Source organism: Pipistrellus kuhlii, unplaced genomic scaffold, assembly GCF_014108245.1.
Source record: "Pipistrellus kuhlii isolate mPipKuh1 unplaced genomic scaffold, mPipKuh1.p scaffold_m20_p_8, whole genome shotgun sequence".
In the NCBI taxonomy this organism is placed as follows: Eukaryota; Metazoa; Chordata; class Mammalia; order Chiroptera; family Vespertilionidae; genus Pipistrellus; species Pipistrellus kuhlii.
In genome coordinates, this window is record NW_023425584.1 from 57,998,868 (window position 1) to 58,070,956 (window position 72,089).

The following is a 72,089-nucleotide window of genomic DNA, read 5'->3' on the forward strand; positions in this document are numbered from 1 at the left end:
TGTTTCTTGCATTTTTAGAGCTCTCACTCACCTGGAAAACATTTCCAATAAAAGTTTTTCTGGCCTTAAAATTTTATAGTACCTGAAAGTTAGGGTTCACGGTATGTAACATTTGTTTTTGTTCTTCGGGCCACTTTGGAGAGCTTAATCCACAGCTGCAACTGGTCCCTTGCCTTCGTCAGCATTCTACTTTGTCTTTAGGATGAAATTGCTCACATATGTGACTAAGTAAGCTTGAGTCTCAACAGTAATTTATTAAAAATTTAACAGAACTTAGTTTTTGTAGATAAAAACCAATTTAGGAAAATCATTTGGCATTGCGTTTGCTCAGCAAGTTATTGTGCTACTGATTTTACATTAGCTAGAAAAAAAAAACATCTTCAAAACAAAGAAGAAAAATAATTAATTTTTCTTATATTTACGTTTTAATTTTCTTTTTTATATGCACTGAATATTTCAGAGTTTGTGGGTTAGTAAAAGCATTTCGACTATTCAAGGGAAAAGTAGGTGGCTCAATTAAAGAAATCATTATTTGTTTCTGAAAGCCTATACATTCCAACCTTTGTAATTAAGAATAAAGAAAAAGTCACAGCTTGACCAGTGGGGCTCAGTGGTTGAGCATCAACCCATGATCCAGGTGGTCACAGTTTGATTCCAGGTCAGGGCACATGCCTGGATTTAGGGGTTTGATCCCCAGTGTGGGACATGCAGTAGGCAGCCTATCAATGATTCTCTCATCATTAATGTTTCTATCTCTCCCTTTTCCTTCCTCTCTGAAATTAATAAAAATATATATATATTTTAAAAAAGAAAGAAGTCACATAGGTGTTAAAAATGTCCTGGGTAAAATTTTAGGATTTTAAAATCTCAAACTTCTAGATAACAGGTCATTAGAATCAGCTGTACTTATCACTTGGCAAAATATTTTAACTTCAACTGGCTTTACCCAATTATAAATATTTTACAGTTTTTTAGATGACTTAAAATCTGCAGTGTGGATTGTTGCTAAAAGTCGTAGTCACTTTAAAACTTTCTTGAATATGTGACTTTCAGCTTTTACCCTCCTGATCTATCTAGTTTCATCTCTTGCCATTCCCTTTTGTGAATTTAATGCTCCATCTCTACGAAGTGACCCATATTTCTTCTTTTTAAAAAATATATTTTATTGATTTTGTACAGAGAGTAAGGGAGAGAGATAGAGAGTTAGAAACATCGATGAGAGAGAGTCATCGATAAGCTGCCTCTTGCACACCCCTACTGGGGATATGCCCGCAACCAAGGTACATGCCCTTGACCGGAATTGAACCCAGGACCCTTCAGTCCCCAAGCTAACACTCTATCCATCGAGCCAAACCGGTCTTGGCGTGACCTATATTTCTGAATTCACCATGCTCTCTCACACTCCCATGCCGCCCCCCCCCCCCCCCCCGTGTGTATCCTGCATACCTGGCAATGACCTATTAATGCTTCAAATCTTAACCCAAATACCACTTTCTGTGTGCAGCTGTTAGTGTTATTTCCTTTATAGCAAGTATCCACTCACCTAACATTCAATGCAGGTTTACTGAGCATATGCTGTATACCTAGCAGTATTTTAGACACTGGGAGAGAGAATTACATAAAAATACCAAAAGTTTCTGCTCCTGTGGAGATGGATTATCCTGCGATTGTTCACTTGCCTTCTGTCTCCCCAGTGGTCCGTATTAAACTTGAGAGCAGAGGTCTTAGCTTTGTGTCCTCGGCACCATGCATAGTGCCTGGCTAATAGCAGGAACTGAACAGCAATTTATCTCTAAGTAATAACCTTATACTTGCTTTCAAAGGACAAATTGAACCAAGGAGAAATGTCACAAGTATCAAAGGACAGGCTTCTTTTCAAAATGGTTGTTTCAGGTTTCCCTGTGAACATGAAGGTAATGAAATAACCCATTGACCTTATACCCTAAAGCAATCTCTACCTGGTGTATCTTCCTTCCTTCCTTCCTTCCTTCCTTCCTTCCTTCCTTCCTTCCTTCCTTCCTTCCTTCCTTCCTTCCTTCCTTCCTTCCTTTGCATTTATATTATTTTCCTCTGCTCCTGAGTAATTCAGGTATCAGGAAGCTATTTCTAGAAAGAAGTGTAACTTCTAAGCAGAGGCAGCACCAGGAACATGTGAGGGAACAGAGATCCCATTTTGCCTGACTTCAAACTCTCTTTTATTCCAGACCAGCCCTCTTTTAGGAACTCAGCATACCCTATGCTCCATAGTTAAACTTGCTCTCAGAGAAGGCTCTGACATTATGCAATTAGGTGATTATTTACATCTGAGTGGAAATATATGAAAATATAAAACTAAAATACCTTTTCAACTGATTTTTTATTGATTCTAGTGGAAAATGGAATGCAGAGAATTTTAAGTAATGAGAGAATTTTAGAGTAATTTTAAGTAATGAGAATCTTATTACTTAGAGAATTTCAAGTAATGAGATTTTTTTTTATAGTAAGTATTCTCCCTGCCTCCCTAAAACCATAAAAGATTTATGCTTATGGCAAATTCTTCTATTTGTTTTTAGTAGTCACCCTTGGAAAATTCAATATGAACTGGTGGCTGGTGGTACTTAAAAATAAGGAACTGAGCCGGGACCGGTTTGGCTCAGTGGATAGAGCGTTGGCCTGCGGACTGAAAGGTCCCGGGTTCAATTCCGGTCAAGGGCATGTACCTTGGTTGCGGGCACATCCCCAGTAGGGGGTGTGCAAGAGGCAGCTGATCGATGATTCTCTCTCATCGATGTTTCTAACTCTCTATCCCTCTCTCTTCCTCTCTGTGAAAAATCAATAAAATATATATATATTTTTTAAAAATAAGGAACTGAAAAAGCATGCTCCATCCTGAAACATACAGACAAACACACATGTAGATTGGAGGTTTGGCCTGGTTGTGTGGCTCAGTTGAGCATCATTCCATACTCCAGGAGGTTGCTGGTCCGATTCCTGGTCAGGGCACATGCCTGGGTTGCCAGCTTGATCCCCAGTAGGGGATGTGCAAGAGGCAGTAGATTAATGTTTCTCTCTCGTAGATGTTTCTGTCTCCCCCTCCCTGCCCCTTTTTCTTTCTGAAATCAATAAAAGATTGAAGGTTTGGATGGAATCAGCGTGTAGCCACCTGAAGAGAGAGGCTGGCAGTGGTGGTGAAAATGGCTTCTCTAATGCTCTCTTTCTAGGAAGACATACACAGGTTTGTTTTTCTGAAAGGATTCCAAATATCTTTAGAGCAGAAAGTGTCTCTCCTTGAACAAAACTACTGTGGGTTTATTGTTTTGAAGTTTTAGACTGTAATGGTTCTATTCAGGGCAGAATTAGTTAAAAGGAAATGACCATAAAATCCTTTCAGTGTTTTTCCTTACTAATGTAGTTTTAGTTTGCTCGATTCACTGCACTGCAGCTTACGACCAAAACTATTATGGAGCTTTTACCACATAAAATAGTCGCTATTAAAATCCTACCAGTGGATCTCCTGAGATAACTTTATTTTCTTTCTGTTAGAAATATTATTTTATTCTCTGGGTTCTCTATGTCTTACTAGAAACAAGTACACTGCTATCAAATATTGAAAAGTATACAAAAATGTGTTTTGATTCACCTGGTGCTACTGTCTACTACTCATTACATGGGAAGGATTGTTTCAGTATCCTTTCATCTTAAAAAGAATTGAAAATCGACATTTAATTCTGTCATTTATTCAACTAACATATATTGAGCACCCACCATGTATGTGCTAGACTCTTAGTGATCTTCTGGATATTCAATAATAAACAAAATAGTCACTTTCCTACTCTCTTGGAGCTTACAAGCAGGAGGCAGATGTATGTAAGAAAAACAGAAACAAACAAAACCTCACAAAGAAATAAACACATGTTATAATAAATGCTTTGAAGAATATGCAAAAGCAAAAAGATTATAGTTGATTCCAATTTATATTGGAATCATATAAATACCATCAATGAAACCTTTACTTAAAACTTCCAAGTGACTTCCTGTCACATTTAAAATTGTGGACGTTCAACCCATGAACCAGGAGGCTATGGTTCAATTCCAAGTCAGGGCACGTGCCCAGGGTTCCAAGCTCGATTCCCAATGGAGGGCATGCAGGAGACAACCCATCAATGATTCTCTCCCCACCCCCCTCTCTCTCTCTCCCATCCTCTCTGAAATCAATACAAATGTGTATAGCCATCTCAGACAGTGGATAAAGAAAAATTGAATTTATTTAAGGAAAGGGGATGGGGGAGGGGATATCCAAGGGGAAGGGCTGCACAGATCGCAGCCAAGGGGACATTGGGTCGATGATGGCAGCACCCAGGAGTTGAAGTGTTATTCTTCTATGCAGCTGCTGGCTGGAAGCGCTTGTCATCAGTGGGTCTGGGGGCTGAGCTGGTGGGCGTGGAATGCAGATGAAATGAAGATGTGTGATCAGGTGTCTTTGGGACAGTTTCAATTCCTTCTATGGTCTGACTCCTGGTGTCCAGCAAGTTTTTCCTGGTCTTTGTCCTCCTTTGGCAGGAAGCTTACACATGGCTGTTAAGGATTATATTGCCATATAGTCCTAACATTGAAACTTTTCCCAAAGTATCAAATATAAATCCCTAATCTTTCCAAGGCATCTTCTTAGCAGTCCAGAAGGAAATTATCTTCCATAATTCTATGTTAGAAGAATTCTGTTAGTGGACCATTTCTGTTACTGTTAAGATGACAAGAGCTCATTTCTTGTCTTCTTGATGGAAATATTTAAACCAAGAGACAAAGTGTGGCAAAGTAAGTAAGAATTTATAGGACACAGCAAAAATATACTTAGGACGGTGAAATAAGGAAGGGCATAGAAGCAACAGGAGAGCCTAGGTGAGCCTTGGCTCACTGAGAAGCAGAGGAAAGGGGGCCTTGGAGACAGGTTCAGGGAGTTAGCTGAAAGGAGCTGCGGCTGCCCATCGCTTCCCTGGTTGCAAGTTTCATGGAGTTCCTTAGCAGTGGTTCTCAACCTTTCTAATACTGCGACCCTTTAATACAGTTCCTCATGCTGTGATGACCCCCAACCATAACATTATTTCCTTTGCTACTTTGCAACTGTAATTTTGCTACTGTTAATGAATCGTACTGTAAATATCTGTGTTTTCCGGTGGTCTTAAGTGACCCTGCTAGCAGTTCTCAACCTGTGAGTCATAGAATCAATTCTTATAAGGACCCACAGGTTGAGAACAGCTGCTATAGAACCTAAGACCATCAGAAAACACAGATATTTACATCACGATATATTAACAGTAGCAAAATTGCAGTTATGAAGTAGCAACAGAAATAATGTTATGGTTGGGGGTCATCACAGCATGAGGAACTGTATTAAAGGGTTACGGCATCAGGAAGGTTGAGAACCACTGCCTTAGAGGGAAGAAGGGGAAAAGGAATAGTGAAGGTGGCTCCCCTTGGGGAGAGCATGCCATGGGTCCTTCATCCTGAGCATATTTATCTCTCACGCAGGTAGAAGTCTTAGGGGAGATCTCAGGGGGGGAGCCTCAGTGGAATATTCCTCAGCTTTCCTGGTGTGCTGTTTGAGGGTTGTGGTCTCCACAGATGGGTCATACCCAGGGCCAGGGGTCATCAGTCAATCCAGCTGTTCCTGAGACTGCCACGGTGTCATCTGTCTGGGCTTGCTGCTTTTCTGGGCTTGGAGCTGAAATACAACTGAGGCCTAGATATTATCTTTAGGGAGAAACAGGTCAAGGGGTCTAAACTGCATGACCAGGGACATGAAAGATCAGGGGTCCAAACCAGTGATAAGCTAGGGAAGATAGGTTACCCTGGGACCACGGTTCTTGTTTCGCCAGTTCTGCATCTAGGGCTTTCTGCACTGGTGAGTCTCTGTACCTGACCCATTGTCCCTGTTCTGCTCATGTCTGTTTAACGGCCTATAATGGTTCCAGGAAGACTTGTACTTTTCTCAGGAAATTCTCAGGAGTTATATTTGAGGCGCTTGTTGCAGAATTGTACTACTACTATCTCTTTTTAAGGTAATGAAATGAGCAAGTGAAAAGGTGATTTGGCCTGGTACACACGTATTAGGCAGCACAAAGACAAGGCTTGGCCCAGATTACCACTTCGCTTCTGAGACACACTGTGGCTTCTGTTGTAAGTACAGGGTGTAGTTATATCCTGTGACAACAGATACCAGGCCTTTTAAAGAGGAAGTAGACAACACTGGTGCTTTCTATCTAACAGAGAAATGTGCAGGAGCAGCATTAATCTCTAGGTCAAAGTGGTTGAACATTGATGTTTGGGACTTTTATTTCATTTTGTGCCAAGAATGCAGTTACACTGTGCAAAAAAAGTATTATTTGTGATATCTGGTTGATCTGTATATTTTAACTAATTTTAAAGCCATTGTCTCTTTTTCTATCTGGGCAAGATTGCAGAGTTTGCTGTGCATACAGATTCTTCTAAAAGCTGAATGTTATTTTAGATCTTTAGAATTTTAACATGGAAGTAAATTAGGTATCTTTAATATATTTGTGAAACCTAATTTAATTCATCTCCAAATTGGGTACAGCATTTTGACATCATTCTCCTCTGGGACTAAATTTAAACTTTTTTTGTTGTTGTTGTTTTTTTTGTTTGTTTGTTTGTATTACACTAAGCTTAAAAAACCTGGAAGAATGGAAGTAGTGAGTTTGTACAATGGCTATGTAAGTCTTGATTATAATGTGCTTTATCATTAATTTGTATGTATATGCAGGAGTGTATGTATATATACAGGGTGGGGTAAAATAGCTTTTCAATTGTTTGTATAGGAAATCAATCAATCAATCTATCTATCTATCCCTAATAAACAAATAGATAAAACATTGGACAACCGAACAACCGAATAACTGATTGCTATGACATGCACTGAGCACCAGGAGGTGTGCGTAGAACATGGCAGGCATCAGCAGCAGGCAAAAGAACACGGGACATGGCAGGTGGCGGGATGGTGCAGCAGATGAGCAGGGACATCAGACCAAGGCAGATGGTTGGTTGCTGTCATCAGGGCAAGCCTCTGGTAATTACTGAAAATTATTTGCTCCCATGCTCTGAAGTCCTATTGAGTGCTCGCACCTGCTGCTGGCACTGGCCCCACTCACACCCACTGACAGTGCCAGAGCCACTGCTCACTCCTATTGCCATGCCCAGCACTGGCTCTGATTGCTCAGCACCATCAGCAGGTGCGAGAAGCAGCTGCCAGCCTCAAATGCCCCTCAGGGCTTCTCCTGCTCCTGAGAGGTGATTGGGGCAGCAGCCACAGCTTGCACCCACCACCAACGATGACCCTACTCACACCTGCTGCCAATCCCACTCACTGCTGGTGCCAACCCCAATCACTCCATGCCATCAGCACATGGGAGTGGTGGCAGCAGGAGTGAGGCTGCCAGCAGACAGGGGAACTGGGGGCCATGGTAAGAGGGGCCAGGCAGGGGTGTGGAAGATGGTCTGAGACCGCCCCTGTGCCCACTGCAGACTCACGACCCACAGTTCCTTTCAAGGTGCACAAATTCGTGCACTGGGCCCTAGTAATATAATAATCAATAAATAATATCAGAATAAACTGTTTCTGGTACTCACAATTATAAACCTACTTTTGCCATACCCTGTATGTATAAATATTTTGCTTCTCATTAAAATTTAACACCTTGATGCTTCTTACCTTGAAACAATTATTACTATTACTATATGGCTGCAAAATATTAATTTTCTAATTTCATCATTTCTTCAGTATTTATTAGTAGAGTTCTGAGGTAGAATTTTTACTTTTTATTTATAGTTATCGGCTATTTATATCAATATGGACTCTTATTTGATGAGTTCTAATTTAGTTATGTCTTTAATTTGATTCTCAAATTTTATAACAAAACACAACACCAAAAAAACAATCCAATTAAAAAAAGGACATACACCGAAACCGGTTTGGCTCAGTGGTAAAGCATCGGTCTGCAGACTGAAAGGTCCCGGGTTCGGTTCGATTCCGGTCAAGGGCATGTACCTTGGTTGCGGGCACATCCCTGGTAGGGGGTGTGTAAGAGTCAGCTGGTCGATGTTTCTCTCTCATTGACATTTCTAGCTCTCTATCTCTCTCCCTCTCTGTAAAAAATAAATAAAATATATTAAAAAAAAAAAAAAGGACATAGCATCTGAATAGAAACTTCTTCAAAGAGAACATACCGATGGCCAATAGACATGTGAAAAGATGCTCAACGTCACTAATCATCATGGAAATGTAAATTAATAACACAAGAGATAACACCTCAGACCTGCCAGAATGGCTACCATCAATAAATCAACAACCAACAAGTGTTGGCAAGGATGTGAAGAAAAAAACGAAACCCCTCATGTACTGTTGATGGGAATGCAGACCTGTGCAGCCACTGTGGGAAACAGTATGGCATTACATCAAAACATTAAAAATGGAACTGCCTCTGACCCTGTGGTTCCACTTCTGGGAGTTTATCTGGAACAACCCAAAACACTAATTCGAAAGAATGTATGCACCCCTATGATCACTGCAGCGTTATTTGTAATAGCCAAGATTTGGAAGCAGTCAGAGTGCCCATCAGTAGGAGAGTGGATAACAATGCTGTGGTGCATCTCACAGTGGAATGCTGCTCGGCCACAGAAGGGAAGGAAATCTAAATGTTTCTAGTGTAGTGTAGTGTTGACTATGGACTAATAGTCACCTTAGTCCTTTCTACACAAGCAGATCCCACACCTACTGAATCCAGGATCTGGAAGTTGAAAAGGGTGTGAGATTTTTCTTCACAAGCTCCTCAGGGGTTCTTTTAAACTCCTGAGTTTTATTTTTCAGTTTCAAACCTATTGAACATGTGTGTAACAAACCCAAAATTTGAAAGAATCGATAATACTATAAATATGCTAATTAGACAGGATGTCCTTAGGAACGTCCTTCCAGGGCAGCTGCTAAAGGTCTGGGGCTGCTGCTGTGAGGGGCTGCTGCCCCGGTCCTCGGAACCCCTTGCACAAATTTCAGGCACTGGGCCTCTAGTAGTAATATAAACACCCATGTAGAATCTCATCTAATTCAAATGATTGTTAACATGTTGTTCCCTTTGTGTTCTCACTCTTTCTCTCCCGCTCTTTCTCCTCCCCTCCTTCCATCTCCCCCTAGAGTATCTAAAAGCAAATTCTACAACTCATGTCACATTCCTTTTAACAACTTTAGACGTTTTGACTTAAGACTAGAATATTGTCCTTTATGAGCACAATATTATTAACATCCAACAATTTTAACATTGATTTTAAATGATCTAATATAATATCTGGAGTCCCCCATTCCCTTAAGGCCAGCCCAAGGTGCAGACAAGCCTCGGATATCAGCTTCCCAGCTGCCTAGGGTGGGCCCAAGGTGCAGGCAAGCCTCGGATGGCAGCTGCTCAGCTGCCCAGGGCTGCCCGAGGCTCAGGTAACCAGGGCCAGCCAAGGCTTGTACTATCAGTAGGTAGTGGCAGCAGCAGAGGTGTGATGGGGGTGTCACCTTTCTCTGATCACAGGGTCACCTCCCACCCTTGAGGGCTCCCAGACTGTGAGAGGGGGCAGGCTGGGCTGAGGGCCCCCCCTTCCAGTGCATGAATTTTCATGCACAGGGCCTCTAGTTGGGACATAATTAAGAAACTGATAAAAACAATTTTGGCGACTATATGGGCAATTTATTAGCAAGGTTAAAATTTAGTTATAACTTTTTGCAGAGCATTATGGTAATAGTTTTCAAATTTTAAAATGTGAATCTATTTTGTGATATAATAACTTTACTTTGAATATATCTTGTAAACATAAACAGATAAGTCCATAAAATATGTGTGTAAAGATATTAATGGCAGAATTTACTTTTATTATTTTTTTTTCAGAATTTACTTTTAGTAACAGATACAGGAAATAACTTCTAAGACCGTGTGTGTGTGTAGTGTGTGTGTGTGTGTGTGTGTGTGTGTGTGTGTGTGTGTATGTGTATGCGTTATTAAGACAGAAAGAAAATAAGATTAGGAAAGAGAAAATGAATGAGTAACCATGCTATTTCAAATAATATGCTTTTTTTTTTTTTTTTTTTGACAAGTAAACTGCCTAAGTACCTGAGAATGGACTATTTTGGCTCTGCTGTATTCATCAGAGAATTTTTTGAGTATATTTGAGTGAGTATGAAGTATATCTTATACCTGGGGCTGCAGAACCCAGTAAAATCACACAAAAAGCTGAGGGCAATTATGTTTTCTTCCTTTTACTTATGATCTTGAAACATCTTTTTAGGAGAAATCCATTCCACAGAACATTGAAGTTAAGCAATGATTAGGCATTTAGAATTTTTGCAACAGGCATGGAAAAGAAATCCACATTTGCAGTGTAGAGGAGACCTGGAGTAATCCTCTGTATGAAAGTGTCTAATACCAAGTTGCTTTCAATCCTTCCCAATAATAAAATGCACAATAATTTACTGTAATATTTTGTGAGATTTTTACATATACACTAGAGACTCAGTGCATGAAATTTGTGCACTAGGTGGGGGATGTCCCTCAGCCCAGCCTGTGCCCTCTCCAATGCGGGACCCCTCAGGGTATGTCTGACTTCCTGTTTTGGCCCAATCACTGTGGGATGGGGCCTAAACAAGCAGTCAAACATCCCTCTAACAATCCAGGACTAATAGTTCCCATTATTCTAACCACTCGCCTGCCTGGCTGCCTGATTGCCTCTAACTGCTTCTGCCTGCCAGCCTGATCATCCCCTAATTGCTCCCCTTCCAGCTTGGTCACCCCAATTGCCCTCCCCTGCAGGCCTGGTCACCCCTAACTGCTCTCCCCTGCTGGCCATCTTGTGATGATGTTGGGGACGCCATCTTGTGATGACATGGGGCGGCCATCTTGTGACATGAAGGCGAGAGGGTCAATTTGCAGATTACCTCTTTAATATATAGGATTTTATTACCACACATTTAAGAAATAGATCCCATTCCCATACATTTGATGGCCTTATTATCAAGACAGCATGTATGTGTGACTTGAATTTCAGACCTGCAGTCCTCAATAGGAAGTATCACAATTATGATGATGCAAGTGAAGAAACAGAATTCTTTAGGATGTTTGTCATTCAAATAAACAGAAAGGAAGAAGATTCCGGACAAAATCTCAGCTTATGCGCATTTTAGACATGTACAACTTTCCTAGTTCCATGGAATTTGTTTCATGGTAATTTTCCACTAGGCGTTTCAGAGCTGAAACAAACATCAGACTCATTTGCTACCCCACTTTGCATCCAACATTTAACTTAGAAAATCATCATTCTGACCCAGGAAATAGAACTGAAAACATAGTACCTTCTTTAGCTTAGTCTACCAGTGATGGCAAAACCCATAAGAATCCAAATTCAGAATCCACCCAAGTACTGCCAATGATTATTTAATAGCCTATTGGGAAACATTTTAGTTTCTTGGTTGCAAAAAAGTCTTCAAAAATAGCAGGGCAAATAGTTCCAGGTCTCTGTGACCCAAAATGTCTAATGAAGTCGAAGAATTATTGAAGCATCTTAGGGAAACCTGAGGCCATGCAGCCTGATGACTTGGAAATTGTGTCTCTGCGAGAAATATGTGGCTTCTAGCTTAGTATTTATTCAGTAACATTCATCTACATTGGTAACACTGGCTGTGAAATTCTTCCATGTCCTGAATATTCTAAGGCAACTGTTTAACTCCAAAAATGAATTTATTTTGTGATGTGTTAAAACTTTTAGAAAATTAAATGATAAAGTAAAAAAGTAACAAAAATCCAATAACTGAAAAAGCAGACACCACACTGAGAATTCGATTGGTTAGGGAGATCTAAGATAAATAATAATTTTCTATTTCAGATTTCAAATCCATAAATGGCAAAGTATAGTCATTTCAGAGGAGAGATGCAAGGGGGAAAAAAAGAGAGCCTCCTAACTCCCCCACACCCTTACAATTTACATTTTTTTGACATGAAGACTATCACAATTAAACCTCTACTACCCTCTGGTGGTCAAATTTGAAAATATATTTATACAGCAGAATTAAATAAATGATTATTTAATATACATTAATAGCTAAAGATAAGGCAGCCAGATGCCTCACTTTATACGAATATTAATATTTCAATGCATTTTATGAATATAATACAATTTGTCTATCTGTTCTGCTTATGAGTGTGGGATTATTTTCATTTTTCAGTTCCTATGGACATTTTTGTACAAAATTTTCTATGGATATATTTATTCCTCTTAGGTATATACCGAGGAATTGTTACAAAATGATCCAGGAGTTTGGTTAACCAGGTAGGCCTTTTTATGAACAGAAATACCTGTACTGCTTTCCAACTGAGGTTGGTACTCTATGAATGTGGAGGTTTGCTGTTTGCATCAATCTATACCATTGTATATAGGAGACTTGAGCATTTATAGATTTTGGTATTTATAGGGGGAATCCTAGAATCAAGTCCCCACAAATACAAAAGCACAACTATGTAGTTAAGTTTGTGGGGGTGTGGGGGAGTCAAAATTATACACAGATTTTCATCTGTGTAACCCCTACGCCCTGCTTCATTTAAGGGTCAATTATATTAACAAACTGTCTATTCAAGAGTTTAAACTCAAAACCTTTCCATGGTTGAAGAGCTAAATACTATGTGTGGGATGGTTCATTTTATGTGTCACCTTATTTGGGCCATTGTGTGCCCAGGTATTTAGTTAAACATTATTCTGGGTATATCTGGATTAAATTAACATTTGAATAGATTGAGTAAAACAGATTGCCCTTCCCAATGTGGTGGGTCTTATCTACTCCCCTGAAGGCTGGAAAAGAACATAAAGCCTGAGTAAGAGAGATTCACTCTCTGCCTGTCTTTGAGCTGGGCATGGGCCTTTTCCTACCTTTGGAGGACCCAGATTTAGACTAAAATTTAGAACTTTGCTCTCCTGGTTCTTGGGCCCTCAAACTCAGATGGGAATTCACACCATCAACCCTTTTGCTTCTCAGGCTTTTGGATTCAGACTGTACGCCATTGAGTTCTCTTAGTTCTCCTAGCTTGCCAACTGTAGAACTTTGGACTTCTTAGCCTCCAATATCATATGAGTCAATTGTATATAGGAAGGTTACTCCAGTATCAATATAAAAAATAACAAGTAAATAACAATACATATTCTAAAATTCTGTGTTTTATTTTTCACTTCCTTTAGGATCTTTAAAAAGAAGTATAATAGTCTTCTATAGAGATAGTTGGTCTTCAATGTAAAAAAAAAAATGACTTAAGTTCTCATATGAAGACTTCAGTAGCTAAAAACCAATCAAATTCACTCTGATGTCCCTATTTGCTAGAAGAATCTTATTATCAATATCAAGACACCTAAAAAAAAATCCTATTGTTTTTCTTATATAATTCCTACCTAGTGATGAACATGTCTAAGATAAAAAGTATACAGAGTGGTAGTCATAGTAGATTGGACAATGAAGAAGGAAAGATCAGTGAACTTGAACACAGAGCAATAGATACTATTAAAAATGAAACAGAACAGAACTGAATAAAAATATGAATAGAGAATCAATGAGATGTGGGGAAAATTCAAATAGTTTAAATTGCGGTTTTGGAGGAAGGAGAAGGAATGAGAAATAAGAGCAAGTTAAGAACCTAAATGAAACTATAAATAATATAGAAGAGCAGAAACCAGTAAAATAAAAGAGAAAACAAGGAAACCTAGAGCTAATTTATTGAATAGATTAAGAAAGTTGATAATTTTTTACTATAATATTCAGAAAGAGAAGAAACAAATTACCAATGTCAGAAATAAAAAAAGTGTACATTACAACAACCCTGCACATATGAAATAAAGAAAAAAGAAATACTATAAATATTATATCAATAATTTCTACAATGTTTACAAAATTAGCAAATTCCCCAAAAGACATAAATTAGGAAAGCTCACTCAAGAAGAAATAGATAACTTATATTACTCCATATTTGTTTTAAAAAATGAGGCCTATATAGCTTCACTTTTGAATTCTACCAAAACAGTTAAGGAAAATTAATAACAATTTTTAACAAATGTTTTGGAGCAAGTACTACCCTGATATTATTATCCAATATCATTTATGAACACAAAACCAAAACTTTTTAGCAAGATTTTAGAAAATTAAATTTAATAACATACAGAAAGGCTGTTAATACATCATAACTAAGTGCCAAAAAAACACTTAATAAATATTTAATGTGTGAGTCAGTGAATTACTAAGGACCAGTTTTTAAAGAATCATCAGCTAATAAATTTTGGATTGTAACTTTTAGATATTCTTCAGGGCACATGGCAAAAAGAAAAAAAGGTTGTTTTTTGTTTTTTGGTTTTTTTTAATGCCATGTGCTGTGCTATGTTTTGAGATATAAAGATGAATAAAACAACTTCCACTCTCAAAGAGCTCACAATAAATTTGTCATATATATATATATATATATATATATATATATATATATATATATATATATCCAATATAATTCTCAAATATTTTTGGAAGAAAGGGAGACAATATAGCCTTTTCTGTTGGAAAAAAATATTTGAGGTGAGCTTTATAACTTAAAAATTTATGGTACATCAGAAAGGCAGATTTATAAACTCTCTACTTATGTAGGTATGAATGAGTTAGAAACAGTGCTTACAATACTTTGTTGGTAAGAGACAATGAAAGAAGGCAGTGTCTTACGAGGACCTATGAGGTACTTAAGAAAATCACGAGGAATGCTTTAGAAAGTTAGGTTCTGATGTTCAGCCTCTCTTCTCACCTTTTGCTCATTCCAGTTCATTTCCAGCGATCTATTTCATTAGGTCTTGTTGGACAATCTCCGTTTATAAATGAGACTTTTTGTTTGTTTTCATGGGATCTTCTCAGGAAGAATTGTGTTAGAGATTTATTGCTGGAGAAAAGAGTAATTTTCTGCAGGGTTTGAAGTAAAAACAGATTTGGTCACTGACCTCTTGAAGGAAGTCAAGTGGTTTGAGCCAAAAAAAGAGAGTATGGTAAACAGTTATTATTATTGTTTTTATTTTTGGCAAAATTCCATTTGAACAATTGGTTTTTAAGCATATCACTTTTTTTTTCCCCAAAAAAATTCTTCATAAAATGAAATAGATAACTTATTTTATTTTCTCTCCCTCTGGGAGTGGAAGACAGAATATTCTTTTTTATTTTTCTAATAACCTACTTCATTGAAATCTTTTAAATATCAAAGTATAAGTCACAAATATTATACAAACAATTTAGAGTACAAGTGTAATAAGAATCATTAAGAACACCTTTAAAAATGCATATTCACATGTTCTAGCTCAGAAATGATAATCCATTAGGTCGTTGTAGAAAACCCAAGAATATGCACTTTTTTCAACTTATAGACAATGGAGGTGACCTCGTTTGGGCAATTTAATGTTTTGCAGTCCCTCAAGACAGAATATCATAGGATGGAGATGGAGTCAAGGGGCAGCTAAGAATTATTAACCACACTATTAATTTAAAACAGTGAATTCCTGGAACATGACACATCACACAGTAAGTATGATGATTCCAAATGTTAGTTATTTTTGCTTTAGTTGTTATTTTGAATATACACTAGCAAAAATAATTGAGAATTATAATTATTTCAGATCAGTAATTTTTTTTTTCCTTTTTATTAAGTTTATCGGGGTGATACTGGCTAACAAATTTATACAGGTTTCAGGTGCACAATTCTACAACACATAATTTGTGCACAGTAAAAAAAAATGTATAATAATGGCTATAAGATGAAAGAAATCAAACACAAAAGGGTACATACTGATGTTATTCCTTGTACCTAAAACTTTAGAATAGGCCAACATAATCTAGAAAGGCAGAAAACAGATCCTTGGTGGCCTGGTCTTGGGGGTTAAATACAAAGGGGCATAAGGGAATATTTGGGGTTGCTGGAAATGTTCTGTATTTAGATTGTAGTGCTGTTCACGTGCGTGAGCATTTGCTGGAGCTCAGAGCACTGTCCACTTAAAATGGGAGCATTTCATTGGATATAAGTTACATTTCATGAAAGTTGATTAAAATATGCTATAAATATATTCATGAGAGTTTTTTTTTTAATGAGGCTAAGTTTATTACACAACTTGATTAGGTGGCTCACAGAATCCCTAGCAAGACCACAACATTGGGCTTGGAAGCTACACCATCAGCAGCAGCAAATCCTACCCAAGGAAGGCTAGGAGAGTGAATTTCTGGCTTCTATTTGTAGGAGAGGAAACTTTAAAAAAATATATATATTTTATTGATTTTTTTACAGTGAGGAAGGGAGAGAGATAAAAAGCTAGAAACGTCAATGAGAGAGAAACATCGACCAGCTGCCTCTTGCACACCCCCTACCGGGGATGTGCCCGCAACCAAGGTACATGCCCCTGACCGGAATCGAACCTGGGACCTTTCAGTCTGCAGACCGACACTCTACCACTAAGCCACACCAGTTTTGGCGGAGAGGAAACTCTTGAGTTGGAAAGTTTCCCAACTTTGTCTTTTTTATTTGTGTGTGCATGTTTGTTTAGACATTTTTAAAAAAATATATTTTATTGATTTTCTTACAGAGAGGAAGGGAGAGAGATAGAGAGCTAGAAACATCGATGAGAGAGAATCATCTACCACCTGCCTCTTGCACACCCCCTACCGGGGATGTGCCCACAACCAATGTACATGCCCTTGGCAGGAATCGAACCTGGGACCTTTCAGTCCGCAGACCGACGCTCAACCGCTGAGCCAAACCGGTTTCGGCTGTTTACAAATTTTTTTAAGTACTAAAAAGAATAAAGAGCACCCTTAGATGTAATTCTGTAAGAATGTAGATATTTTAGACTCACCCGTTAAGTCCTACCTTCACAAATAGTTCATCAGAAGAATTCTTCATTTTTGTACTTGACTGTAAATGTTTTCTTTCATTCTCATATTTATGAAAAAATAATAATTTACTCACTCCAGTATGAGTTGAGATCCATTTGTGGTATGAAAATGATCTCTGTTCTCAGCATAATCTGTCTACTGTTCAGGAGAGGCCTCCTCTTAATCCCTGCTGCCACCTGCTGGTCATGTGGTTCCTAGATTTTAGAAAAAGCAGTGGACAATGCTCCAGTCAAGATGATGCAAAATGCAAATATTATTAATAGGTAGTTTTTTTGACCCTGAATAATAAACAATAATAACTTTAATTAAGAACACCTGAATCAAACACAAAAACGCACAGATTCTTAAGACTACTAGGACCTTGTAACCATCTTACTTAGCCACCTACATGTTGGTTTTTTTTTGTTTGTTTTTAATTTCTCTAAGTAATCGTCCAGATTCCCTTGAAAACCCATAAGGTAAAAGAAAGAGGGTATCAGGTTGAAATTCTAGGTAGAACTTTAGAGCTCTATGTGTAAAACTCTGTTGTAAGAGAAAGCAGGTGCTGAAAGGTCAGTGTGACTAGAGCAATGAGAGTTAGGTAGAGGCAAGGGGAGGTTGGAAGGCTGTGGGCCTGATCTTATAGGGATCTAATAGGTCACATCATGCTTTTGAGTTTTATTTTTCTGAGCAATGAAAATCTATTAAAGGAGCAGACACAGCTAGATGTGGTGAAAAGATAGGATTTGCATTTGATAAAGCCCACACACTTTTTACAATGCTGAACAGATTGGAGGAGACAAGATAGATGGAAGGAGACCAATAAGGAGGTGACCACAGTCCTCCTGGGAAGAGATGATAAAGTTCAGATAAATAGACAGAGAACAATACAACGGTTAGGAAGAAATAGACTACATCTGGCTTGTCCAGCTATGTATAGATGCACTGGTCACAAAGATGGGAAACTAAGACTCACCTTCCAATGTAGACAGTCTATGTTTATATTAACAAAGACTATCTTCTTGTGTTAACTAGAAATATTTTATTTCTGGCAAGTCCTATCTTTGGGGGTACAGATAGATTGATTTCTAATCTCTTTTCCACAAGAAAAAAACTCTCAAACATTGAAAAATAACTTTCTTATATCCCTGAAGCATCTGCATTCCTGGTCAATATTTTAGTTCCTTTGACCATTTCCTCATATGGAACAGTTTCAAGCTCCTTCTCTATCCTGGCAATTTCCCTCTGAATGATTGATTGCTGGGTTGTCTATATTCCTCTTTAAATATAGTTCTCATTATCCTAAAGGGGAAGTTTGAATATCACAAAGTAAAACAGGATTAGTGCCTAATTTTAGATATTTGGTCTAAAATTACATTGAGATATTCTGACAGTCAAACCTTATACCGTATTTTTCGGACCATAAGATGCACTTTTTTCCCCCCAGAAGTGGGGGGAAAAAGTCCCTGCGTCTTATGGTCCAAATATAGCCTACACATATACTTAAAAAAAAAAGTTTTTTTACTTGCCCGGCTCTGTGTGGTCTCTGTGTGCTTGCCCGGCTCTAAAATGGTTCTAAATGCTGCTGTTTACTTTACAGGGTTGATTACATGTGTTTATGACTGTGATGTTGGGTTTTAATGCACATAAAATATTTTAGGACACTATTTGTTTCAGAATCTTTTTTTCTTCATTTCCCTTCTCTAAAAACTGGTGCGTCTTATGGTCTGGAGCATCTTATGGTCCGAAAAATACGGTAATTCTATTTTTAGCCTTATCAAGATTTATGCCAATTAATACAATCCCAAACACAATATAATGCATATTCCTTTTGCACGCACGCGCGCGCGCACACACACACACACACACACACACACACACACACGGCATTAAAGTTCCTGATATCTTTTTCTTGGTTTTAAAGACAGTACGTTTATCGAGATACCAGTACTGGTGCAAAATAGGTACTCAATAAATATTTGTTCAAAAAATGAATACACCCAAATGATTGCTAAATTTACTTTAAATTAGACAATGTGATTACTTAAATAAGAAAAAACAACAACAATATATGGGGCTTCAATTAACATTTTACAACTAATTATGTAAATATCTTGGCAAAGTCTATTTTATTGTCTATAGACAAAAGAATAATGATCTCAGGGAATAAAATATTTTTCCTTTTTAAGTTTAAGAATCTGTCTAAACTGCCGAGTCTCTTAAGAGGGAGAGGAAAAAAAAACTGATTATATTTGGGTCATAGTTTTCCTTGGTCAAAGGTAAATGCTAGCTCTTGGACAGATCACGCTAACATTCTCCCCAAAGCAGAATGTTTTGAACTTGGATTTTTGAAACAGCTATTGAGATTTAAAAAAGAAATCCTCTCATCCTTTATCTGGGGGTAGCTACTGACCTATTAATTGTTGTGGCGATAATAATTTATATCACTTTAGCTAAAAAAAAATGTGTTGATAAAAATTTAGTGAATATTTAGTTTAAAATAGCTAATATAACATTATACAACAGACATCCCCAAGAGGAACAGATATCAGATATAAAAGAACATTAGAAGTGCACAACCTCCATTAAAACGAAATAAAATCATTAAATTCTTTCACACAAAAGTGCTTGTGTCTGTTAAGTTCTTACTGCTGTAACTTGTGGACTTTAAATTATGTCTCAAGCACTGATTCAAGACATAACTGATAGGACCTAAAAGTCAGAAAGATAAATGTTTTGCTTTTGTTTCACTCTAGGATTTTTTAGTGTTTCTAAGAAGAAATATTTTTTTAAAATTCTGATAGGATTTTGGGCTCAGTGTTTAGTTGATAAGTTAAACTCTCTGGCATGTAAAGTATTTGAAACTCCTTTAACTCAATTGTCAAGAGGCAGGGAGGCATCTGCAATGAATGATAAGTATCACTGGACGCCCTTTAAGCTTTGTTTGTAGACGGATTCGTAAGATTTTTTTAACTCTAGGAAGGTCAACAAAACTCACTCTTTGCTTTCAGCTTGGCCCTCTCTCTCTTTATTTTCAGATACACACTTGGCTAAACTTCAGCACTCACTCTCAAATTCCAGAAAGGATTCCGCTGGGATTTAATAGGGATCTCAATGAATGTTACTGGAAAGAACCGCCTAGGAACCATAGTGAGCTGTCCCATCAGGAATATGGTGAGTCTCCCCATTTCTTCTGATTTTCTTTTATGTCCTTTTGCAGTTAAGGAAAAGATTTTAGAAATCTAGCATACTTCTTGTTGATTTTTAAAAATATTTTAGTAATCTTTTTAGTTATTAATAGCATTTATTTTATACTTTTTTAATTGATAATTAGTGGCATATTGGGAGGATATTTATTTTATATTTATACTATATTTCAGCACCTTACTCAATGGTTTTATTGGATCAGAAGATTTTCAGCTGATATTTTTGGAAAATCCTCTTTAACCGCCTTTTAGTATCTTGCAGAGGACTCTAAGGCATAACACGAGGCTTAATGGTTAGAGATTCTCTCAAGGGAGTCCTTATATCTAGAAAAAATATTTTAAATTCAGTATCATTATTAGTATAGTATTGAGCAAAATAATTTTCAAAAGCTTAAAATAGATCTATTCTTAGTTTGTGTTTCTTTATACCCTAACTGCAAATAAGCTCTGGTCAATAACTGGTGATTTTCGAAGGCTTCAGCATGTTACACTAAATAATAATTCTTAAGTGGAAACCATCCTTTGTGAGGCAGATGAAATATTTGCAAAGAGATTTATAGTGTGTTACAAGCATAGAATTATTTTTGTGGAAAGCAATTCTAACTAAAATAAATGAGAAACATGTGCATAAAAGTAACCTATGAATCTACAAATGTTTTCAGTTGTCTTGTGTATTTAAAAAAACCAACTAAACTCATGGTCCAAATATCTTCTAAACATGTGTATTTCATCTGAAAATTTCACTCATATCGTCAAATTATGGCTTTCTAAATAAAAACATTTCATTTAGAATGAACAGAATGATTTCCTAAATCTAAAATCAAAGAATCACTTTAAGGATTAGCCAGGGACACAGTTCACTTCCTAGTTCTCAGAGATTAGCAGCACCCGATCTTCTTAGACCCAGGAGTTACCTGCTATAATGGCTGCACGTGAAGACAGAAGCTGTGATGTGTATGCTGTCTTGCGGAGTATCTGGATCACCATCAATTACACTTGAGAGGGAAGAGGTAGTGGTCACTTGTCACCATACTGTTTTCCTGTAAAATTGCTGGTTTTATTTATTTAACTTTTTCATCCTGAGGATATTTTTTCCACTGTTTCTTTAGAGTAGGGGTGTCGAACTCAATCAAAGAAGGGGCCAAAATCTAAAATCCAGCCTAAATTGCGGGCCGAATGGTTTACTGAACAGTCATAAACTGTCATTGTGATGGAAACGCATCGGAGTGCAGTGATGACAGCGTGGTGCGGGCCACATTGCAAGGCCTGGCGGGACGGATTTGGCCCGCGGGCCTTGTGTTTGACACATGTGCTTTAGAGGGAGGGAAAGGGAGAGGAGGGGAGAAGAGACACATACACAGATTGGTCACCTCCTGCATGCACCCCGACCAGAGCCAGGGGCAAACCTGCCTCCGAGGTACATGCCCTGGGCCAGTAATCAAATCTGTGTCCCTTTGGTCTGCGGGATGACAGCTCTAACTACAGAGAAAAACCAGCCAGGGCTAAAGTTGCTGTTTTTATGTGGAGACCTTTGGGAGGCAGGAGGACCCACATGGATATCTATTCCCCAAATCCATCTGCCTTGGGGATAGTTTAATCTTTGGGATAAAATGAATTCTTTCTTTGTTAAGCAACCATATTTTATACAAAACAAAATTTCCCTCTGTCCCACTTTATTGGATTGTTTAACCAAACCTCTTTCCGAAATCTAAAATCAACTAAAGCATTTTTCTACTGAGGGTTTGGGTAGAGAGAAACATATTTTATACTGATTTTCATGTTTTTATTATTTTCTTTGGTAGTTAGGGATGAAAACAGATTTTGAATATCTGACCTGTCAACTCAACTCATGTGTTTTCTACACTGAGTTTAGTAGTTAAATGCAGTTTTCAGAAAATAACATAAACATAGTATTATATACTCTTTATACTTGGATCTACCCCTGTTTTCTTGTACATACCTGTATTTCTTTAAGCATGAAGACTCCGCACATTGTAACTACAAATCCTGCACCCTTAAGAAAAAAGAACTTTAATTAAATTGGTTATTTTCCTGTGATAATTTTCTATGTAAATACAGTAAATTGGAGAGCTGACTTGACACTTGATAATTAACTAACTTTCTATTATAAAAGCAATATAACTATATTGACAGAAAAATAATATCAATCTTAACTCATCATTAAGTTAAACTAAGTAGCATTAGGTAAAAAATGAGAGAGAAAGGGAACAAGAGAGAGAGAAACACCAATGATGAGTGAGAATCATTAATCAGCTGCTCCTGTGCACTCCCTACTAGGGATCGAGCCCACAACCCCAGCATGTGCTCTGACTGGAATCTAACCATGACCTTCTGGTTCATAGGTAAATGCTCAACCACTGTGCAACACTGGCTGGGCATTAATGTTTTTCTTTATGGTTTTTATTTTGATAATGCTATAATATTTTGTGCCATAGAATGTGTTTCTTCAATGTGATCTATTTATAATAAAATCTATCTAATATATATATATATATATATATATATATATATATATATATATATATATATATATGTAAGTCTAAGCAACAGTTATGACCAAATGACTGGAACGACCAGCAGAACAAGTCGCTATGATGCACACTGACCACCAGGGGGCAGATGTTCAATGCAGGAGCTGCCCCTGGTGGTCAGTGCGCTCCTACAGCCGACCTCTTGTGGCCTTCCCCTCAGCTGGCCAACCTCCTGGGGTCCCTTCCCCCAGCCAGCTACACTCTCCCCCCCCCCCCCCCATGGGCCTTGATCACAGGCCAGGACAAGAGTCCCCACCCATGCACAAATTTATAAACCAGGCCTCTAGTATTTTAATAAGCAATTCGTTTATTTTTTTTTTCTAGTGAACTAGTTTCTTATGGTACTAGAAGTAGGATTAATAGGAAAAATGAAGAAATTTATAACTTTCTCTGACATGTGATAAACTTGTAACTGAAAAAACTAGTATGTTCTTTTGAATAAATAGCATGATATGGAAGTAGCATGTATTTAAAAAATTTAAAAACTGATATCACTTCACAATAATCAACTATGTCTAATATTAAGCTCTAATAAATGCTAAACATAATATTATGGGAAGAGAGAAAAACCATGTAAGAAAAAATAAATAATGGGTTCATGAACGGGAAATAAACACAGGAATAAAATAATATAAAGGATCTGAGAAGAGAGGAGATGGGGGTAAAGGGACTATTGTATAGTTTGAAAATTTGATATATTAAATGGTATTATTATTTTTACTTGAAAAGGGGGAAAATAGGAATTTGAATTAAACATGGTTTTTGTGGAGAAAGTATATTGTGTTAACATTTTTTATGCTTCCATTTTAAGCCTGCACAAACTCTGGAAGTTTCAAATAAACAATTTCAACATGTTTTCCCTCCCCCACTATTTCAACTGTCCACATGGCCGGGTCAGCAAAGTCTGACTCCACTCTGGCATGTAAGAGAAGTAATAAAAATACATTACTCTCTGTCAGCATCTGGAAAAGCCTACATCAAAAGAGCCAGAAAAATAGGTCAAAGGAACTGTCTGTTATCAATGACGTAAGGTTCCATATCTCAAAATCCAAACCAGACAAGACACATCTGGATTCTTTAGGCAATTCTATACTGACTTTGGACGATAGGGTAAGGGTATAACATTAATGCCATCTTGCTATTTGCTTAAGAATTTTATCCTCTTTAATCAGGAAATGAATTTCCCTTCAGAGTACATGGAGGAAGATAATACCAAAAGGTATCATTGACCTCTGAGACTTTTTGGCCCATGATTTTCTAAATATTTGCTTAGCACCTAAAGGTGATTGTGATGAGTAATGCGATTGTAGGAAGAAGTGCTTTGCTAAATGCAAGTATAAGTGATACTGTGTATAGATGCTTTGATTCAGGCAAAGGAGAGCCAAATAGGAAGGTCATTATAGATAAGACACAACTGCTTTGGCAGTCGGGTTGTATGTTTTCCTTTTATGCATTTATACAAAATATATTTATAAATCAGTCTTTCAAAACTAGGTGAGCTTGAGCCATCTTGAGAAGTTCAACTCTCTGGATAAACTTTTAGGCTCAGGGGGAAGGCATGGAGCAGAGGTCATAAGCTCTTTCTAGGGCCATGTCAGGCTATATGGGTTTGGTTTTATCCCCTCCCTTTCTTCCATTCTTCCCTCCTTCTCCTCCTCTCCTTCTTCCTCTGCCTTCTCCTCCTTCTTCTTCTTACTTTTTAATTGAATGTTATTTGCCAATAAGCAATGCACATACATGTTCAAGGAACTCATAGTCTACTCTCCAATAGATACGTCACAATGGAAATATCTGTACATGGAAAAACAGAACTGCTGGGATTAATGTACTTTTTTGATAGAATAAGAATGCCATATTTATAATTATTAAAACTGGGTGATGAGTATATTTGAAATTTTCCATTAGAAAAAGTTAAAGTTAAAAAAAAATCTATTCTGCTAAGAAAATAAAAAGAGTGTGAGATCCTTGAGGGTAGGGACTGAATCTTTTCTGCATGTGGATAAGGTTGTCTTAAACAGAGCAACAAAAGTCAAACCAAGCAAGAACCCTGTGGCAATGGGACCTGTTCCTTCATCCCCCAGCAATACTGTCCTTCCAGGGAGTAGTCCTCAAGCACCACAGGAAGCTATGCCCGCTGGGTGGGATGCCTGTGCTGGGATCAGTGGTTCAAGAATAATCCCTTCGGCCTGCAAGTCTCCAAAGCTAACTTGACCACTCCCACTGGCCCCTCTGTCCAAACTCCACTTACCTCAGTAATTCATTTCCTCTGACCTAGGCGTTAATGTTCCGCTGTACATCTTTACCATAATTTTATACAAGAAACAGTGTTTAGAAAATTTAATATTCTTCTGTAAAGAATATTACTCAACGTTGTTTAATGTCCCTTGCAAAAGGCCCCATATGATAAATTCTGTTTAAAAGGCAATGCTAGAAGATAACTTGTCTTCTCTGAGAAAATAATGTTATTAGTTAAAAATGCCGAAACCGGTTTGGCTCAATGGATAGAGCGTCGGCTTGGGGACTGAAAGGTCTTGGGTTTGATTCCGGTCAAGGGCATGTACCTTGGTTGCGGGCATATCCCCAGTAGGGGGTGTGCAAGAGGCAGCTGATCGATGACTCTCTCTCATTGATGTTTCTAACTATCTCTCTCTCTTCCTCTCTGTACAAAATCAATAAAATATATTAAAAAAATAATTAGCTACCTCATTGTATTACCCACTTTTACACGTGCAAAGTTAATTTTTAGTTGCACAAATATTTACCCTTTGTGTGATTTGCTTCCTTACTCATTTTTATTATAGTTTTGATATTTGATTTGTGTTTGTATTTTTATTTGTCTTGTGCAGCTTGGTTGTATCTCTATGTTGTTTTTGTTTTGTTTTTATTATCCCCACCCAAGGATATTTTTTTTTCCATTGATTTTTTTTTTTATAGAGAGTGGAGGAAGGTGAGGAGAGGGAGAGAGAGAGATCGATGTGAGAGACAGACACATTGATTAATTACCTCTCCCCCACCCAGGGTCAGGGATCAAGTCTGCAACCCAGGTATGTGTCCTTAACCTGGAATCAAACCCGAGACCCTTCAGTCTATGGGCCGATGCTCTCACCACTTAGCAAACTGGCCAGGGTGTATCTGTATCTTTTATATGAAATTGCTTCCAATACTTTTTAGAGAATTCACATTTGTTCAAGAATATAATATTTATATTTCTAGTCAAGGAGAATATCATACTGTATACTTTTCCATGCAAATTTACTTGCCCATTATATTTTCCCATATTATATGGTCACTTCTAACATTAAATATCCTTGATATGATGAGAAACAAACCCCTTTGTGGAAAGACTTTGGGTTCTTTGCCATTCTAATTATGAAGACTTAAACCTAAAATAATTCCTTATAACATATTTGATTTCGATAACATTTTCCCTCAGCAGAGATTATGAATATCACAATGTGAGTTTTTTAAATTAAAAAAAGACTAATTTGTTTGAATTTAGTTGCACTTTAAAGCTGTTTTACGAACATAATAGAATTGTCAAAAATATACTGTTTAAAATCCAGAATTTATATTAAAATTTAAGAATGTTTCAAACTTTAATGCCATGTGTTTTAGATTAGACAATATGTTTTTAAAAATTAGTTTTCTAGGTTTGTACAGGTGTGCTGATGAAATGTTTCAGGAAAATTTTATGATGATGATTTAAAAGCAGGGGCTGCTGTATGTATATATATGTCAGTACTATTACCATAATGAACACAAAACAAACTCTAAATTAGATTCTATAATCACGGCAAAAAGTAGCACTGTGTACTGGAAACTCTGAATGGAGAAGCCTTGAGATTTCTACTTGTTTTCTCACTCCAAGAATCCTCTGAATGATTGCCTCAAATTTCTCATCTTCAAAATGGGGACAATCTTATTAATACTTGTCCTTTCTATGTCAAAGGAAGTATTTTTGTTTTTCTGTTACCTAGCTGTATTCTACATAATTGACACCTAAAAAAGTCAGATGAAACAAATTGCATTATGTATGCCATGATGAATGGCATTATCCAGACACAGTACTTTGCTTTAGCACTTTCTGAAAGCCTTCCTTTAAAATATTGAAGTTCCATGCTGAAACCGGTTTGGCTCAATGGTAGAGCGTTGGTCTGCGGACTGAAAGGTCCCAGGTTCGATTCCGGTCAAGGGCATGTACGTTGCTTGCGGGCAATCCCCAATAGGGGGTGTGCAAGAGGCAGCTGGTCGGTGTTTATCTCTCATCTACGTTTCTAGCTCTCTATCTCTCTCCCTTTCTCTCTGTAAAAGGATCAATAAAATATATTTAAAAAAATAAAATAAAATATTGAAGTTCCATATGAAGAGGAGTAGGAAATGCTTTCTGTTTCACAAGGTTGTCATGTGATAATACCAAAGCATTTTTACATTTATAAGCTGTCATATAGAGGTGGATATTGTTATAAATAGCAAGTGATAATGTATCCCAAATGACAGTAGGTAAAATGACATGACAAACACTGCAAGGATATAAAAAAAATAAATGAACAAATCTGCTAAAGTGAAATTACCCAATGTTCCCTTAGCAATTAGAGACATGAGATAGAGGGTATCAGTTTATCTGATGGGGATGGGGCCCAGAAAATTATTTGGTTTGGCCCTGCCAAGGCATTAGGTTAATTAAATGTCTGACCAAGTATAGCAGGCTAATTTTTAAATGGATAATTTTGTTTGGCTCCTTAAATGACATAAATATCCAAATGGCCCCAGCAGAAAAAAGGTTTCCACCCCTAATCTACATGAATCTCTATTACACGAATTGTCCTCCTAAAGAAATCAAACTTCATAACAGTCTTAGTGAATCACTAAGAATACTTCAGAAAAATTAGATTTACATTTAAAAACAAAAATGTGGAGAAACAGTTTGGCTACTTATATCAATGACTATGGGAAAACTGACCACAGTGCTGAGAGAGTGATTAGTGATGAACCAGTGGCAGGTGGCTATTGCCCACAGTATTCCCAATAGAAATCCTGAAACACATGCGAACATCACACATTTACAAGACACGTTCCCTCCTGAAAAATTCACGCTCTGGAGTTAGTAATAATATTAAAGTACACACATATCAATGCATTGCTATACACACTGTTGGCCAACTTGGATCTTGGAGCTATGCTTTATGATCATTTTGGATACCAATTAATTGCTCTTGACTGCTCTCAATAAGTTGAGAGTCAATCCTCTCAACTTATTGACATGAAATAAAGTGGTAACTGAATGAAGAATAGGTATTGGATCTGAACATGCTCTGCAATCACCATTCACTCTAAACCATGAACATAACAATATGTGAAATTCTGAATGTTGCTTGTAGCTAAGGGAAAAAACTTAGAATTTATATAAAAATACCAACTAAAAATGTCATGATAATTTAACTAAGCCTTCTACCATTTTTATGGTCTAGTGGTATAGTAACACTTTGGATTAAGTCAATCAGGCACTCAAAAAAAAAAAAAAGAGTCTCTGACATATGGTTTTATTTTGTTCTATAAAATTTTTACTTATAGACCTTTATTCAAAATTGATGTAGAAAAATCATAAGTGAGAAATTATACATGTATATATTTTTTTTACCATCAATGCCTAATGGATTAAGTTCAAAAGCATGTGCATTTAACACGCTTTTTGAGCTCTCAAACAATTTCTCCTTACTTTTTAGAAAGAAAAAGTTTGCTTTCCCAAGTGACTACAGATTCCTATTCACTGATACTTTTAAAAATCAAAGTCATAGGACTCTGACTTTTAATGAGAATCCTTAGATAACAAAGAAGAAATAATAGAGTCTGATGGTCAAGATGTTTTGGCATAGGAAATGATCTTAGATTTATTGTTCACATTTTAAGTTCTATAATAATGGCTAGCATTTTACATTCAGTTTCATGGCTTATACATCCTCCATATTTGGTGGTGAACTGAGCTAAAGCAATAAGGGAATGAAACACACACACACACACACACACACACACACACACACACACACAATGTCTTAATTTCCAAAAGATGATTATTTATATTAAACTGGCCTGGCCTGCAGGGATCCGGCTGAAACTAGCTCTCTGATATCTCCCAAAAGGTCCCAGATTGTGAGAGGGCACAGACCAGGCCAAGGGATTCCTCTGGAGCATAAATCTGTGCACCAGGTCTCTAGTATGCACATAATATCTTTGATTAATCTCTTTCTGCCTTCCTCTCTATCCTCTTCCCTCTGAGATACATCAGTCTGTTCATGTTCCCATGTTCATGGTTTCCACTTGTGCATTGAGGATCTGCCTCCTGGTAGTCAGTGCATATCATAGCTACTGGCTGGTCAGCTGGTCACTTAGGCTTTTATATATATAGATGAGTAGAGAATGGCATTTCTATGGAGTGAGAAGATTTTCTATAGTAAATATTCTTACCTGGCAAGACTGCTTCAGGATATAATTTGGGATTATTTTTCATGGCTATACAGTAAGCCAGAAAGTAGATGGTACTTGTAAGAAAGATGCAAAAACATAGTCTAAATCTGAAAATAGATTATAAAGCTCTCAAGTGTATCATTTTAGTTGTTTTAAATGTAGAGTTCTAAAACAAAACAAACTCACCAAAATGTACCTTAAACATAAAGGCACCATTAATTATATTTTGTCACCCTAGTATTCTGCATGCTCTTTATATATAGAGTTATAATTAACATATCTAAAATCAGAAAATAGTATGTACTAAATTAGTTACTATAATCAAATCTAAAAGGCTCATTTTTGTGATTATCTTTGAAAAGCCAAATAAGCAGCACCATGAGAATACTTCCTTTTTAAGAATAGTATTCAGACCTAATTTCTCTAATGGCTGCAGCAATTGTAGCAAATTTCCAGTAAGCTGTAGTGGGAGGGGGTGTATGAAAATTTGGGGGGACTGCTAACTTCATATGGTTTAGTGATCATTCTGGAGACCAGTATCGCTGTTGTAGATGACATCCATATAGAAGAATATTAGGAAGTTACCCCAAAGAGAGTTTTATTCAATTGCTTATTATAAACCTAATTACATGAGGGATTTGACACATGATGATCTGAGAAACCCCAACTCCACTGACTGTTTAAGAGGATGGTATTTTGGCCATAAAGATGAGTGTGCTACAGGTCCTGGCTGGGAAGGCCACATAGAGCTCAATGGTTCTCTCATCTGAAATTCTGACTTAAGATAAATGATCCTGTATAGGAAGGAAAATTTTGAAAATCAAAGAGTTTGTCTATTCTTCAGAAATATTAAGTCCTACTTCTGGATCACATAAGAAGGCCATGCCTACCCACCTATGCACTACTGCAAATGGCAGGATATCATAACAATGAAAAGCACAGGCCAAGGGGTGGTAATTCTCAATTCAATACTTTCTAACTTTGAGACTTGGGTAAATTACCCAATCTTTTTCTGTCTTAATTTTTCAGTTATAAAACAAGAATAATTAATAGGCCTTAGCTGGTTTGGCTCAGTGGATAGAGTGTTGGCCTGGGGACTGAAGGGACTCAGGTTTGATTCTGGTCAAAGGCACATGCCCAGGGTTGTGGGCTTGATCCCCAGTGTGGGCTCTGCAGGAGGCAGCCAATCAATGATTCTCTTTCATCATTGATGTTTCTCTCTCTCTCTCTCTCTCTCTCTCTCTCTCTCTCTCTCTCTCTCTCCCTCTTTCTCTCTCTCTCCCTCTAAAATCAATAAAAATATATTTTTTAAAAAGAATAATTAACAGTGTTCAACTAGTAACATTGTTATAATGAAATTCAACCAGTAACATTGCTACAAATGAGTTATTATTGTAATGTGCTTAGAATAGTGCCTAGCAGAGCACGCACTACTTATGTTTTGTTAAATAAATGAAGTAAAAATTATGCCCACCCCCTAGAATTATTTTTTAATCAGCTGTGTTCCTTTCAGACTATATTTGAGTTGTCATAAGAAAGATCCCCGAGAACTGACTGCACTATTTATGAAAAGAAATTGTCAAGGACATTGTTTATTATGTCCCAGTACCAAGGACAACTGTATCCTTGAACAATTAGTTGCTTTTATCTAGTGTTCGCCAAATCGTGGGACTGATCTGATTTCCATGTGGCTATAAAAAATCTTAGAGTCAGACTTGTGGTTCATTTCTCTCAAGTGTACAGTGTAGCACAATTTTTAGATTAATTTCTGGTTCCATTTTATTTTTTCACTCTTGTTTTTCTTTCCCTTTTAATTTATCCTATGTGTTATTCTATCTTTAATAGTTTTTATCCTTTTAAAATGCAAAGAGTAAAAATATGAGAAGTATTTGTATAAAATCTGAAAGCAAAGGGAGAAGTTAAAGGTTTGAATGCTGTTCATGGGGCTGAATATAAAAAGGAACAAAGCAACTATGGTTATCTATTCCAAGTCTATCTGCTCATCTAAAGTTAAAATCCTTGACTTTCCATCAATCTTTCCCCCATGACTTTGGCTCTCCAAACTTCTCCCTTATTTGAACATTGACCATATTAATTTTCTATACCATCCGATTTAGAATTTTATTACCCATGATCTCATTCTTGTATCATTTCATGGGTGTAAGCCATGTTCCAACACCTTTTCATCTCCTTTTGAGCCTCCACAAGGCTATTGCACGCAGTGTTAAATTTACGCCTAAGAAATTAATTCTCTCACTAGAAGCAGATTATTGGGGAGCATTATGTTGGGCCTTTCAATGTACCACTCTGTGCTTAGAAAGTAATATCCTCTGATTAAATAGGCTCTACTGTGACCTTTAGGAAACTTATACTTAGACCTTCACTTGATTTTAAAGTACTATGTACTGGGTTTTATGGTTGTTGTAGTTTTTGTTTGTTTGTTTGTTTGTGTGTGTGTTTTAAAAAAACACATATTTTCTCACATATCATCTAACAGAAAGTAATCTCCAAAGCTTAGTGTGAAGCTGGGAACCATGTGTTAAGATCCAAGGAGTTGAATGCTGACTAAAGTTGATTATATTTATATTTTAAAGATCACATGAAAATACTCACAGACTTTTGCTACTTTTAATCTTTAATGCCTTTCTAATTCACCACTTGCAATGAAAAAGTAAGATCAAACATATGTACCAGTTCTTTTTTAATTAAATTTATTGGGGTGACATTGCTTAATAAAATTATATAGGTCTCAGGTGTACAGAAAGATAATACATCATCTCAATATTGTATTGTGTGTTCACCTCCCCAAGTCAAGCCTCCTTCCATTACCATTTATCCCTCTTTACCCTGTTCCATCTCTCCCCACCACTCCCCCCTGTTTCCCTCTGGTAAGCACCATACTGTTGTCTGTGTCTGTGAGGTTAGTGTGTGTGTGTGTGTGGGGGGGGGGGGGGGTTGTTGTTGTTGTTGTTGTTTTGCTTAACCCCTTTACCTTTGTTAAGTAGAAAATCAGGCATTATGTTTATTGATAAAGTAAAATAAGTTTTTACTCTTACCATACTGGCTTTCCCCTGCATATATACTATCATTTCTTTTGCTGTGGTCCTTGATATAAATGATTGGCATAAATGTGGATCTATAGAGTATTCGCAATATCACTGCAAGACTGCAGTCCCTTAAAAAACAAATAATTACTATTAATCTTGATTGAAAGCAATATTTCTGACAAACACACAAATGGAATCATAAATTAAAGCATGCTTCAAAATGCAAATCACAAGCAATTATACAGAAATGGCCCATCTATCTCAAGCTCTGTGACTGGGCAGAAGTCAAGGAACTACCCTGCAGTGTCAGAATGCCATCAGGACTTAGAGTGCAGCTTAGGTCTTCCACTGTCTAATTCTGGAAATGCATGATTTACAGAAGTTATATTTGGATTATCATTATAATTGTCATTACATAGTTGAGGAAATTGCTATCATATTATACAGTCTCCATAAATAAACTTGGCTCTCAAATTAAATTATGAAGTATTTGTGGACTGACACTATTGCCCTCTGCTTTAAAAAACAAAACAAAACAATCACACTGTATAATATTTAGCGCAGGGCTAGAGCATACTAAGTACTAACCCCAGGTTTGTTCAAAACAACTATGGAGATCCACCATTTTGCCTGTGTCTTATTGACTGTGGCATGGTCAAGAGGAAGTGCTAATTCAATAAAACAACCTAGATAAAATAAACCATTGCTTTTTGTAAGAAGGAAACGTTTCTTTTTAAGCACTGGAGTTATGTTGACTCCTCAGACTTGATAGTTACATGAAGCAAGTGTTTCCAATGATCATGGGAGTTGGTGCCTAGTATTTTTGAAGAATCCCTTTAATTTAATACAAAAGGACAATGGCATGAAACAGGACAAAGTTTTAGGCAAAAAACATCCTTTCCAAACTTAAAAAGAAACTCTTAAAGTTTCTTTTAATAGAGCTTTAAGGAATATAAAATTGTAGAAACTCAGAGGGCCAACTCAGCAATGAGCTCTATTTACAATAGAAATTCCGTGTTATGGTGAAGCCTGGACCTCACAACCCTAGAGGCGTGTCCCCAACACAGACCAGGCTAAAAGACCAGGTCTGGCTAACTGTGCGACAACAACTAAACATATTTTTCTGAACAAATATTTCCTTCATCAAGGAGATGCTTTGTGAAAAAAAATATATTTTGCTTGAGAGATCTGTTTTATTGTGAAACAAAAAGAGTAACCTATTTAATTCTTCCAAGGCTTGTTTTATGTCTTTCATTTGTTTTATTTATTTAAATGTTTACTGAACATTTTCTATACACCAGGCACTACCTTTTTCTCATTGTGAGGATATTGTATATGCTCACAGAAGAAATGCTTTATATTCTTAGGCAAAAGAAAATGTCACCACATAAAGTCCAAAACAGCCATCAGTTGTAAAATGCAAGCAGTATACTGTACATAGTTTCATAATTCTTTGTTAGCCCCTAAAACCCTAAACAATAGGGGCTGATGTTGAGCCCAAGTCTTTCAGTTCTTATGAAGTCATTTGGGGGAGGAAGGTAGGACCTAGTTAGAAACAAAATATTCTACCACATCTGACAAGGAGTATCTTGGGATTATAAACCTAACAACAGTAGAGAGATTTCCTGTGGAAGGTGCACATCCTGAGCAAGGCAGTATTAGGGAAGTGAATTACCTAATTCAAGTGGGATTGCTATTAGCATGCTGTGGCCTATACGACCTCTTTTACTTTTGGTACAAAAGCTCATCGCATTTTCCTGCCTCAGACAAGCTTCAAACCAAGCTACATGAGTCCCTGGGTGCACCGATTCCCTTACCATAGAGTTGGAAAACACATGTTCAAAGGGGAGACAACAAATAAACATGAAAGTTGTTAATGAAAATAATGACTATTATGACAAAAATTATCCAATATATAGAGCAATGTGTCTAGCACCATACAAAGCACTTAATGTGTTTTATTTCATTTAATTCTTAAAGTGTCTTACAAGGTTGGTGCAATTATCATCCCAAACTTATCCCCAGAGGAAAAAACCAAAGCTTGGAGAAACTAAGTGATTTTTCCAATGTCACACAGAGATGGTAGAACATGAATAATTTGTAATTTTAGAGAATGTGCACTTTCTACAGAAAAAAAGAAATATGGAGAAAAACAATGCCTGAAGGACTGGATAAATGGCCTTATTTACCATTAAAACTAAAGCATGCTAACATTACAATTTTCGGGTGCAAAGAAACTGTTTTTGAGAGAGCTACTCAAAGCTGTATGAATTATACGGAATTCATAAAATTGCCTCCAACCAAAAATGTCAGGAATCTGCTATTTTAGAAGAATCTATGTTATTTCTTCTCCAATTGACCTGGAACCACTCTCTAAGGCAACATTTCAATGACAAAGAGATTGTTCCTGAGTGTAGCTGGGGAAAAGCTATCATTGCAGGAGGAAGGGAAATATAATACTCTTTCCCCGAAGACTAAAAAAAACCCCACTAAAATCTTCCCAGGCAGGGCTATCCATTATGTGAAGCACTGACAGGGAATATAAATGGCATCTAGAGAGGAAGGGGACTGCATTTAAGGTGACCTAATTTCTGTTTGAGTTCTGTTGACTGAACACTGCCATATAGAAATTCCAAGTCATTTTCATCCTCATTCACACAGAATGTGCAACTAGGCACGGATACATCTAAAAGTGTTTGAATGGGTGTATGTTTGCATAAGAAAGGTGATAGAGTTGGTTACCTAATTGGGTTAAGGAGAGTTGAGTGAAGTGACAGGGAAGTGGACACTGGGTGGCACAGAGTAAGTGAGTATCGATAATAATAAGAGAGAATCAGTGGTTCTTCTGGGAGCCTCGAAAGCCAGGATAACATGACATTTGTTAGTTTGCAAATGACTTCAATTCTACTTTTTAACCAATCAATGTATTATGATTTTTAAAATATTACAGATAATGAGAGTGAGCTTAAAAGAAGCTTAGTGACTTCCCCAGGGTCTCAAGGCTTTCTGAGAGCTAGGGCTTGATCCCCTAGCCTCAGAGCTGGCATTTTTTTGTCCTCTCAAGACAAGTCTGTCAGTGTAAATGAAGAATCCGAGGAAAGACATATCAATGTATGAAATGTGGCTTTAAAAAATGTAAACAAGCCAGGATCTTTAACACATACTCTAAATGTTTAAAAGAAGAGATAAATCATTAGAAATAGCTGTGCACCTGACTACTGATAGCCCAACGCCCAAGTAATTTAGCAGTGGTTTTGCTACTTTTGCATCCTTTCCAAACCAGCCAAACCTGGAAATTAAGAAAGTCACATCAATGTCAATGTTGTTGAAAATGTGTTCATCATAGTGATTAAGGGCTTGCACTCAGGGGCAAATTCCTGGATTCAAATCATAGGTTCCTCACTTAATGGGACTTGGATAACGTATCTTCACTGTGCCTCAATTTCCCATCTTTAAATGAGGGCAATTATACCCACCATATAGGTTTCTTATGAAGATTAAACAAGTTAATATATGTAAAAGTATTTGTGAATGTCCATTTCTTACTAAGACTAAGGAAGAAGACAAAAAAATGAATTGAGTGGGTAATGGAATGCTAATTGGTTGGTGGCAATTATGCATTACATTTGAAACAAACTTGTAAATAACTGCAAGTTCTTTTTATTTTCATGCCTTGACATTGTAGTGGTCATTACCTCAATCACTGTGAGACATCTAGGGGGGAGAGAAAAGGACGCAAGAAGAAAAGAGAAAACAGTACATGTAAAAAGCAGGGTAGGAAATGGGGAGAGGACAGAAAAGAATGTATTGGAGGCTAATGTGTTTTGTTATTGTTTAAGTTGTTGTAGTGCTTAAGTGGGAAGACCAGATCAAAAAGTAAGGTCAGAGTAATAGCCCCCATTGTATTCATTTTACCAAACTCTACTTGAATGCTAATCTCAATGCTCACCAAGAGCAGTGCAGTGCAGCCCACTAGAACTTTCTGTGATCAGGGGCCTGTTCTATTGCTGCATTGTATAAATGGGGAGCTTCTAGGAAGATAGGGCTATTTGAGTACCTGCAATGGTGGCTAGTACAACTGAGGAACTGAATGTTTAATTTTCCCCAATTTTAATTAATTTAAATTTATAGTTTTAGCTTTTTATTATGTTTTTTTTAATAGAATTATGTACAGTTCTAAGATACATCATCCATGTGTATTACACTGTGTTTACCACCCAAAGTCAAATCTTCTTCCACCACTGTATATTTGACCCTCTGTACTCTTGACTACTTCCAAACCACTTCCCATTGGTAAGCACCATACTGTTGTAATTTAAATATAAATTTAAATTACATGTGGCCTGTGGCATCTATATTGAACAGCCTAGCTCTAGAACTGGGCTTGGCAAACTCTTCGTTAAAGAAGCAGAGAGTTAATATTTTAGGCTTTGCGGGCCAGATGGTACCTTGCAACTACTCAACTCTGTCATTGGAGTCTAACAGCAGCCACACACAACACTTAAATGGATCGGTCTGGCTGTGTTCCAATAACACTTTCTTTACAAAAATGTCTGGGAAGCTGGGCCCTAGTCTGTTGTCCCTGGCCCAGACTCTAGAGGGAAGAATAGATGCTTCAGAACTAGAAGACCTGTGCTGAATCTGGCTTATTAGCTCTGTGACCTTCAGCAAGTCACTCAACTTCTTTGTGTACCAGCTCTTATAAGATAGTGCTTACCTCATGTATTTGTGAAAATGAGCCAAGAATGGTGCATACATATAACATGTCATATAAGAAATTGTCACACAATAGAAAGGGAACATAAATATCAGTTTCCTTTCTCTCTCCCTAGTTCCTCCTCCACCCCAAGAGATAATTTTTAATATTATATTTAGATCACTTCTTTAGAACGTTGGATAAATAATAATTAAAGGCAGCATATTTTATGCATATATCTTGACTATAATCATTAAAATAATAAGAATCATGTTATTCCTTTCAGCTAGACCAATCACTAACACTAGCCTTTCATAGGGTGTATGAGCTTCCTTAGAGAATCTTAGTTGAAATAATTAGCTTTGTGTTACCTTGAGCTTGTCCAACCAGTGGCATGAAATGATTCCCAGATTAAGAGACCAAGACCTAAACCAGTGTTTTTCATCACTGGGACAACAGCAATGTTCCCTGTAGATGGATGGAACACACAGAAGAAAGGTATTATTTTTTCAATACAGAAAATACATTTATAAATTGAATTAATTTTTATTTTAACTTCAATGGAAACTTATGGGATTTGGACAAATTTAGTAAAGTACAATTCCTCATTTTAAAAAACAAAATAACTACTTTTTTTTTTTTTTTTGCATTTAAACCCGTGATTATGATTGCTAAAAGAATGAAGCTTAGAGCAAAATCAAACAAAAGAAATATTGAATAGCTACTGGTCTAACTGCATTAATACTCTTCAACCTTAACGTAGGTCTCTGTTCTGACTTTTTGCAACAACTATCAACCATTAAACTAGTGGTGATCATCCTCTTAGGCTTGAACCAGAGTCAACCAATGATAGAAGTCATTGGCCCTCTATGACCCTAGACTTTGCTCTTTCACTTTCACTATCTTCATTCATTGCTTTGTCCTCTTGAAGATCACCAAATCCACGATAATTTTACATAGTTCTTAGCCCCTCAGCAGTCTGGCTTCACTCGAGCAATATTTTCTTGAAAGCTTTCCTCTCTTGACTTATAAGTTGCTCTCATTTCCTGATTCTCTCCTGTTCTTATCTGTAGCGCATTCTCTCAAGATTTAGGTATCTGCTAAATATTTCCCCTAAAATACATTTCCACCTCTTGCTATATTCTACTTTGGGTAGTCGGCTAATTTCATGATTTCAGCTAGCAACTAGAGAGGCATACTCCAGCTATATAGGTCTAGCCTGGACCTTTTCTACAGTTTTATGTTTCAAACTTTCAAGAAGAGATCTCTAACCAGATGTTCTCCACTGTGAAAACATCAGGGAATTCAAACTCAGGCAGTCCCATGCTGAACTCATAATTTCCCCTTTCAACCATGTTTTCCCCCTATTATCCTCATCCTTGTCATTGATACCACCACCTTCCTAATCAACTGTGATAGAATGCTGACATCACCATAGGCTCTTTTGTTTTGTCTACTACCCATATCAAATTGATTATTAGGACCTATTGCATCCACATCTGCAAATATCTAAAATTAGACCATTCTCCTATTGACTCCCAGTGGAACCTACTGGGTGAGTATAAATACTATTGGGTGGTTATCAAGTTCTGCCTGATAAATGAATGCATTCTGTGTTCTCCTATTCCAATTAGATATACTAAACAGAATCACATTAAGGTATAAGTGAGGGATAATAATTTAAATTCTAGTATGAATTTAAAAGTTGACGTTTGCCGAAACTGGTTTGGCTCAGTGGTAGAGCTTCGGTCTGCAGACTGAAAGTTCCCAGGTTCGATTCTGGTCAAGGGCATGTACATTGGTTGTGGGCACATTCCCGGTAGGGGGTGTGCAAGAGGCAGCTGGTCAATGTTTCTCTCTCATTGACGTTTCTAGCTCTCTATCTCTCTCCCTTCCTCTGTAAAATATCAATAAAATATATATTTAAAATAAATAAATAAATAAATAAATAAGTAAATAAATAAATAAATAAAATAAAAGTTGGCGTTTTTGTCCTCCAACTCATAAACTTCGTTAAATAATTTATTCTGCAGATATTCAAATTGAGTACCCAATATATTTTTAACATTTTAAAATGTATTTGCTTTTAATAAAATTACCTCTAAAAATTCTTGATACTTGAAATTCTCTTAGCTAGAAAAGAAGAAAGCTCTCCAGAGGTGTACTTATACATTCTTGATTGGCCAAGCAAAGGCATAAATTCTAGTTATATAATTTCAGACATTGATAAGCAACAGAGAGAAGCTTTTGGTTTTTTCCTGCCAGTGCTTTGGGAATTATAATGCATCTATGCTTGGTTACTTTAAAAGATAAGTTCTGAGATGCAAATCAAAACAACAATGCGGTACCATCTCACACCTGTCAGAACGGCCAACATCAACAAATCAACAAACGACAAATGTTGGTGAGGTTGTGGAGAAAAAGGAACCCTCGTGCACTGCTGGTGGGAATGCAGACTGGTGCAACCACTGTGGAGAACAGTGTGGAGTTTCCTCAAAAAACTGAAAATAGAACTCCAATTTGACCCAGTAATCCCACTCCTAAGAATATATCCCAAGAAACTAGAAACACCAATCAGAAAGGATATATGCACCCCTATGTTCATAGCAGCACAATCTACAATAGCCAGAATTTGGAAACAGCCTAGGTGCCCGTCAGCAGATGATTGGATCCAAAAACTATGGTACATCTACACAATGGAATACTATGCTGCCATAACAAAGAAGGAATTCTCATCATTTGTAGCAACCTGGATGGAATTGGAGAACATCATGCTGAGTGAAATAAGCCAATCAATGAAAGAGAAACACCACATGACCTCACTCATTTATGGATATTAAAGAACATTATAAACTGATAAACCAAAAGATAGATATAGAGACAGTAAAGCAACAAGCAGACTGTCAAATTACAGTGGGGAGGGTAGGGAAATCTGGGGGAGATAACAGATCAACCGAAGGACTTGTATACATGCATATAAGTGCAACCCATGAACATAAGACTCTGGGGAGGGAGAGTATGTATGGGAAGGAGGGGGGCAAATATATATATATATATATATATATATATATATATATATATATATTTAAAAAATAAATAAATAAAAGACAAGTCCTGCTCTCACCAGCTTGGCTCAGTGGATAAAGTGTCTGCCTGTGGACTTAAGGGTTCTGGGTTCAATTCCAGTCAAGGGCAATTGCCCCAGTTGCCCTTGTAGGCTGGATCCCAGTAGGGGGCATGCAGGAGGCAGCTGAATGATGATTTTCTCTCATCACTAATATTTCTATTTCTTTCTCCCTCTCCCTGCTTCTCTGAAATCAATAAAAATGTTTTAAAAAAAGACAAGTCCTAAAAATGATATTATAGAGACTACTATTTAATAAATATTTTCTGATAAACATGCTAGAGAAAGAAAGGCGAGATTGTGGAAACTCACATATGAGTTACGCTTGAACAGAGAACAATTGTTAATAATTTTGCTATAATTATCTATCAGGGACTAAGAAAAAGGAGTTAGGAAATGCACCAAAAATATTTATGGAGCATCTGAATGAAAGATATTAAATTGTTAATTTCTAGTGTCTATGACTAAGAATTACTCAGAATTACTATTTGTGCTGTTCTCTTCTATGAACCAGAGTTATTATGAGCATAGTTTAAATTGATGAAAGCATTAAATGATAAATTATATCATGCTTTACCAGTTACCCAAATGCAGCCCTCCAGCCTTGCAAAAGGCCAAAATTTAGGGCAATGTAATATCAGATTGGCCACCAAGGCAGCCAACCATATAGCCGCACAAAGCACCCACTGGAGAAACATTCCTGGAAATAAAAGAAATTGGTGTCAGTGGTTCAAACTGATTTGAGTAAATTAAGGCTTAGGGATACCAATGAGATATCATTATAGGAATAGCCACAATTTACTGAATGCCTATAGGCCAGGAACTTTGCACAGTTAATATAATTCTTACAATTATTGCCCATCATAATTAACCTTGGTTCAAAAACAGAGAAAATGAATCTGAAATGTAGCAACTTGTACAAAGAGCTAGAAGTTTGTAGAACTGGTGTTTAAACCTAGGCTGTTTGACTCTAAAGCTTACTAAGCAGTGCATTTCTGCTTAACGCCCCTTCCCACCTATTGGACAAATCAAATCTTTTCTACCAGAGTATTGGCAAGACTGAGTCTCTATATTTTTATCAGACTACACCTAGTGCTGTCCATCACAAAAACATGGTATCAGGAACTTTAGCACAGCAGTGATTTAAACCTTTGAGGATCACTTATGTCACCGTTGGGATTAAAATAAAGTCATTTATGGTCACATGTAGACCTTGTACATTTAGAGTTGAATGCCTATGATGAGTCAGACGTCACAAGCCTTAGAATTAGCCTTTCAGGTCAGGGCTACCCTCCTTTCTATGCTGTGGGTTGCCATTTGCCAGTTAGTGGAACAGTGCATGATGATGTGGGTAAATCTGTACTTTTCTGAGGCTTCTGCATCAAGGTTGAGAGATTAAAAGGATAAAGAAAAAGTCAACCTTGGGAGAAATACTAAACCAGTGATAACTCAATGCACACTTCTGACTCTAAACTTTGGAAGATTTTGCCTGTGGAGGAAAGAAAAAAAAAAAAAAAAAAGGCTGTCAACCTCTCAGACCAAAAAAATGTAGGATCATAAAGATGAAAGGGAACATCATTTTACAAGTTCTTCACTTTATAAATGAGAAACGGAGAACAGAAGAGCCGGTGAAACTTGCCCAGGATCACGCAGTTGTGAAATACCTAAAACATCAGGCCCTCTATCCCTCAGGATGCTTGTTGTTCCTCTTTTAGTAGTTTTTCCATTCCTATCTTAACTCCAAAGGAAAAGAAAGGCTGCAGAAGGGAAAATTTTGTAATTTTATGGTCTGAGCTGTGACAAAATCTTTCTAACAGGTGTTCACCATAACTTCTCCAATTCCTTCTTCTGGCTTTAATATAAAAGGCAGGTAGATAAAAACAACTGTTGCTTCTTCTCTAAAATTCACATTATAGCCAAGTCTACTATGATGTGACATTACATTCCTAAAAATCACCGCACTATGCAAAATCATGCAACTGAAACCACAGAGCTAATGGGGAAATTAGGGTACGACACAAAAATGTCATCAACAACAGAGTAGAAAAAAAAGATAGGAACCTGATAAAAAATGATACTACAGTTGTACACGGGGTAGTGGTTAAGAAATTCATAAGTGCTACCATAAATGTGGCTCTTTAACTTGGAAAAGACCTGAAGTTTCTTTATGGAAGTGGACATCGTAAGTGTTATGGCTTGTAAGTTAGGGTGAGGTGAGTGGATGGAGTGTTCTAACATCAGATGAGGATGGTTGTGGTGCTGGGGGAACTGGGGATGTTTAAAATGTGTGTGTGTGTGTGTGTTTGTGTGTGTGTGTGTGTGTGTGTGTGTGTGCGCGCGCGTGAGTGCATCACTATGCATCTTTACCCATCTAGATGCAGTGTTCTGTGTTCACCGTGTTTTGTCAGAATCAAAATTGCACAGAAGCAAACACAAAACTCATGTTATGCTCAAATTGTTTTCTATTCTCTCAGTTGCTTTGGAAATCTGTGTTTTCAAAACCTGTGTTATTTGTAGAATGGACTTTCTTCTTTTGTAAACATAACAGATATGGCTCAAAAGCTTTCCTGACAGCTTTACCATGAAACACAATCTTAAGGCTGTCTTATACTAACTAACTCTCAGACAAACTGGCTTGGCATTATTAAATTATTTAGTTTAAGCTTTATTTGTTTGGTGCCAGGATAAACAAAATTTATTTTTGTAGCTATAATTTTTCAAAAGACCCAAATAGAGAACTTGGTATTCAAATAATTTAAGGTTAACAACGAAGGAAAAATAGTTAGCATCACTAGTATTATATTTTTTTAAGTGGTACATAGTTTGAGCCAAACAAAAGGATAGCTATAGAAGAAGAAATAAAATTAAGGGTTACGTCTGTTCTGTTGTTGCTCATGGTTATAGTTCTGCCTGGGAGGGAGCTAGTTCACTTTAGACTTGATGCAATTTTCAAGAGCTTCTGAAATAAAAGATATAAAAATTAAACAATGAAGAAGTTATGAATCTGTGGACGAATTTTGGTCAATAGGTGATATTTATTGAGTTTTTTTTTTAAAGTATGCACAGATTCATTCTTCCAGATATAGAGTTAGGATATTTATGAAATTAGATATTATAATATGTTCGTACTCCATGGTCATTTATTCATTTTTTTAAAAATAAAAATAACTTTTGATCTCTAATCTACAATTAAAAAAAAAACAACTGTCTTCAGAGCTTGAAAGCTTCACTTCTAAGATTTAGATACAGTTTTATTATATTATAAAAAATTCTTCTGTGTAGGTAGATGGGTATAATAAACAAATTGTAGAACAGGACTCTATTTACTTCAACTGGTTGTTGTGATAATCAAATGAGAGAGCATGTGTGAAGACTTTCAGAACTACTAGTGCCTTAACAAGCAAAAGCCTGTTATATTTCTGACATGAGCTTCTAGGCATGTGCAGGTTGAATCACTATTACATTCTCAGGATCTGCTAAGCGATAAATGCACTTTTCTTCATCCGTAGTACCCCTACTGTAGGGGGCCCCTGGAAAATACCTGGACATTCTTTAGATTGTTGTTGACTGAGCCTAGGATATTGACAAAATCATGTCAGTTACCTTTCTGCCCTGGAAGTGTGGAGATGTTCTTCGTTCCTGGCTTCTGTTTGTCAGGCAGGAAGGAGTGGATGGGACCTGGCCCCTCCCAGGCTCCTTGTTTTTCCTGTGAAAACCCCCCTTTTGTGTATTGGAGAATAGTGTGCTATGTGGCTCAGGGGTTGTCAGTCTCTCCAGCAGAGGAGGTCTGCGACCCACCTGGGGCCCAGCTTAAACCTATTTCTGCATCGACTCTCTTCATTTCTTTATTTCTCAATCCCTGGCTGCCTCTACGAAGAACCAATTTCATCTCTCTTTCCGTGCTGGCCACGGAGAGAAGGAGATCCCCAGCCGTGTCAGGCCCCCGCACCTACAGTGTCTAGTAATTCAAATAGTTCATAAATCCTTATATCTTTATGACTTAAAAAAAAAACCAAAAAAAACCCCAAACCTGAACAGATAGAATAATCTTCTAAAGATCTCTCCAAGAATTTCTTAAATCTCAAGATTTAGGTCCTTGAAGACATCACTCCTCAGGAATATCCGCTCGTATATGTTCAGCAGCGGTGTGTGGTACAATATTATCAGTCGGTCCAGGACAATGTGTGGCAGCTAGGCAGCTCTCTGTATAATGTGGCAGCCACTAGCCACATATGAATAACTAACTTTCATTAAAGGAATTAAAGTTAAGTTTACAAAATTTCAGTTCCTCAGTCATGTTAACCACATTCTCAGTAGCCACATATAGCCATAGCTACTACATTGGACAATGTAGATATGAAACATTCTAAAGTTCTATTGGTTAACATTGCTAAGCTTATTAAAAAAGTTTTTGTTCCCCTATCTAGAAAATATCGCAAACCATAATAAAGAGCCAAGAATAACGCATTTTTCATATAGTACATTTGGAAAAGGCTAATAAACATAATTCATCTTTTTATGTGTATAAGCTACACGAGGAGGGCAACAAAATAACACAAAAGAGTTATTTTATCACAGGCGGAAACTAGAGTCTTTCCCCAATGCCATCTTGAGTTTATATGTGGTACTGTTATAGAATTTACCAGGCGACCAAAAATACGTGGGCATATCGGAGGTTCAGGAAAAAAAAACATTTATTTTCAGATGTGTCACATGTACTTAAACAGGACTCGGGGAGACAGTTTCCCTCCAAATCCTGAGCAAGCCAATATGGAGGAAGCTTTCCCTTCATACCCTTTGGTTTCTTTGTCCCCCAAAGATGGGATGGGATTTCCGGACCTTTTGTGGGCTTTGCAAAATGCCCCATGTGTTGGGCAGGGGCCATGAGACCACATCTAAAGGCCAGTGCTGATAACTCCATCTGGGGGTTGTGTGTTGTTCATGGTTTGTGGCCTTTCTAAAATGGGAGTAGAACTTAGGTAAACAGATCTTGCAGGACCAGCTAATTAAAGAAGGGGCAGTGACTAGACTATAGGCTAACAAGAATGTGTATTAGGTTACTGGCACAGATTCAGATTACTAGCCCTCCCCACCCCTCCACCCCCGAATATCTCATTTTCCCCATCAGTACATTGAATTTTTAGTTCACTTTACCATGTAAGCTGTCTGAAATGGAATTGAGGATAATCCAGTCCTTTTCCCCCTCCAAATGTAATGTTATAGTAATGACTTCTGATGGATATGTATTGAATAAAGTACATCTGAAACCACCTTCCTTATCATTTTACTAGAGGCCTGGCACATGAAATTCATGCACGGGTATGGGCCCTAGGCCTGGCCTGTGATCAGGGCCATCTCCCTGGGCTGCTGGGAGCTGGCCCCGTCCCCTGTCACCACCCACCTCCAGCTCCACATTCACCATTGGGCGATCAAAGCCTGCTGGCTGTGGGGGAGGAACTGAGAGGTGGTCAGTGCATCTTATAGCCACTGGTCGAGCAGTTGTTCGTTCGGTCGATTTTCATATTACTCTTTTATATATATATATATATATATATATATATATATATATATATATATATATATAGAGAGAGAGAGAGAGAGAGAGAGAGAGAGAGAGAGAGAGAGAGAGAGATGATGAACATTTACATTAAAGGTGTTGCATTTTTCCAGGTATTGCTTCTTACATGATTGCACAGAGACCATTATTAAATATACAGCTACCTATAATACATGTTCTTTGGCATTATTGTGGATAATTTAACTGAAAACAAGGATAACGTCTAAATTTCTGAATGAATTTTAGTAAGAAAATTAGCTATTTGAAATTGTGTGTGCTTTCTTAAAACAACAACAAAAACAAACACTGCTCGTAAGACAGCATCCTCCGTGGGGATGACGTTGAGGAAGATTTAAATTCTGACAGAGTAACATTATTCCAATAAAAAATAGTTTAATGTTAGGCAAACAGAAAGTTTCACCCCTGCAATGGCTTATATGGGCTACTGCTCAAGGTTCAAGCAGAGGTGAACTTTCGCTAAGATAAAACAGTTACAATAGGTCACAGGGGTAGGAGGTGCCTGGGAAGAGTGTCGAGGGACTAAAAAGATACAAGATTAGGTGTTGGCAAAGAAGCCACTTTTAAAATTTTAATTAAAATAAGCAAAATGAAACAAAAACCTGTATAAGCACACTCATCGATAAGAGAATGTTAAAACTTGAAAAGGGGCAAATTATTTTAGTGAAACGATGGCTCTATTAAAGACTATTGACAGACCTAACCCTCCCAGATCTCACTCCATTGAAGGGATAACTTGAAATGCTAATCAGAGTAACAACTGTATTTTGGCTGTTGAATGAACATTAGTCAATGTTACTTCACCGAAAGTTGTTTCCTGCAGATAAGGGAAGTTTATTGCACACAGCTCTGGTACTTTTTGGAAAGCATGTGATGTGATTGCAGTGGGGTTGGCAATACTCTCTTTAAGGAAGAAACTACCTCTTTCTAAATCCATTAAATTTTTGTGGAAAAGAACAGCAATGTTCCAGCAACACCACTCAATTCTTTTTTAGTGTAAACCTGTTGAGTCAACAAATCTCAATTTACTTTTAAATAAATATTAAGTTAAATTAATATACTTAAGATTAAAGTAGTTTTTTTTTAAATTGTCCATCGATATTCTATTAAACTATATTCATTCATTTTTTGTTCTAGTATTTTGTTTCATTTATTGGTAAATGTGTTTCCTCTAAATTTCTCCCAGCAATTTAAACTTCTGTGCAGACCTTTTGTTGTTGGTATTTGCTATGGTCTGATCCATACTGTTTGTTCCACTTCAACTAACATTTCAGTTTTAATTTCATGTTAATTTCCTCTAATCTGCTAACCTCTGCCAGTGTCTTGGCTAAAATTAGCAGTGCTTCAACATAAGTATTCTGAGCTTTGATTTTCTTTATACTCGTGAGCATATTTTGAAACATCATGAGACAACTGAACCCTTGCAAAATTACCTGGATTTCCTTTGAGTTGCTGTCCTCACTGCGCTTTGGGCTAGCGGCTAAAACTCCCACCTGCTCAGCAACCCCGTGATCCTCCTCCACAGCGCTGATGGCTGCTGGTGCGGAGCCTGCACCAACCTCACTCCTGCCCTCCAGGCACCTCGCCAGCCTTACTTCCTTCTTGGACAGTTACCTACTAGTAAGCACAGAGCAAGGATGGAGACAGGGTGGAAAGGGGAGGGGAAGGATGAGGAAGGCTCTTGCACTGGATACCCTGTTCCTGGAGCCTGGCCAGCCTTATTTCCTGCGGGGACAATGACCTAACTGCCCGGCTGGAGGGGGCGGGAGGCTCTATCAGAGGCGATCCAAAGGTCTTGCCTGACAGCAACTGGGGCGGGAGCCCCCTCCTTCAGTGTTTGTGCCAGAGTGTGTGGCCACGTGGCTCAGGTGAGTCCTCAGGCCCTTTGCCAACCCACCAGCGAATTAGAGGCTTCTGTGTATTTGAAGAGGTGATTTTTCAGGGAACTTGGAGCGCGCCACTCTCTCTAAACATCACAGAATTATGTATTATTTGTACTATTTATAGACAAAACCAAAGGCCAAGGAATTTCACACAGTTGTGCAAGATTATCTGAAACTATTTTTTCCCCCCATTGAATATCAAGAAAGTCATCTGAACCATTAATGTCACTGACCTCTCTTGTAGGATTTCCTTGGTGATGGCTAATCCTTTGTCAGCGCACCAGGCCGTTTACCCATGTATTTACCTACTATGTGCTGAGCGCCACAGGAGAACATATATTCCAGGCTTCTCAGACGTGACTGCACATTACAATCGCTGGGGAGGTTTTTTGCTTTGTTTGTTTGTTTTTAATATTAATACCTGGACCCCACGCCAGACCAATGGAAACAGAACGGCTAGGGGTTGGCTAAAGAATCATTTTCTTTTCAAACCTCCTCTGTGAGAATCACCTTCTAAGTTAGTAGTTGTCAGATAGTAGGAATCAATATATAGAGGGGGAATGGGTTGACATGCAGATGCCTGACATCTTGGTTTAGACTTGAGGAAATATTGCTCTAGTTTCTCATTTTCTGATTCATAGCCACAGACTGCATATGCCTATTTAAAGTTATATTAGAATGAAAAACTCAGTAGTTCACCCTGGCCCATGTGGCTCAGGTGGTGGAACATTGTCCCATGCACGGAGAGGTCAGAGCACATGGGGGCATGCAGGAGGCAGCCAATCTCTCTTGCTCTCTCTCTCTCTCTCTCTCTCTCTCTCTCTCTCTCTCTCTCTCTCTCTCTCCCCTCCCTCTTTCCCTCACTCTCTAAAATCAATAAAGACAATTTTTTAAAAATACAGTTGTTCTCTTGTCCTCAACACTTGTCCTGGACACAATCCACCTGTGCAGACTACAGATTCCTACCTTTCAGAGTTCCCTGGAACAGCCCTGTTGCAGATTGTTAGCTCCAAGTGTAGCAGCGCCCTCCACAGGTCCCCACCTTTCATGTAGGCTCCAGACTAACAAGGGACGCAGATGTGAGCAAAGAGGTTCAGCAAGGGGAAGTGCTGCATCCTGCCTCGGTCTAAGATAGGGGCTTCATCACAAGGAACAACAGCCTGCAATCATTGGAATCCAGAGTCTAGGGGTTCAAAGAAAGTCTCTCTGAGGAAGTGACCTTTAACTGAGACAATCTGGTGGTTAGTAATGGTTGTAGAGTTGCAAGAAGGAGAAAACGTAAGACTGTCCAAAGATGAGGTATCCTGGAAGCAAGTCCTGCTTTAGCTTATTATTGTTTTTTAAAAATAAATCTTTATTGTTCAGATTATCACAAATGTGTCCCCCCCCCTCAATTGCTACCCTCCACCAGGTTCCCACCCAACCCTCTGCCCTTTCCCCACCCATTGTCCTCATCCATAGGTGCACAGTTTATGTTCAGTCTCTTCCCTCACCCCTCCTCCCCTTTTCCCTGAGAATCATCAGTTCACTCCCCTTCCATACCTCTGATTCTATTATATTCAACAGTTAATATTGTTCATCAGATTTTTTTAATTCCCTTGGTTTTTAGTTTCACTTGTTGATAGTTACGTATTTGTTGTTCATAATTTTTATCTTTATCTTCTTCCTCTTCCTAAAGCACCCCCTTCAGCAATTCATATAATTCTGGTTTGGCAGTGAACTCCTTTAGCTTTTTTTTATTTATTAGTGAAGCTCTTTATCTGGCCTTCAATTCTGAGTGATAGCTTTGCTGGGTAGAGTAATTTTGGCTGCAGGTTCTTGCTATTCATTACCTTGAATATTTCTTGCCATTCCCATAGAGGTGATTCACATTTATAAACGACAGTGTATGATACGGAGATGAAAAGCTACAGTGCCACGTCCTTTAACGAATTAAAGACGCGAAGGCTTTTCATTTAAGGGAAGGGGTTAATTAAGCAGTTCAGAAAAGTATCTGAAGTTTCCCTTTCCACACATGCACACTTCAGATATGCACATGTACAAACTCTCTTCCAAAAAAGACAGGGCCTAAATTCAATGGTTTCCCTTGGCGATTGTAAGAGACCTCAATGATCATGTGGTTTTTTTCTTGCTTCAGATTCACATTGAGAAATCGAGGCTCCCATTGTTGAGAATTTCTTAAAACCTAAAAGTGAACTGGGGCTACGTCAGGCTTGAGGATATTTACAACAGAATATTCCAGTTCAGTACTTTTCATATCATGCCACTTAAACTGAATTTTTTCTTTCAAGTAGCTTCATATGCATTAATGCCTAAACATAATGATCTTTATTGGAAGACTCTTAGCAGGTACTAGAAGGTTACTTTCACTTCAGTTCTCTTATATGTAAAATGTCAATTATTAAGATCTGTGTACCTCTCCCTTTTATGTAATCAAAAAAGATATAACATCTATAAAAATATTTTGAAGACTTCTGGTTTCTGTTCTAACATTTGAAGATATTAAAAATTGTCACTTCTGTCATCACAGTAAGAAAAAAGCTAAACAGACTGAAAATCAACAATTTTTATTACATCCATCAGAGAATTTGGGTCACGGGACAGACCACTGTCCTGAGCACTGAAGACATAGGTGAAGGCAAAGAATCACAGCTTACTATGTGTAAGGTCTGAGGCGCAGGGAACTGACCACCAAGGAGTTTTAAAGTAAAATTTATTCCCAGTAATGAACAGGACTCATTATGGAGGCAGAGAAATCAGAATTGAAGGAGTTGGGAGGGGGATGGAACCAGCCGGGCTGCCACCTGGACATGGAGGATCAGCAGCACTTGGCTGGTCTGGGGGTCCTTTTAAGGGAGGGACAGGAGAGGGTTGGACCCAGGGCAGAATAGGAAGGGGTGGGCTCCAGGACACTTTGGCAGGCGCTGATTGATGGCTCAATGTCTTGGAGATGTCTCTGTGACAGGTGCCAGTAATGTCATAACTCCGCCCACTAGTTGGGAGGAGGGAGAACCTTATGCTATGAGCCAGTAATGGGTGGAGGGCACTTACAGAAACTGGTGAATTGCTGGAGACTGAAATGTGGACTAAATCAAGCATTGAAAAGCTGGGGAAGCAGGCCCCGGTCTTAGGGGAGAACCACACTTCCATGGGTTTTACCTTCAGAGGCCACGTGAGGTTCTCACAGTGAAGATCAGAAAAAAAACCAAAAACGCCCTCTTGCTTCTGGCGAGGGGGGGAGGGGGGGGGAAGGGAAAGATTTTGAAATACCTCCAGTGCTTTCAGTTGCCTGAAACAAAGGCGAGCCCTCAGGGAAACTTCTTTGTGTAAGTGTCCTCTGACCTAGAGGAAGAGCAATTAGACAACTTCAGCCCCTTTTTGCCTTTCTACCTGGCATGGTTAAAAACTCTTCTGAAGGTCACAGCCCACTAATTCTAACTCACTAAAAATGGACATGTAATCATAAAATTCCCCAATAGTTTATGACCATAGTAAACTATGGTTCCGGGATTGTAACAGTGGATTACAACGGAGAGATCTGCAAGACACGCTGTTTAAGGAGTCTCTAAGAAAAGGACATGAAAGGAATCTGTAGCCTGTGACGCCTACAGCTGGAGCAAACATTAGACACAGTCAAGCTCCTTGCCAGATTAACATAAAATCTCACACGAGAGGCCTATTTATCTTAGCTCCTATTATCCAATATATCAAGTCTGGCTTTCAAGAAAAAAAAAATTACAAGGTGTAATAAAAGGCAAAAAAAAAAAAAAATGCATTCTGATGAGATAATGCAAACATCGGTACCAGACTCAGATATGGTAGTAACTTTGGAATTATTAAACTGGGAACTTAAAATACCTATAATTAACATGCTAAGAGCTTTATTGGGAAAAAATGGACAACATTTAAGAACAGATGTATACTATTAACAGAGAGTTGAAAACTCTAAGAATCAAAAGAAAATGCTAGAACACATAAAACACTGCACCAGAAATGAAGAATGCCTTTCAAAACTGAATCAGTGAGCTTGAATATATATCAATAAAAACTTTCTATTGGTAAATTTAAATGTAAAGAGAAAATAGAATTTAAAATAACAGGAAGGAAATATTCAAGAGTTATGAAAAAATTAAAAAGTGTAACACATAGGTAATGGGGGGAAATAAAGGAGAGAAAGGAGAAGAAATATTTGAAGTAATAATGGCTGGCAATTTTAGAAAATTAATGGCATACCAAACCACAGTTCCAGGAAGCTCTAGAATATCAAACAGGATAAAAAAAAATCTACATGAAGGCCCATCATATTCCAATTTCAGACAATCAAACAAAGAAAAATACTGAAATGAGCCAGAGGGGAAAAAAACACCTTACCTGTAGAGTAGCAGAGAGAAGAATTATCAGACTTTTCTTTGGGAACCATGCAAGCAAGAGAGAATGAGAGAAATACTTAATAGTGTTGAAAGAAAATCCACTGTTAGAATTCTGCATCCAGTGTAATTATTATTTAAAGTGAATGTGAAATAAAGACTCAGGCAAACAAAACTGAGAAAATTATTCACCAGTAGACCTGTGTTGGGAGAAATGAAAAAGAAGTTCTTAATAGAGAAAGGAAAATGGTGCAGGTCAGAAACTTGGATCTACATGAAGAAAAGAACACCAGAAAATAACAAATAAAAGTAAATGACTTTTTTATTCTTAATTGATCTAATGGATAACTATAAATAATCAGCAGCAGTGTATTAGGTGATTATAGCTTATGGATAGTGAAATGAGTGCCAGCAATGTAATAAGGGACAGGAGGAAGAAAAATTGGGAATAGCCTATTATAAATTACCTGAACTACCTATGAAAGGTATAATGTTATTGAAAGTGGATTTAAAGATACACTGCAAACTCTAGGATAATTTCTAAAAATAAAAAATAAAAATAATTTAAGAGAATTATAAGTGATATGCTAAGAGAAAATAGAATGATATAAAATATCAAAACAAGAGAAAGCAGGAAAATAGGCAAAAAAGGGAACAAAAGAATAAAGGTAATGAATAGAAATCAGTAGGTAGTAGATATTAATCCAGTTCTATCAAGAATCGCTTTAAATGTGAATAGTCTATTGATAAATACACCAATTAAAAGATAAAGACTGACAGGGTTAATACAATATAGAACCCAAAGACATGTCTAAAAAAATCACTTTAATTTTAAAGAGTTTAAAAGGGATGGAGAAAGATATAGCATGCTACTATTAATAAAAAGAAAGCTGTAATATTATAGCTATTTTAATTTTAGGCAAAGCTGACTTTTTCTCAGATTCAGAACAGGAAATCATCAGTGATAAAGAGGGGCATTACATAATGATAAAGCTGTCAACTCTCCAAGAAGACATTACAATCCTGTGTGTGCACCTCACACAGAGTATCAAAATACATGAGACAAAAAGAGATAAAACTGTAAGGAGAAAAAGACACAAATCCACGACCATAGTTGGAGTCTTCAGTCCCCTTCTGTTAGTAATTGACAGATCCAGCAGGCAGAAAAATCAGTAGAGATCTAGCTAAACTGACTAGCACCATCATCATCTGGATCTAATTGGCAGTTATATAATATTTCATCCAACCACAGGTGACTAAACATTCTCCCCAACTCACATAGAACATTAGCCAAGAAAGACTACATTCTGGCTATAAAACACATCTTTAAAAATTAAAAAAAAAAGTAGACATCATACAAAGTATGCTCTTAGACCACAATGAAATTAAACAAGAAATAACAGAATGACATCTGAAAAATCCCAAACTGTTGGGAATTGTAAAAACACACCACTAAATAACTCATGGATCAAAGAAGAGTTCTTAAAAGAAAATATATTTCAAAGTAAATGAAAATGAAAATACTACTTAATTATATTTATGAGATACGGTGAAATCAGTGCCTAGAGAAAATTTATACCATAGGATGCACATATTAGAAAATAAAGCTCTAAAATCAGTAATAGAAGTTTTCATGTAAGAAACTAGAAACCAAAAACAAATTAAATCCAAAATAAGCAGAACAAAATGACAAAAGTTAAGGTAGAAATTAAGAAAATTAAAAACAGAAGCTCAATAGAGAAAATTAATGAAACAAAAAAGCTGCTTATCTTTTTTTTAAAATATATACATTTTATTGATTTTTTACAGAGAGGAAGAGGGATAGAGAGTTAGAAACATCTACGAGAGAGAATCATCATTAGCTGCCTCTTGCACACCCCCTACTGGGGATGTGCCCGCAACCAAGGTACATACCCTTGACCGGAATCGAACCCAGGACCTTTTAAAGTCCGCAGGCCAACGCTCTATCCACTGAGCCAAACCGGTTTCGGCAAAAGCTGCTTATATAAGTTGATAAACTTCTAGCCAGGCTAAGAAAAAAAAAAAAGATAATACAAATATTATTAGAAATCACTATGGATATTAAAAGAATACTAAAGGCATGTTACAAACAAAGCTATGCCCACACATGATAACCTATATAAAATGGATCAATCCTTTGAAAGAAATAGTAAGCCAAAATTCACCCAATGAAAAATAGACAATCTGAAAAGACCTATATTTTAAAAATTGAATCAATAATTAATAACCTTCAGAAACAGAAAGTAACAGGACTAGGTAAATTCACTGGTGAATTCTACCAATTATTTAAGGAAGAAGTTATACCAATTATCTGTAATCTCTCCCCCAAAACAGAAACACTTCCTAACTCATTCTGAGGCCAGCAGTAGACTAACATTAAAACTAGATAAAGATTACAGGAAAAAAAGTGCAGACCAATGTCCTCTCATGAACATTGATGCTGAAATCCTCAACAAAATATTAGCAAAAAGAAACCAACTATGTATAAAAAGAATTATGCATAGCTAAGATTTGGAAACAGCCCATGTACCCATCAGTAAATGAGTGGGTAATTTACACAGCTGTAAAAAAGAAAGGAAGATCTATTACTCTTTGAAACAATATGAAGGGACCTGGAGATTATTATGATAAGCTAAATAAACCAGTCAGTGAGAGACAAATATCACATGATTTCACATATATGTGCAATCTAATGACTAAAATAAACTGATGAACAAAATAGATCCAGAGACATGGAAGCATGCAACAACAGACTGAGGAAGCTCAGAGGTAAGAGGGCTTGGCTTGGGAAGAGATTAAACAAAGAATTTATATGCATATATGCATAACCCATGGACACAGACAATAGTGTGGTGAAGGCCTGTGGAGGGAGCAGCAATGGGGAGTAAGGGGTCAGGGGGGAAAAAGGGTTCATCCGTGATACTTTCAACAATTGAGATAAATTTAAAAAATAAAGAATTGTACACAATGACCGAGTGAGATTTATCCCTGAGATGGAAGGTTGGTTCAACACTGAAAAATCAATTAATGCAATCCATCACATCAACAGGTTAAAACAGCAAGCTCATTAGTCAGCAGAATGGCAAACCGAGGCTCAAAACCTGCATGCGGCTCTCGAGCGGCAGTTTGCCGACCACTGGGTTCAAACAGAAAAATCACACCATCTGCCTGGCTGGCGTGGCTCAGAGGTTGAGCATCATTCTATGAACTAGGTAGGAGGTCATTTTTTTTAATTCCCCGTCAGGATACATGTCTAGGTTGTGGGCTCGATCCCTAGTGGGAGGCGTGCAGGAGGCAGCCAAACAATGATTCTCTTTTATCATTGATGTTTCTATCTCCCTCTCCCTCTCCCTTCCTTTTTGAAATCAATAAAAATATATTAAAGAAAAATCACACAATTATATCAATAGATGCAGAGAAAGCATTTGACAAAATCCAACATCCACTCATAATATTAAAAAATGCTCAGCAAACTAGAATACAGGGAAACTTACTCTTCTTGATAAAGAATATCTACCAACAAACCCACACCTAACCTCCTACTTAATGATAAGCAACTAAGATCAGGAGCATGACAAAGATGGCCCCTCTCACCACTGCTTTTCAACAACATATTAGAAGTATTAACTAATATAGTAAGACAAGAAAAGTAATAAAAGGAGTACAAATTGGCAAGAAAGTAATAAAAATGTCCTACTTAACAACTGATATGATTGTCCATAAAATAAATCCCAAATCATTGCTAAAAATAACTCCTGGAACTCATAAGCAATTTATAGCAAGGCTGCAGGATACAAGGTTAGTACATAACAGACTGTTGTTTTCCTACATACCAACAATAAACAATGAAGTTTGAAATTCAAAACACACTAATATTTACATTAGCATTAAACAATGAAATATTCAGGTATAAATCTAACAAAATACACATTACAGCACTTTGCTTTTATAAAAGTCCTACATTAGTATGGTAATGGCTTTTCTTGTAACAGTAAAAATCCTCTTTGAATTTCTTTTGGTTGGTGAAACATACTATTATAAGCCTTTTGAAAAAGAACGTGGTGTAAAGCAAACTTTCAGAAAGTGAGGGGTTCTCTTCACTTTATGCCATTTAAGCTTATGGAAGTTTTCATAAGAATGCTCTACCTTTAAACGGGGAAACCTATGTATAAGATGTATATGAGGAAAGCTATAAAATTGTGATAAACAAAATTAAATAAATAGATATTCTATGTTCATGGATACAAGGCAGTCTTAAGATGTCACTTCTTTCCAACTTGATTTGTAGATTCAATACAATCTCAATTAATATCCTAACAAGTTACTTTGTGAATATTCACAACCTGATTCTGAAGTTTATATGGAAAGGCAAAAGTCCCAAAATAACCAACACAATAAGGAAGAAGATGATCCCAAAATGCAGTGGCTTAAAAATTACTCTCTCACACAGTTTCTGTGAGTCAAGAATTTGAGAGCAGTTGGGGTAGGGGTTCCCAGAGTCTCTCAGAAAGCTGGCTGAAGTTCTAGTCATCTGATGAAAGGATGTGGCTGGGCCTGGTGGCTTAATCATATGGCTGGCAAGTTGGCTGTAGCTGCTGAGGTGGGAGACCTCAGTTCCCCTTCATGTGGTCCTTTCTGGGGGACTGCTTGAGTGTCATAGCAAGGTGTGGATTGCCCCAGAGTGAGCAATCCAAGAAGGTGGAAGTATCATTATCTTTCATGACCTAGCATCTGAAGTCACACGCCATGACTTCTGTCATATTCTATTGGTCACGCAGTTAACCCTGATTTAGCATGAGAAGAGATTATATAATGGCATGGCTACTGGGAGCTGAAGATCATTGTGAGCTGTCTTGGATGCTGTCTAGAAGGAAGAAAAAAGAGAATTACTATAGTGATATCCTCGTGTGGGTGCAAACAGGTAGGATCTAGGGCAACAGGAGAGAGAATAGCCCTTGTTAGATGCAGAGGTCATCAATAGTAACAGTATATTGGTATAGTAGCAGCTTCTCTGTGAAACAGAAGACGAGGTCATAGGTCAAGGATGAGGACCTGGAAGGAGTTTTTGGAGTTTCATAAATATTTCAAGTTTTTCAGTATTTCTCAAGTGATGCAGTGGTCATCGTCATGTCGCTTGCTTGGTTATATTACGAAGGAGAAAAACAAACAAACAAACAAAAAAACACCTCTTTTTGATCACTTGTATTTATTATAAGAGGTATAGCCTGAGTCTTAGTAAAGTGGATGAAAGCCATCTGTGTGTGATTTTTTTAATTTAAAGAGTGTTTTGTTTTTCCTCTTTGGTCTCTCAAGAACTTTCTAAATTTGTATCATGGAAACTTTATGCTATAAACATTCTTTGGTCTGTAATTAGATTAGTCTGTTACTTCTGCCTATGGAATAGAATATAATACACATAATTAAGTGAGCTTAAAGGGACATTTAAAAATACAAGACATGATCTTTTCCTAGCCCAATCAGCCTAAGACTATGAGAGACAAACCTGTAGAACAACTAAGTCAACTGACTCACTGTGGGGTGTTTCACCAAAGAAAGGAATAGAGTTGTCATAGGACTTTGCGAAAAGGTGGCGATTAGGTACAATGTAAATGAAGTGGTGTTTTGATGGGCTGAAAGCAAAATAGAGTTGTATATAAAGAGGTCCACAATGGTTCTAGACTGTGAGATGGACCTGTGATTCTGTTTTCTTGGAAACAAAATTAAGATGTCCTAGCCAGTTTTCCTCAGTGGATATAGAGTGTTGCACTGCGGACTGAAGGATCCCAGGTTTGATTCCGGTCAAGGGCATGCACCTAGGTTGCAGGCTCAATCCCAGGTCCTGGTCAGGGTGCATGCAGGAAGCAACCAATCAATGTGTCTCTCTCATCATTGATGTTTCTATCTATCTCCCTTTCCTTCCTCTCTGAAATCAATAAAATTAATTTTTTAAAGGATATTTTAATAGATGGTGGTTGGGTCAAATTGAAAAAAATATTGGATCTATATGCCATTATCATACACCAACATAAACTTAAAATGGATAAAAATCAATAAAATAAAATAAAAAGATGTCAAATGTTATGTCCAGAAACCTGCAACCTGAAACTCTGCTCATGGAATATAAATCAAGGCTGCTTTTCTGTGTCATACAACTTAACTTCTTCAGATAAGAGTGGGATGTTTATCCTTACTGGAATAATTTTAATGATACTCTGGTAGTCTATAATTTTAGAGAAGATTTCTCAATAATCACTCCAAGAATTGGGCTATTATAGCATTTTATTGTAGTAGTATGTATTTGTGAGAAGTATTGTTTTTTGATAAACTTGTACCTTGCTTTATCTAAAGTTATGATTCTGGATTGGTGAATGGTAAGGAAGATATTTACTTTCTTAGTCCAAGCATATTTTTAGTTTTCCAGACTATATTATTATAACTTACTGTATAGTTCAAAATATTGATCCAGAAGTAACTTTCCCTTAATAATCTTGATCAAGACACCTAAAGAATATGCATCATATTTTATTTATTTATTTATTGTTTGTTTGTTTATTTGAATATTTTTGTTAATCCCCACCTGAGGATATTTTTCCTATTGCGTTTTCAAAAGAGTGGAGAAAGAAAGAGAGAAACATCGAAGTGAGAGAGACGCCTCCATTGGTTGCCTCCCACACGTGCCTAGACCTGGGCAGCGATCGAACCTGCAACCCAGGTATGTGCCTTTGACAGGAAATTGAATCCTCAACCCTTCTGTGTGTAGGGTAATGCTCTAACTACCGAGAAACACTGGCTAGAGCGGAATCATATTTTAAATTTATAAGAAGATTGGAAGAAGTCCTCACCAGCCTATTTATATAAAATTAGAGCTCTTACATTAGAGCCTGAATTACAGTGCCCCGTGCATATGTTTACAAGACCTCAGAAGTATTCCACAGTTATGTCTGTTAGTTTCCACACTGTTGGTTTCCCAGTGTGACATCCTCACATTCTTCCTTTCTTGCTGTAGCTTTCCTGGCTAACAATTACAGATATCAAAGTTGTCTGAGGAAGACCTCCTGTTGCTATGACTGATGGTTGTTGTGCATTATACCACGTTTTTGTAACTTGCAGCTTCCAAAGTGCGGAGCAGGGCATTGTTGGATTCTCTAAGAACCTCAACAAAAACTTCTCAAGATACCACATGTAGTTTAAATTTTTTTTACTTGATTTTACTCTTCAAAAAAATTAAATCTTTTGAGTCCAGGTATCGTATTGCATAAGTAACCTTTAAAATATTTGCCACTGGCCAAAACCGGTTTGACTCAGTGGATAGAGTATCGGCCTGCGGACTGAAAGGTCCCAGGTTTGATTCTGGTCAAGGGCATATACCTTGGTTGCAGGCATATCCCCAGTAGGGGGTGTGCAGGAGGCAGCTAAACAATGTTTCTCTCTCATCGATGTTTCTAACTCTCTATCCCTCTCTGAAAAAATCAATAAAGTATATATTAAAAAAAAAATACTCTCCAATGAACACACATGGCTTTCTCATACTTGACTTGTTGGCATGATCATGTGATTTTTCTTCAACAGTATTTCTAGTCAATGAATCCACAAAATGAGAGTCAACATAATACCTCTGGTGGAAGGACAGAGGACACAGGCCACTGAGAGTGCTGATGAGACTACCATAGATGAGATCTAGGGAGGGCTCTAAGTGGGGTGGAGAAATAACAGGAAAGAAAGACACTGATGTAAAGACTGTAAAGGAACACCTCTGGATGGTGTATGATAACAACTAATAATTATTGAGCATTTAGTTTGGGCAATCTGCACAAAGACATTTATCTGCATTGTCTTGTTGAATTCCTAGAACAATACTATTCTTGTCTTCACTTTATAGATGAGGATACAAAACAAGGTTCAAAGGGTAACTGGCTCAGATTCACAGAGCTGATTAAGTGGTAGTGCTAGTTCTCAAGCCAAAATCTCTCTGGTTTCAGTGCCTGGGTTATTAATACTTAATGTACTTTCCAAAATATTGTGAGATATAAACCTCATCTGAGCTCTTTAAATAGATCTTAATTGGACACAAAAGCAAGTATCTAAAGTAGCAGAAGATTTGTATCTAATCAGAAATTCTTAATTCTGCTTTATCACTGCCAATCAACTACAACTTGACTTTCTTGCTTCTGGATACTGAGTCCTCCTATATTGACTCTGTTCCCATGATTGTTAGACATTTGGAGTAGGTGTCTCATTTGCAAAGTTCTAGGGATCTAATGCACAGCACGGAGACCATAGTTAACAATACTGCATTGTATATAAGAAATATGCTAAAAGAGAAGATCTTACATGTTCTCGTCACACATGCACAAAAAGTAACTAAAGTAACACATCTATTAGTCTGATCTGTTCATTTAAACATAAGCTTTATTTAATACCAGTGTATCAAGTCCTCAACTTCCCAATCCTTGATTATCTCACTCAGGTGGCGTCGCTATGTATGGGAGATGGGGTGTGGCTTATGGGACATTATGAAGATGAATGATTCAGAGTCCTAACATGCTATGTTTTAAGCATCCTCTAATTTCCAGGACAGTGTCCCGGCTTAATTTCTGTCTTTCCTGTTGGGATTTATGGCTAAAGTGTATCTCTTGTTTTTGGTTCCTATCATTCCATGGAAACTGTCAAGATTATCAGTGGCAGCCACTTTGCTAAATTCAATGGTTAATTCTTGGTTGTTATTTATGTACCCTTTAGTAGCATCTGTCACAGTTGATTCTCCCCTTCTCTTTGATGTTTTCCAGGCAAATGCCTTTCAGAACACATTCTCTTTATTTTCCTCCTACACTCTGAAAGCTCCTTTATCAGTCTGCTTGGATGATATTTTGCATCCAACTCAATCTATTGATATCTACTGTTGTGGCTGGACCAGCCCTTGTGACTGCAAGGACCCCCAGCAATAGCCATCAGGGAGCTCTGGGGAAAAAAAAAAATTATTACTTATAGGTTCTGGAAATTACAAGGCACACCTGGGCCATCAGTGAGGTCACAGATAGAGAGAGAGAGAGGGCTGAGTCTGGGGTCCTGCTTTTATTGGGGGTAAAGGCTGGGGACTAGGCTCTTGAGGCCTCACTCTGCATTGGTGAATTTAAAACATAATAGAGGGAATTTAAAGTGCTAAAGAGAAAAAAAAAAAAGTGGTCCAAATGGTAGGTTATTGAAATTCACAAAGACCCGCAGGGTAGGGATGTGGCTGGCTCTTTATCTAGTCCTGTTTATTTGAGATAGTCATTGCAGAAGTGGATGCCTAGGCAACCAAAGCTGAAGTCAGGCACTTGTTTCACAAAAAAGAAACACTAACTTCCAGGGCCTACACTACAGATGGTTCTTCCTTTAATTCTGGCCCTCTTAACACTGAAATGCCAGATTGCCTTTTCAAAATCCAGTCCCACATTTCTAATAGCTTACTGAAACATCTTCACCTAAATGTCCAAGAGAAAACTCAAATTTACACCAAGCATGCCCAACTCATTATCTTCCCTTGCTTAGTTAGTGGAAACCCCATTATTTCAGTTGCTGAGACCAAAAATATTGGGGTCCTGGAGGCCCTGCTCGTCCATAACCTTGTCTTTTGTCCAGTGGGGGGGGGGGGGGGGGGGGAGGGGAGGGGCGGAAATATAGATCAGGCTTTTTGTTTGAAGTGTGCAAAATTGTTTGGAAGACTAGAGTTCTAGGTAATCTTGGATAAAATTATATACAATTTACAGTTTACATTTCAAGTTAGATGAATCAGAATCAATTATGTGCATAAATTGTCTCTTACACGTGAGTAATATTTTTAACTGGCCACATTTTCTTGGGTTCTTTTGGCCTATTACAAGGCCGGAAATTCAACATAGCTATAGTTATGTTTGCCCTTTTTCTTGGGAATAGTACTTCTTCTCTTCTTGGAACTATTCCTTTCCCGCCGTCAACTTTATGATTTCCTTGAGCATTGCTATTTTCTTATATGAGTTCACCCCAATGGTGTTGTTTGATTGGTTCAGGGATGTCAACTTGGTCCAAGCTCAGACAATCAGAGTATTTCACAGCCCAACTCACAACTTATTATATGATATAATTTATTATATGAGTCCAATCAGAAGCCTTCCTTAGAATTTTGAATGTGAAGCACAAAAAGTAAAAAGCATAGAATTAATCTAACTGTGCATCTAAGTGCAAAAATATAGAACCAAGTTCAAAATTAAAGATAGAACCAATGGAGAAATAAAACAAGGGCATTGTCAGTAGCCACATTTCCAACTAAGTAAAAGTAAGTAGTCTGTGGTGAGAGAGAATAGACCCCGTATCCAGGGAGATGTATAGATGAAAAGTGGAATACTAGATTCTGGTGATATTCCAGTGCCTGGATTGAGTTTTTCCTGAGGCCCAGAAGTATTTCTAGACTTTCAGCAGGCATTAAGAAAGAATCTTATGCTTTATATCACAGAGACCTGTTGCTAACTAGACTTAGAGGGAAAATGGAACTTACTTCTTATACTAGAAGCCTGGTATATGGATTCATGCACTGATGGGGTCCCTTGGCTGGCCTGCAAGGATTGGGCCAAAACTGGCTTTCCAACATCCCCCAAGGGTTCCCAGATTGTGAGAGGGCATAGGCCAGGCCAAGGGGTTTGTGCAACTGAGCCTCTAGTATGCATATAAGATCTTTGGTTAATTTCTTCTCGCCCTCTCCTCTCCCCACTTCCCTCTGAGATTCACCAGTCTGTTCCATGTTTCCATGCCTGTGTTTCCACTCCTGTGTTGAGTGTCTGCCCCCTGGTGGTCAGTGCACGGTATAGCTACCAGCTGGTTGACTGGTTGGCTAGATGCGTAGGCTTTTATATACAGATATAGATGCTTAGGAAGGATACTGAAGATGCTAATATGATCAAATAAACAGCTGTATTAACCAGGCCTCTATTAATGCCTGGAACTGACACTTCAGAACTGCCAGGTCACTCCTTTTTTTCCATCTCCATCTCTGCTTGTGTCAACTTTTAACTTGATCTCAATTGAACTTTAGGTCCCAGGATTACTCTGATCTATGTATATACTTTGCTCTTCTTTATCTTTGACTTATTCCTTTTGGTCATTACTGTGCTGGCCCTAAACTTTAAGCTCATAATTAGGCATCTTTTATTTGCTCTTGGGATGCCTGGATATCTAAACCTGGTACTATATGTAAAACACATATGGAGCTTTTAAGAAGCACATATTTCACCCAGCTGGCATGGCTCAATGTTAAATGTCAACCTATGAACCATGATGTCATGGTTCAATTCCTAGCCAAGGCATATGCCTGGGTTGCAGGCTCAATCCCCAGTGCGGGACACGCAGGAGGCATTTGGTTGATTATTTTCTCTCGTCATTGGTGTTTCTATCTCTCTCTCCCTTCCTCTTTGAAATCAATTTTAAAAAAAGAAAAAAAAAGAAAAGAAGAAACATATTTTTTTGACCTAACCCAGACACACTGCACCAGAATATTTAAAAAATAACTCCTGGAGATTCAGAAGCAGATGGTTTGTAGAAGCAGTCATTTAATAAAATGCTGCATTGAGCACCTCTACTACTAACAGCTCTCAGGGTTTGCTGATGCCTCTTTTCTGCACTGTCTGGATTTCTTCCTATAATTATTCTTAAAACTTTGATTAGCTGACATGACTTTGAAGTCTTTTTAGGTTTGTATCCTAATCTTCTCTGCAATGGACCCTTGTGCCATCAACCAAGAATCACTATTTAACCATTTCACTCTCCTACAGTTATATAATCCATAGTCTTGGAGTTTTTGTCTATTTTTGTTTTATTAACTATATTTCAATCTCTAGTTCCAGTCTAAATTATTTTTCCCAACTGATTTGGCTACATCTCCAACCATAAATTCTCCTTCTCATTCAGGAACCCTGAATGTTCAAAGCACTTTAGAATTATTCTAAAGGTCCCAGTTAGAGGTATATTACAGCTGAGGGCAGAGTGTGCCAAGGCACAAAGAACTGCAGCCTTTATAAACCATGGAAAAAAGGAACTTAGTGGGACTCTTTCCCTCAACCCATGAGGGAGTCTGTGCTCATTTCTCAATAAATTTTCACCTTTTCCTATACCACCCATGGTTTCATTTTCCTCTCCATCTGGACAAGAATCCAGGAACCATCCTGCCCTGAGGAACACCACACATTCCAGTTCAAATTTTTCATTTTAAATAGACTGAACCTGGAAAGATGGGTAGTTAGTGGTTTCTAAACCTTAAGAAAGTAGAAATATAAGCTCCTAACTCTGCTCCGAATCAGTTCCACTCCTACAACGATCCATTTCAGTTAATGGCAATGCCTTGCACAAGTCATTTAAGCAATCTGTGCAGGTGACTCATCTATGACATGGGGATTCTAATAACATCTATATCATAGCATTATTTTAAGGATTAAATGAGTCACAATTGGCAAAGTACATAGAATAATGTCTTGCACAATAATGGCTTTCTGAAATGTATGTGCTTAAAATAACTGCTCAGACCCAAACTCTTAGAATTAGCCTTGACTTCATTATTTCTGTCATACCCCATGTCCAATCTGTCAGGAAATCATTTTCCTTCAATTTAAAAAACACATATCTGAATCTGGTCTCTCATCTTACCACATCTTCTGCAACCATCCTGGATGAAGCCTCCATCATCTCAGTCTGAATTATTTTCATGTCCTGCAAAGGGTTTTCCCCCTCCCACCATAACCTATTCCTAAAATAACAACTAGAGCGACCCTTTTCTGTCATTTCTAGGCCGTGTTCATTCTTCAGCTGAAAACCCTACAATGACTCTCCATTTTCCTAGGATTAAAAAACAAAAGTTTTTATAGTGGCCTAGAAGACTTTGGTCCTGCTATGAACTCCCCTCTGACATTTTCTCCTAGGATACTCCCTCAATCCAGTCTAGCATTTCTAACCACTTTATAGTGGAGTGAGAGAGAGGAGTCTCAGAGGATGTGAAAAAAAAGAATGGGTGAGAGAGTAAGAATGGGCATTGTGAATGCCATGGGTGTGGGCATGGAAAGAAGGGTTTAAGTAATACAGAACAAAATGTAAGAGTCAGGTAGAGCAGAGGCAGGTCAGGAATTTTGTCCAGAGCAAGTCAAGTAAAAACAAGATCTGTTACCAGCCATGGAAATGGGCCTAGTATGAAGAAGGCAAGAAAACAGCCACAACTAGTACCCTGCAGAGAATCTGGCAACCTTGAACGTGCTGGAGTCCTAGGTAGAGATGGTCCAAGTGTGGTCTGGCTCTGTTGCAGAGGTATTCAGTGTTAGGAAGCCTGTGCATGTCCTGACAAAAAGTATTTCCAAACCTGCTGGTATGTAGACCTAACTCCATTAATAATATTGACCTGCTTCTCTCCTAGAAAAATACTAATGGGAACTTAATGTTCTTTGGGAATAGCTGGGATGGCACGAGGATGAGGGTAAGGGTAAACACAGCCAGGAACCAAACTGTGGCGACCAGGGCAATTGGGAGAATTGGTCTTGATCTAGTTGATGGATAAGCTTCCCTTTTCTTCAGAGACAGAGGACCAAGAACAGATATACTGAGTGTCATCTTTAAAATGTCATCTGCGCCTAAACCGGTTTGGCTTGAGCGTCAGCCTGCGGACTGAGAGATCCTGGGTTCGATTCCGGTCAAGGGCATGTAGTACCTTGGTTGCGGCACATCCCCAGTAGAGGGCGTGCAAGAGGCAGCTGACAGATGATTCTCTCTCATTGATGTTTTTAACTCTCCGTTCCTCTCTGTAAAAAAATCAATAAAATATATTAAAAAAAAAATAAAATGTCATCTGTATAGAGCCAGGATTATAACTCAAACAAGCAGATAATAAAAAAAACAAAAGAGAAATCTAAAAGCAAATCTTTTGCTTGTCCAGTTGAATTAAGACCATTCTACTAAGAAAAAGACTCCACAACAAAACCAGGGTGTTACCTTGTAGTTCAGGTTCATCTTGTGTCTTTTCTTTTTTTCTGGTACCGATCTTAATCAATTGACCCTGTCCCAGTCTGTACACATACCTTTTGGCCTTGTTTCTCATTCACGAGCTCATTGTTCTGTGCCTGTTCCTAAGATTCAATACCTTTATGATTACTTGGCTATGACTTGTCTACTCATTACCGGCTCACTTAGGTCCCTAGGCTTTATGTACCTATTGATACAGTTGGCTCTAGTATTGTAATCTGTCCTCTGCTTTCTCTTTATCACTTGCATCTATCCCATCCTGGCTTCTTCCCTTTGGGTTAAACCAGATTATCCTCAGAGATATACTCACAGATATAGACTGTACAGACAGCTTATAACGAGTTAGAAAGTTTCATCACAGCACATTGGACCATAAAGTAAAAGATTCTGGAGTGCTAACAAGGTCAAAGCTCGGTTTTACACTATGAAAATGTGTTCCTGCTGAAAGTTTAGGACCTGGTGATGAATCATTTCTACTCACATGTAGTTAATGCCCTTGGTTCCCCACACAGTTCCCCACGTAGCCAGAATATCCTTCCCTCAAATGCTGAGAGTAGAGCATTTAAAGGTTAGAACTACAACTATGTCCAGAGAATCGCCCTTGGCTAATGGGAGTTGCCTCACCCAGAGAACTGGTACATGCTTCCCTCCCTCATCAGTGTACCTTGGTTAGATTGCAAATCTCACTCTTTGTGTAGGTAGAGTTGCCACCTAATCTCTGAAAAAGGCTACAAGTCTGTGACTTTGTGCTGAGTGAGTAGTAGCAATTAAAATGACCCTTCCTCTCACCTTTAAATAAAATCTACCCTGTGACTTGGAAGATTTCATCAATTCAAGCATTCAAAACTTTCTCCAGCTCTGATTAGGGAATTATTTGCAGGTGAGAGCTCTGATACATTTTCTTGGATAAGCTGTCAAACCCATATTTCATCAAGTATTGCCTTACCCCAGTAATGACTTGATCTTTTGAGGTAATAGATCCTCAGACTTATAAAAATCGAGGTAGGAGGTAGGATGTTAGTCCCTCTCATCAAATTGCATTGAATTGAGACTCTAGAGAGAGGTATTGAATTCAGTTTCCATGGCAACTGCTTCACTGCTCAAGGGGAAAACAGGATAGCAATTGAAGTCTGTGTTAATAGCAGCTCTAAAAATAACTGGTAATGTGTTGAAGTCAAGTGAAAGGACTAGGAAGCAACAGATAAAAAATTATAACCATGCAGGGTAGGACTGAACAATAATGTATTGTGCAAATATTATTGTAACTCTTGTATGCTTTAAGAATTATAGGAATGGTAGGTGATGAATATATTTTTGAGGAAAATCAATTATTATCTTTTTTGTTCATTTATTCAGGTGACTGCTGAATAATGATTATATGTCAGCCATGAGGTAGGAGCTAAGATCCAGAGATAAGTCAGTACTATCTATTTTAGAGGCTTTCCAGGTCTTATGAGAGTAATAGGAAAAAAATCTATCATAATTATAAGAAATGTTTTATCTACCTGACACCGTTCTAACCATTTTCCTCTGTGTAGCAGCCAGTAGATCAAAGGTTTGTATGTGATTGGTTGATATCACATCCATCCCCAGGGACGATTCAAAATCATTTATTAGTTATTGTTTCAGCAATGAACATGTAACCAAGATGTAAACCTATGTGGCATTCTTTTATCTATAGTGATGGGCTTCTGCATGAAGCTCAGAAAACTTGTTTAGTGGTTGTGAGATGCTTACATTTTATTATTATTGTTTTTTAATCTAGTCATGAAAGAGGGATCATATAGAATCTGTTTATTCAGAAAGCCACCTGTGATCAGGAGAAAAATCAGTCTGAGGATGCAGTCAGCCACCAGCCAAGGGCAGAGTCAGGAGAACAACAGACACATGGCCTGCTGTGACTGAACAGCACTGAAGGCTACACTGTTGGGTGACATAGCCAAAACCATTTGTTTTTGTGGCAGCTAAAACTGGTTTTTCAGGTTTTCTGTTGCCTGAAAATGACAATGATAACAATAAAAGTATCCCACTAATTGCGAAGGATAATACCACAGAATAAGGGAAATGTTAGAAATAAGCTGAGGGAATTATTAGTAGACAGTAAAAAGAATAAATCAGAGGGAGGGAGACAAAGTAACAGATAATGTTATCCTGGAGAAAGGAGTGCAGAGAATATCAAGATGTTTTCTACATTGTGGGACAGAGAATTCAGCTCTGCAGTCAGCATAGCTCCTGATTGTCCAGCTCTCTAGGACCGTGAGCTGCTAGCAAAATGGCAGCTCTTAAGGGCTCTATGCAGAGATGGCTGTATCATGAACCTGAAGAAGCTCAAGTGCCCTTCTCTTACACTGATCCTTTGCTCTGGGATGAAAGTACAGTAGCAATGTGGACAGAAAGGGCCACATTCTAATCTGACAAGCTCAGGGGAGGCCTGCAGAGCAGTCTTGAAAACTCAGAGACCTAAAGTAACCACAAAGGATGGTCTGAAATTAAACTTTAACTAAAAGCAGTTATTGTGGGCAGTTACATCCTAGGCCCGTATCTTCACTGACAAGGTCAACCTTTACCTTCACTGGGCCTATCTGTCATTTTGCATCTATGATAACATACCCTTGAAACGTCTGGGAAACGTGTAACTTCCCTTTTTCTGGATCCCCTGGGGCACAACCAAATGTGATGAGCACCAGGACAGATACCACAAATTCCTTCATTATCATGTTAATTGTTCCTGCTCCCACCTAAGTATGTGTCCATCATTTCACTTTTTATCCAATCCCAGGGGTTTCAATGGTTTTTGCATTAAGACAACTGGGGTGCCCCAGTTTTTCTGGGCTGAGGGCAGAGTGAGGGTGGGCTATCTCCAAGATTTCTGTATTTTCTGCCTTCCAGTTAACAACCCCCAAGGGGACCCATGGAGTACCTGGACCTTATCTTTGGCTCCATGATAGGGTATAAACTTATCCTTGCTCTCATCTCTGCCTTGCACACTAAAAATTAGTCTTCATAGTTATATAGTATCTCATGTCTTCAGACTGAAAGGGTGAAGAAAACAAGTGAAATTTGCCAGAAGTAGACTAGCTGCTGTAGAAGCTGTGTGTGTGTGTGTGTGTGTGTGTGTGTGAATCATTTCACAATGTATATGCAGATAAAAGCATCGCATTGTACATTTAAATATATACAATTTTATTGTACTTTAATACAAGAGGAAAAAGGACATTTAAAAAAATCGTATGAATAAGAACATAATAATTGCTAAGGATAAAGGTAAAGTGAAAGACCAGGAGTTTTGGTGGTCTTGGTTGCAGTGCTCAAGTAGCATGTAAAAAACAAACAAACAAAAAAAAACCACAAAAAAGAACTGGATGTGTAAAACACTCTGTAACTGTAGTCCAGTAACCTAAATTTTAATCTCTGCTTTACCACATATGTTAAGCAATCTTGATCACTTGACCTAACATTACTTTTTCACATTGTCAAGCTGTTTGGCAATATGAAAGTCAGAAAGAAAAATTTAGAAATAGTTTAACTAAAAATAAAATATTTGAAATGATAAAATGATCCATATCATTTGATAATGTTGCTGACATATTAAAAAAGAGAGAATCTTATATAACAAGATGACCACTTAATTTGCACTGAAGAATTCTGATTTTGTGCCATGTCTGACTTTCCTTAAGTCATTTACTTGTACAGCTCTCAAGTTGCTTCCTCTATACGATCAATGTTTTAGTCTATCTCTCTGACCTCTTTCAGTTTAAAATTCTATACTAAAGTACAACTATACTTTAATTATCCAAACTTTCTACTATTTCCTTTATATAAAATGAGATGCTTGTATTAATCCTTCTTGGGCTTGTAGCATTCATGTTTTAAAATTTATTTTTATGTATTGATTTGAGAGGGGGGAGGGGAGAAAGAAAGTGTGTGTGTATATATATAAGTGTGTGCATTATATATAATATACATCTCTCTCTCTCTCTCTCTCTCTCTCTCTCTCTCTCTCTATATATATATATATATATATATATATATAGAGAGAGAGAGAGAGAGAGAGAGATCGATTTGTTGTTCCACTTATTTTATGCATTCATTGGTTGCTTCTTGTATGTGCCCTAACTGGAGATCAAACCCCAATCGTGACATATTAAGATGACACTCTAACCAATGACCTTCCCAGCTAGGGCCATTTGTAGCCTTTCTTGAATCTGAAAAATTCTTTATCATTTTTTTCTTCAAATATTGCCTTTGTCACATTCACCTTTCTTTCTGTGCCTCAAATTATACTTGTTTTAGACCTTTCACCATGTATGATAAGCCTCTTATGATCTTTTCTGTATGTTGCATTTCCCTAACTGTCTGTTTCATTTTGGATGTTTTCTTCTAACCTATCTTTTCAGGTTATAAATTCACTTTTTAACTATATCTATGGTGTTTGTTTGTTGTAAATTGAGTATAAGGTGTTTATTGATCATTTTCTTTTACATGTCCTTTCTTGAGTTAATGAATATTTTGACTCTCTGGATTGATGTCTTTCACCAGTTTGACCTACTGCATAGTCTTAGGACAAACATTTATACTTTGAACAGTCATGTGGATACTGCAAAGACTATATTGCACTTGGTGAAATTTCTTGTCTTCCTTCATGATTTCTTTAATCTGTTTTTTTCACAGTGGACAAATGATTTTCTAAAATGTCTGAGTCTTATATACAGGTCATCTCCTGGTTAAAGCTGGAGAGCCTCATTAGCATTAATAACATAATCACATGATGGCTAGCCATCTCTTCCCTGCCTTCTAATGTACGATCCAAACAAAATTGATGCAAGTCAGAGAGAGAGGCAATATTTTCAAGTCTTATTTTATAGAGCTGTGGGAATCCAGCCAAGTTTCTCTGACACAAAATTCCCAATTGCCTTTGTGAGAGATGACTCCTGGCAGCTCACCACATGGGCCATTTTATGGGCAGAGGACAGTGGCTTGTGCAGGGGCACAGGGAATAGACTGGCAGTGGCCCTTAGGGCGGGCACCCACGAGAGCCAGGAGCTCCATTTGCCCAGCCCCCAGAAGTCGAGCGTGCTGTTGAGGGGCATGTGCAGGCCCAGGCAGTGGCCAGGTAGATCTGGTTGCGGCTTTCCCAGGTGGCCACGGCCAGCAGCTCTCCTGCCTCCTTGATGGCCCTGTGGATAGCACCTGGATGGCTTCATTTCTCACCTGTTCTCTTTAGAGTGGTCATTTGCCTTTGTTATTTTTAGCATATTTTATCATTGTCAGTCTGATTTTAGATTATGGATGGTAACCTATGAAGGTTCTAGATGATATTCTCCCACACAGTGTTAATATTTTTAGTCACAAAGAGTTTCAGTGAACGACCTTGATCCTGTTACCATTTGGTTTTAAGCTCAATTGTCCCTGACCTATTTGGGTTTTCGCTTTTCTCATAGAGGTGACCAAGCAATCTTACGGAATGTCCCTTCCAAGGTTTCAGGCCTGCGTTTAGCAAGTTTCCTCTCTCTTGAATAATAATCTAACACTCCAGTGCTGTTCCCCTGCTCAAATCCAACTCAACTTGTGTGCTTTGTGTCTGTTGTTAATAGCATCACAGCTCAGAATTAACCAGCAGTTTGAGGGACATCTGGACGCACAGTTTTTAGTACTTTCTCGGAGGTTACTTTCTTTCCAATGTTTTGCTCCTCAAATCCCATCTTCTTTGGCATCACTGCACTATTTGTCCTCAGAACTATGAGGTTGGTACTTTCTTTTTGGGTCCTTTTAACCTTCACCATAACTTGGAAATTCCTTCAGGAAAATTCTGAAGTGAATATGGAGTGTACCTCTATGCTTCCTTTTCTCAAGGATTCTAGCTGCCTAATGTTACTTGTGTTTAGTGCCTTCAAAGGGTGATTTATACGTTTTCCCAACTTTTAAAATTATTTTGGTAGATTAGTTCAACTTGTTAGTCCAGGGCTGAAAATTTTATCCATTGAATTTTAATTGCCATAATTAAAAAAACTTATTTCTGATTGTTGTTTTTTTAAATTTCTTTTCAATATGTACTCAATCATTGCTAATTGCTCTTATTGCATGCTCACTTTGCCTTCTCTTAGACATTTTTAATGAATATTACATTTATGTTTGGATTTTGATAGTTCTAAAATTTCTCTCTTGGTATTTGTCTTTTTCTTTGTATGCTTGATGATTTTTATATTC

The 72,089-nt window shown here is 37.6% G+C and overlaps 1 protein-coding gene across 1 annotated transcript; it reads right to left on the reverse strand.

Moving 5' to 3' along the window:
• Window positions 1-16,910: 16,910 nt before the first annotated feature.
• Window positions 16,911-47,238, reverse strand: TMEM144 (transmembrane protein 144). Its single transcript, XM_045576701.1, is given in 11 exon segments — window positions 16,911-17,238; window positions 22,106-22,159; window positions 27,643-27,731; window positions 29,160-29,249; window positions 29,252-29,266; window positions 32,216-32,381; window positions 35,426-35,495; window positions 37,274-37,370; window positions 40,604-40,744; window positions 42,832-42,985; window positions 47,064-47,238. Coding segments are annotated over 10 exon segments (897 nt in total). The 5' UTR covers window positions 42,923-42,985; window positions 47,064-47,238; the 3' UTR covers window positions 16,911-17,154.
• Window positions 47,239-72,089: the final 24,851 nt, after the last annotated feature.